Source organism: Papaver somniferum, chromosome 3 (genome assembly GCF_003573695.1).
Source record: "Papaver somniferum cultivar HN1 chromosome 3, ASM357369v1, whole genome shotgun sequence".
Lineage (NCBI taxonomy): Eukaryota > Viridiplantae > Streptophyta > Magnoliopsida > Ranunculales > Papaveraceae > Papaver > Papaver somniferum.
The window spans coordinates 136844727-136916815 of NC_039360.1; the positions used below are offsets into that span (position 1 = coordinate 136844727).

At 40.2% G+C, this 72089-nt stretch overlaps 3 protein-coding genes across 8 annotated transcripts; 1 reads left to right on the plus strand and 2 right to left on the minus strand.

Moving 5' to 3' along the window:
- Nucleotides 1-26755: 26755 nt before the first annotated feature.
- On the plus strand, nucleotides 26756-30577 carry LOC113357466 (probable nucleolar protein 5-2). Of its 3 annotated transcripts, none has more exons than XM_026600869.1 (10): nucleotides 26756-26929; nucleotides 27180-27291; nucleotides 27372-27413; nucleotides 27561-27740; nucleotides 27838-28002; nucleotides 28319-28519; nucleotides 28796-29293; nucleotides 29378-29512; nucleotides 29601-29941; nucleotides 30151-30577. In XM_026600869.1, the coding sequence occupies exons 2-9, from the start codon at nucleotides 27214-27216 to the stop codon at nucleotides 29913-29915; spliced, it is 1614 nt and encodes a 537-aa protein (XP_026456654.1). In that variant the 5' UTR covers nucleotides 26756-26929; nucleotides 27180-27213; the 3' UTR covers nucleotides 29916-29941; nucleotides 30151-30577. The 3 variants fall into 3 exon arrangements, with proteins under 3 accessions (XP_026456654.1, XP_026456652.1, XP_026456653.1); XM_026600867.1 differs by having other exon boundaries at nucleotides 30184-30577; XM_026600868.1 differs by having other exon boundaries at nucleotides 26785-26912; nucleotides 30184-30577.
- A 5050-nt stretch (nucleotides 30578-35627) lies between these two features.
- LOC113357467 (protein ALTERED XYLOGLUCAN 4-like) lies at nucleotides 35628-38077 on the minus strand. 4 transcript variants are annotated; one of them, XM_026600873.1, is made up of 5 exons: nucleotides 37650-38077; nucleotides 37453-37568; nucleotides 37103-37211; nucleotides 36699-36994; nucleotides 35628-36630 (listed from the first exon to the last, which is right to left on the minus strand). In XM_026600873.1, exons 2-5 carry the CDS (start codon nucleotides 37564-37566, stop codon nucleotides 35848-35850), a joined length of 1302 nt encoding a protein of 433 aa, XP_026456658.1. In that variant the 5' UTR covers nucleotides 37567-37568; nucleotides 37650-38077; the 3' UTR covers nucleotides 35628-35847. The 4 variants fall into 4 exon arrangements, with proteins under 4 accessions (XP_026456658.1, XP_026456655.1, XP_026456657.1 ...); XM_026600870.1 differs by having other exon boundaries at nucleotides 37103-37568; XM_026600872.1 differs by having other exon boundaries at nucleotides 37453-38077.
- A 133-nt stretch (nucleotides 38078-38210) lies between these two features.
- LOC113357468 lies at nucleotides 38211-40555 on the minus strand. The gene is made up of 9 exons (XM_026600874.1): nucleotides 40324-40555; nucleotides 40105-40220; nucleotides 39821-39993; nucleotides 39473-39566; nucleotides 39266-39376; nucleotides 39077-39166; nucleotides 38851-38936; nucleotides 38680-38744; nucleotides 38211-38596 (listed from the first exon to the last, which is right to left on the minus strand). The coding sequence occupies exons 1-9, from the start codon at nucleotides 40514-40516 to the stop codon at nucleotides 38490-38492; spliced, it is 1035 nt and encodes a 344-aa protein (XP_026456659.1). The 5' UTR covers nucleotides 40517-40555; the 3' UTR covers nucleotides 38211-38489.
- Between the last annotated feature and the right edge of the window lie 31534 nt (nucleotides 40556-72089).

Here is a 72089-nt window from a genome sequence, read left to right on the forward strand (position 1 = left end):
CTAAAGTGGTTTCAGATTTTGTGCAAGCTAATATCTTTTTAAGGTTTGGAATTCCAAGAGCCATAATTAGCGATGGGGGTTCTCACTTCAAAAACATGATCTTACAAACCTTGTTGAAGAAGTACAATGTGTGTACAAGATTGCAACATCTTATCATCCCCAAATAAATGGACAAGCCGAGGTTTCTAACCAGGAGGTGAAATCCATTCTTGAGAAGACGGTGAATCCAACAAGGAAAGATTGGAGCATGCGACTTAATGATGCTTTGTGGGCTTATAGAACCGCATACAAGACACCTATTGGGATGTCTCCTTTTAGGCTTGTGTATGGTAAACCTTGTCATTTACCCGTTGAAATTGAGCATGAGGCGTTTTGGGCTATTAAGCAATGCAATATGGAGATGGATGGGGCTATAAAGCAAAGGAAGCTACAACTCCAAGAGTTATAGGAGATTCGCAATGATGCATTTGAAAGCTCACGCATTTATAAGGAAAAGACGAAAGAATTTCATGATAACATGATTTCTAGGAAACAATTTTGCATTGGGAAGAAAGTGCTTTTGTTTAATTCTCGCTTGCATTTATTTCCGGGTAAATTAAGGTCACGATGGATTTGACCTTTCATTGTTACTAATGTGTTTTCTCATGGTGCAGTAGAAATTCGTAGCATATCTACAGGCAAGGAACTTAAAGTTAATGGGCACCGGTTGAAACCATATTATGAAAATTTCACTTCCGAAGTGGTGGAAGGAGATAATTTTGTGGATGCACTCCCTCTGGAGGAGTCATAGAAAGCAAGGAGATAGGCGGGCTGGCGACTTTAAACCAAGCGCTAAATTGGATGCAACCCAAAGGATAGTATTTCTTGTCTTGTATTTATTTCTTATCTTGTTTTTAGTTTTTCTTGTCTTGTTTTGTTTTTATTTTTCTGATTTCTTGTTAAATATCATGTTAGAATTTCCCACCTTGACTTACTTTGGATGACTCAATTTACATTGAGGATAATGTAAAGTTTAAGTGCGGGGGAGTGGTTAAGCATTTGCATTGTAAATTTTCAATTTTTTTAAAACTTTTGTGTAAATTAGTGAATAAAAAACTCCAACTTGTAGTTAGTTTAGAGTCACATAGTATACATGTCTCTAAGATTACATCGAGATTCTCATAAGAGTGACTGAACTTAGAGATGACAGAGAACATGATCGGATTTCTTACTTGTATGGGAGTTAAAGTTGGATTTAACCATCCCGGTGGCAAATGAGGTGCAGACTGAATTCGGTATTAGAGTAGTGGTCCCCTATAGTGGAGACTACCCATGTTACATCATGAGAGGCACCGACCTTCACTTCTTTGTACCTGTCTAAATATGTGCTTTTAGAGTGCGTGTCACCGTACGTAAACTCCGGGTAGAATGGTGAGCTACCCAACCTCCCACCAATAGAAGCACTATTTTGATCTCTTGAGTGTTATTTTATCAATCATGAATGGTGACATCGAATTGCTAACTTACATACCACTTGTAATCTTGTTCGCAGTTAGCATCATCCACTTTATCTCTCTCTACACCAACAGATCCATAGAAACACCATCATCATCAACAAGAGGAGCATCATAAATTCGAAGGAAAGTTGAAGATGTTCAAGGTTTACAAGCAACGGTACAAAAATGAGCAGATTTCATATTCAAGTATAACAACAAGACAAGGAGGAGAATTTTTTACAAATTGAAGACTATTATACAAGAGTGAAGATTATCAAGATGAGAATTCAAGAAGTTTATGATATCGAGACATATAAGTTGTGAAGAATCAAGCGGTAAAGTACTTACACCATGGCCTTTGTACTTGCATTTTTATTTTATCTTTATTTTGTATTTGTATTATTTTCTCTTGTCTCAAAAAAAAATTGAGACATGGTCATCATTATGCTAGGTCTCCCATAAAAAATGAAAAAGAAAAAAAAAATAAGTATAACAAAATAAAAAAGAAAATAGACAAGAGAAATTTTGTTAGGTACATCATTAATTTTCATATTTTGTTTATTTTCATTTTGTATTTACTTTATTTATCTTGCATGTTCAAAAAAAAAAGAAGAAGAAGTATTCAGTGCATCATATTTTGGTTTGTTTAGTTCATGTTTGGTTTTGCATTCATTCAATAAAGCCAATGGAAGAAGAAATATCCATAATGAGGTTTCAAGCAACAAGGAATTAGAGGAAAGAGTTACATTTCAAGATTCTACGAAGTTCAAGAGTTATCATCAAGAGTTGAAGACCGAATATGAATATGAAGACAAGGACTGAAGACCGAAGACATTTCTATGGATGTTGTGAGAGTGGTGCTAACTGCACGCCGAACGGATAACGAAGTAAGTAAGCATATTTCCACCTTCGTTAAGTGGTTGATTTCCTTTCTTAGAGATCGTCAGAAAAATGGGTTTTTAAAATGATAAAAGATGTGGGTTTTCAAAACAATTCGGAGGGTTTTGCCTTCCTACCATTCAACGTGTCTCAGGGTTTTCTCTTCATTCCTACCTGGACACATGTGTGACCCATAAAAATCTTTTTATTATTGAGAGCAACTTCATAAAACCCTTTCTTGTGAGGCAGAGTCGAGACTTTCAATCACTCCGAACCCAAATTTCTTTCGAGAAGGGATGGTTATTTCTCTCTCAACTTTTAAGGATGAGATTGTGTTCATTTATGTGTCTAACTTCTTATGACTAGTGTGCAGAATTTCTATGTCTTCTTAGCGCGCTGGATATTATCATTACGGAGAAGTAGTAAGTTGGAAAAGTAGGTTTTGTGGGTATATCTCTAGTAAACCCTCACGGAAGTTGTATGTATCCTTTATATTAAGTTTTGTTTGATTTGCTCGAGGACTAGCAAAGTCTAAGTGTGGGGGAATTTGATAGGTGTTGTAAAACACCTAATTTTATATCTAGTATTTATGTTTTCTTTGTTATTATCCTTGTGAATTGCATCTCTTATGTTTGTTTTTGAGTATTTAGGTACTTTGGAGTCATTTGGAGCAAAAGAACGAGAAATCGTCCATTTGGAGCGTACAGAGCAAAGAGGTCAGTTCACAGGCGAGTCATATTTGGAGCAAGCTAGTTTGCGCAAAGAGGATGTGAAGAATTCTATTGTCAGTCTCCTATGATTGAAAGATGAACAGAGAATTAGGCTGTCGGTTCTCGGAAACCGACAAGCCATATATGGAATGTGTGGCCTTGTCTTATTCGCTGGGTGCCTGTATCAATTGTGGTTACTACCTGGCCCTAAATCTCAATTTCTCAATCATTTTCTCAAATTCAGAAAAATGTGAAATAGAGGCGCTGGTGTCTGAGAGCTTAAACTGATTCCCTTCTCAAATCTAGTGATGAACTGAGAGATTGATGGGAGATTTTATTCGATTGTGCTACTAATGAAATTGATTCATTAACAAGAAGAAGAAGTTGTTGATAATTTTGGGCCTGTTGGTAAAGGAGGAGATTCAGATGCAGATATGGGTAAAAAATTGAGGTGATGTTGTTGTTGAAGAAACCAGATCTGATTGAGGAAGAAATTGATGCTCGAATTGGAGATGGGTTTGCTCATTCGAGATGGCAGGAATTGAAATGATTTGGGTTTAGGTTGAATCCAGATGTGGGTTTCTGAAATCTACAAGAACAGACAAGATATGGGTTGAGTTAATGGTTGACGGAAGAGATTCAATAAGGAATAAATGGAGTTAGGATTCTGAACTGTGGGGGTTTGATTCTGATGGGAAATTGGTGACGATTGAAGGAGGACTTGCGTGTTGTTGTTGAGCAGAGAAGAGATGAACTAGGGTTTTGAGTCTGTTGATGTTCAAGGGTTTTGAAGGATTCAGGAATGGAGATTCGAGTTAGTGTTTAAGCTCCATGGAGAAGAAAATGGTGTTGGCGGTATTGAAGCATAAGAACAAATTCATGCTGCTGCTGTTATGTGGTGGTGCTACAGGTATGGAAATGAAATGGCAGAATTGTTGGTTTGAAGTTGATTCTGCAATGAAGAAGAGGACCCTGGTGGGCTGTTGATGTTGGTCTGGGATGCATAGTTGTGATAATGGAGCTTCTGTAGTGTTGTTGGTTGCTGGCAGAGAATGAGATAATGAACTCGAGTAGCAGCAAGGGTTTAGATGGAGAAAATGAGATGCAACTGATGGTTTATCATGAAGTTGTCATGGGAAGAGAAATGGCTGCTGGTTTGAGTATGAAATGAAGGGTTTGAGCCAGATTTGTTGATGCTGCTGTGTTGTGATCAATGACAGAGATGATGTTGCAGCTGTGCAAGGTTTATAAGCCAAGTTCAGTTGCTATTAATGGATGCAGTGTTGTTGTTGTTGCTTAGTGATTGAAGTTGCAGGGAATGATATTATGCTGCAGGTGAAAGAATTAAGCAAGGATAGTGGCATAGCTGTAGTTGCTGCCATTGAGGTGAATCTAGCACTGATTATTACAGATGGATAGGGAGGTATTGCTCGTATGTGTATGGAATTACAGGTGGTTTAAGTTTGTTGTGATAATGCAGCTGAAATTGGTGTTGCTGCCATTGTGACTGGTGGAACCTGGCTTGAAGTTTGCAAGGGAAGCTGCAATGGAACGGTGGTGTTGCACTGAAGAGATTCAAGAGTTTCTGGTGGTTGTGAGCTACTGTGAATGTGATTGAATAGCTCTTGTGGTATAAGCTGAAATGGAGTTGTGATGCAGGGAATTGCAGGTGAAGCTGCTATTGGATGCAGTTTGTAACAATGTGTGTTTGAACTGGAGTCACAACCCTGATTGTGGTCAGGAAGAGGGGTTGTTGTTGCTCTGAGCTGAAGGAGGAAGAACGAATGTTATAGATGTATGCTTAGGTTGTGAGTAAAGGGAATTGAAATGAGTTGTTGCTAAAAATGGTACAGTTAGTTATGGCCCAAGTCTGAAGTGGAACTGGTGTTGAATCTGTGCTGAAATGAATGGAATTGTGGTGTTGATTGAGTTGCAGGAGTTGCAACACAGAATACGGGAATGATGTTATTGAACTGGTTCAAGGCCATGATTCTGGTGGTGCAAGGAATGGAGAATTTGGATTGGCAGAAGTAGTGGAAGCAAAGGAAGAAGTATGTTTGTAGTATTGCAGAATTGAAGTGCCAACATGGCTGGCTGAGAAGCATGATGCACGATCATGGTGCAACAGAATTTGTGGCCATGCAAGATGGCCTGCAAAATGGCTTAGGCCATGACCACTCAGTCCAATCAGCTGAGTTAGCTTCTGACTCAGGTCTGACTCACCTGATGACATCACTGAGTTGAGTGATCTGACTCGGTCTGAGTTTGACCGATCTGACTCAGTTGACTTCCCGAGTTGACTTGTTGACCGATGACCGGGTTTGACTTTTCCGGTCACCTTAGCACTTTACCGGCGACTTCTCCAGCCAAATTCCAACACATGTACCCGTTTTCCGACGACCTCTTTTGGGACATATTTTCACTTGGGTAATCCTCACATACGGGCTTGGTGGATATCTTGTGATTGGACTTTGGAGATTGGACTTAATTTTAGAAGTTGGAGAAAATCTACAAAAAAGGAAGTTTTCTACTCCCTTAAGATCATATATTTTCTACTTGGAGTTTTGGAGAGCGGCGACTAGGGTTTGCTTTCGTTTATTTTTCATCTTCTTCAATTCATTTATGATTATGATTATGATGAATTCAAAAGCTATGTGTATCTAAACACAATTATTGGTTATGGGATAAAAATTGATTTCTCAAGCATGATATTTAAATCAATGGATTAGTTTTGTCTCAACTTTATTGTTTATGATTCATGGTTTATATTGTTTTATGATTTGAATGCTAGTTTGGTTGAGTCTGGAGTCAATTAGATTAGTCTTCATTTCTATTGCTAGATTAGGGTTATTATACGAAAAAGTGATAATTCCTGATTGCAAGTAGCATAGTGCCATTATTACTTGTAGTGATATATCTCTTTAATTGCGTATGAATCATAACCTTTGTTAAAACGAATTAGTGCTTTTACACGTTTGTTTGCATTGATTAGTCTTATTTCATAGAACTTTCTAGGTAGATTTCACAATAACATCTTTTAATGTTATTTGTGATAAAATCGGGAAATAAACGGGATACTCTTGCGATCAAGATATCCTAGGACTTCTAATAAATGGGAGATTAAAATTTCAATTCTAGTCATTGATGAAAATACATGTTAGTGAATGATACTATCATGTGACCAATATCTTCTCCTTATTGATTATTCAAATTACTTTATTGCTTTCAATTACTTTTATTGCTTATATAAAAACAAAAATCCCCCCATGGTTACTTAAGAATCTGAAAATTTTATAACAACAAAAGCCTCTCTATGGGAACGATCCTTTCTTACCCTTGATATATTATATATTTTAAGTTGTGAGAAAGTAATATTAGTTTTGACGGGCTGACAACCGACCAGGAAGCAAGTTCGCGGACTTAAGGCAACCGGCAGAGTTTTCTAAACACAATAGAAAATCTCGGCAAGGAGACTTCCGCCAGTTCGTGGACTAAACACGCAAAAGAGTTTTTGGAAAATCCCAGCAGAAATTCTCGGCAAGAGAACTTCCGTCAGTTCGCGGACTGAGTTCACAAACTGAATTTGCGGACTTATCAGAGGAAATTCCTTCGGTTTCTCTCAATCAACAAAGTTTGCAAACTTCGGATTAAGGAATAAGACTTATGCACATATGTGTTACCACACAATGCTTATATCCATCATTGGTTATATTGACCTAAACTATCATTCCAACCATTGAAACATTCTTAGAGGACGTTATATAGTTGCTACACTCTTTCTCGTCAAAGTGATTTTCGAAGTGATTGAAACAATATGACTTTCGTCATTAGGTGAAGATAAACCCGATCAAAGCGAAACGCTTTACCAACACATGATTTCGAGATATAGATAGGCGAGATATACTCGGCTAGAAATATCAAATGTGTATGATCCAGTCTATATAGCATACGACTTTTGTCTCATAAGAAGTAGGAGATAGAAGAGATAGACTTTTGAATGATAGATAAGTTCAAGTCTCCACATACCTTTTTGTTGATGAAGTTCCACGGTTCCTTGAGTAGATCTTCGTTGTTGTATGATGAATCGCCATGAAGTCCTTGAACTTAACTGCACTTTTCTATCCTAGTTCGAGACTTAGCTATGTAGACTAAAAATCAAGACTCATTGTTTTGATCACTAACATTGACAAACATGCTTGAGATAACAACGCATGCGAGGTCGATCGAGCTATGCTCTAACAATCTCCCTCTTTGTCAATTTTAGTGACAAAACTATTAATACATATGGAATACAAAAAAGATAAACTTTAGTGGCTCCTATTCCATAGTCTAATCTTCAACGTTCCCTGAAATCTTCGTCCTTCTAAGTATTTCGATGATCCCAAAGGTTGTAAGTTTAGCATCACCACTGCTGAAGATCCATAGCTATAACAATGAGAGAAATCGAGATTCTCGATCATCATTATACAGTGACATAGTATTATTATGTAACATCAAAGTCCAATTGCATCACGACTTTAACAATAATATTACGGTGATATGTATCACTCCCCCTTAGTCAATACTCCATCTCACATGGAAACCACTCCCCCTTGCACAATGATCTGAAAACCATATGTATATGTAGTATAATTACACATTAATTCTCTCCCTTTTTGTCAATAAAATTGGCAAAGGTACAAGAACGGGATCCTAATAAAATTTCCGAGAAGAGACGTTTCATAGACTAAAAGAAAAAATACATACCAACTTAATTTAGCTGCAATCGTAAAGTCGAAGATAAATGCATTCATCAAGGAGTTTTAAGATACAAGATAACCCCTATAAAATTCCACAGCCGCACACCCCGCAAGATATTACCATTAAGCACAAGTTCAAAAGAACTCTCTCCCATTTGATGTCATTCCCGAAAGAACAACAAGAGCGACCTTAATTTCGAAAGAAAAGAAGGATTTTTAATTGGACACCAAATACATAGGAATGATTTTCTATCTAAAACTCAATCAAATTAATCACAAGTAAACCCATGATCAATTTAATTGGAATGCAACTAAATCAACCCACAAAAGTGATCAATTTAATTGAAAGTGCTCAACATAAGTAAACTTACGGAGCTACGACTAAGGTAATCATGCGGAGATGACTAACTTAATCGTTCACATACTCAACATAAGGAAAACCTTACGGAATATACGACTACATTAACCAATAGAACATGATTAGTATAGCTACAAGGACTTGTGGAATATATGAAAACTCAACTAGACTAATTACAAGAGAACCCATAATTAATCTAATTGGAATACAAACAACCAAACTAATCACGAAGGTAATCAATTTAATTGTCAAAATATTTGCTCGACAAAAGAAGACTTTCAGAGCAAATAACTAAATAACCAACCAAGATGATTAATTTAGTTCATAATGCTCAACATATAGCATCTTATGGAACATCCAACAAAGTCAATAAGAATAATCGACTTAGTTGTATAGTGCTCAACATAAGACACACAATGGAGCCTTCACAGTAATACAAAAAGAATGGATCAATGAAGATCAATACTGTGGAATACATACAAGGATCTATTCTATTTTCCATCATAACAACATAATAGACTTTATCCCTGTCACACAAAAGATTTTATCCTATTTTCCATCAAATACATGACTGCATAGGCATAACTTTTGTACTTGTCAAAAGTCCATTCGTCGTTTCATCAATACAGATACTAATTTATGAACGAGTTTACTTTTGACAGCATATGGGACCTTCAAGTTCACGGACGCAAACAATACATATCCCATAATCAAATTGCAATATCACAAAATCATAAAGATCAATACTGCAATAACATCATCCTCCAAATATTTTTAGAATTTAATACCAATAAACCTAAAAAATAACATAAGAATATGAAAACAAAAATAGTTATGTGTATTCACAATCATCGTTATTCAAAACGCTAGTTATTCTTCCAACTAAACCAAAAAGAAGATATACTAGGTATCTATAAAGACAAGATAGAAAGAATATGACTCCATCGTTTCCCTGGCAACGAATAGGGATGTGGGAAGTACATGATCCTCACAAGGCATGGAGTCTACGGTCTTGTGAACGACATCCTTCTCTGCTTCATTAGACAGATAATTCTCTTTACGAAGATCATTGTTTTGAGATTTTATGAGACCAAGGTCAGACACAACCTTTTCCAACTCAGTTTTCACCTTATCAAGACCTTTTAGAGTATCAACAAGCTGTTGTTTTGCTTCCCCAAAGTACTTAAGAAAGTTATGAACAACTTCAGCAGAAATCATATCATCCTTCTCAACATCTTCATGAGAATAAGCAAAGAAGCATGAAACATTGGGATGATCTTCATCTACAAGTGTTCTCTTCCTCCTGGAATCAACCTCAACACTTTTGTCAAGAAATCCTTTTGCGAAACCACCGTAGCAAGAAGAGGAGGAAGACATTCTTTGAAAATCCAAAAACCACCAACAGTTCACGTACGTGACTTGTAACCCTAAGAGGTTGGATTTTTTATCCTTGGGGACAAAAATTTAGGGTTTAAAATAAACTATTGACTTGGGCCAGAATGGAATCCATTCGAGTACAACATAAAGTCCTTCAAATATTTGAAAACATGACCTAAAAACAAAATTTAAGACTATATGCAACATCTTCTTTTGACTTAACCTATACTTGATCTTAGCGGATCTGTCAACACAACTTTAGCTATGGACGATAAGAAAATAGCTTAACTTAACATATGAAAGCAACAAGTATACCCGTTTTTAACACAACTTACTCAACAGGATTTTATATGAGTAAGTTCTCGAGCCTTGTGATTAATTAGCACAAGTACGAGCCACAGGCTCATTACGAGGTTTATGTCTTTGGTTAAGTTTGTTTTTCCTCTTAGTCTTAGAGAGGGATCCTGTTTGATACGAGAAATTATCATAAAATTTATTGTCATCAAAATAAGAGACATTGTTAGAGTTCTTACCAGAAGTGCCTTGACATGAGGAAGAAGATAACCTGTTGACAAGCTCTTTGTATCATACAATTATCTCTTTAATATCTTTTCTTATCTTATCAATCTTTCTTTCTTTTGGAGTGACTTTCTCAAAAGGAACAATGTTGCTTTTAGAGACCAGGCATTGAACTTCCTTTGGACAATGTTTATTAAGACGTCTATGCTGCCCTTGAACATTGGAGGAACTCACTGTACTGACTTTCCTGGTTGCATATACAGGATAGGTACGAAAACCAATTGGCTCAATCATACAGATGTCAGTCACACCTTTGAGAACCAAATCTAAAGTGTGTTGAAGTTGAACTAAGGAGTCTTTATTCAACTTGGAGTTTCTCTTTTGTCTAACAGAACACTTGGTCTCATAAACAAGATATACCTTTTGATCATTGGAATAATTGGAGGATGCAGTCTTAATATCATCGTCAGAAGAGTTGTCTCTTTTACAGAATGTCCCAAGTTCAAGGTTGCATGAAACATTAGGAACATCTGTATTTACTTCTGAATGTAAAGCATCAGAAGTTCTTGGTACATTAGATTGCTTTGAACATCCTTGAATTGAGAGTTTATTCAAGCGGCGTTCAATATCCAAGGCATCCTTTTCGAGGCTGGCCTCAAGAGTCAAGCATGAAGACTGATCTTCAGCGTTGCCATGGACTTTGCGATCTCTAACAATACCAAGAAGAACATTGACATGGTGTCTTAACTGATTCATTCTAACAACTTGAAATTCTAACAAGATTTAGAATCAATTTACTCCCTTCAGTTGTATCCCATTCATTAGAAGAGAAGGTTTCTTTCGAAGGGTAGTCATGAACACTCATGTCATTGTTTATCTATCTCGTTGAACCACAAGGTTTCTCTATATTCGAGATTGAAATTTTCTCTTTGATAGATTTAGACGAGAGAGAATCTTTATTACTGGTGACGCGTTTATCAGAGATACTACTCTTGTCCATAGAGTCAGATCGCTACAAACACAGACTGATGAGGTCTTAGAGTGTTTGTCTGCTCTGATACCAATTGAAAAAGCGGGGGTCTAACAACACCACCCAATATTTCTCTTAGCAATCTGTATGGACTAACTCCGAAATACTTGCTAGAGAATAAACTACACAGTCAGACTCAATCTAGATTAAAGTATCTCAAGGAGTTAATATCTCTCACTTGTGTTGATTTACTCAAGCTAAAACAATAGCGAGTCTTTAATCAAACACAAGGAACAACTTGGACGGTACCAAAGACCAATGTCCAAGGATCAATCAATATCAATCAACAACCAAAGGTTGGATTTCCAATTGATGATCTTAACGCACAACTTGTATTATTTCAATTATATAAAATATAATGCGGAAAAGAAATAACACAGACAGCAAAAGTTTTGTTAACGAGGAAACCGCAAATGCAGAAAAACCCCGGGACCTAGTCCAGATTGAATACACACTGTATTAAGCCGCTACAGACACTAGCCTACTCCAAGCTAACTTCGGACTGGACTATAGTTGAACCCCAATCAGTCTCCCACTAATTCAAGGTACAGTTGTACTCCTACGCCTCTGATCCCAGCAGGATACTACGCACTTGATTCCCTTAGCTGATCTCACCCACAACCGAGAGTTGCTGCAACCCAAAATCGCAGACTTGATAATAAACAAATCTGTCTCACACAGAAAAGTCTATCAAAGGATAAATATGTCTCACACAGAAAAACCCTAGGTTTTTGTTCCGTCTTAAGATATGAAAATCAAGGTGAACAAGAACAAATTGATAATCCGGTCTTATATTCCCGAAGAACAGCCTAGATTAACCAATCACCTCTCAACAATCTTTCTTGACTACACAAGAGGATGTCGAGGAATCACAAACAGTGAGACGAATATGTTTGTGACTTCTTTATCTTGCCTATCGGAGAACTCTCACGATCTCAAGCCAATCAATAGATTGTACTCGTACGATAGAAGATACAAGATTAGATCACACAACTACGATAAAAGTAGTATCGGTCTGGCTTCACAATCCCAATGAAGTCTTTAAGTCGTTAACCTGGTTTTAGATAAGAAAACCAAAGGTTAGAGGAGAATCGACTCTAGCGATCGCACTAGTATCACACAGACGTGTGGGGATTAGTTTTTCCCAATGTTAGATGTCTCCTATATATAGTCTTCAAATCAGGGTTTTGCCTTAGTTACAAAGCAATCAATATTCACCGTCAGATGAAAATCTGATTTAGATTCAAGCTAATATTTATCAACCGTTAGATCGAAAACTTAGCTTGTCACAAACACTTGAGATATACATTTACTGGGTTTGTGAAAACCGTGCCCAAATGTGTACGTGTATGTTGGTTCAACATAGTAACCCAAAAGGTTAACCATATGAGCATTTCATATTAACCTTGTTCTTCTTCACCATAACTAGTTCAATTGACTCAAATGAACTAGGTAGAGAGTTGTTCAATTGCTATGAGATCTTATGTAACTACACAAGACACAATTGAAACAAATATGATTCGATTCGATTGAATCGGCTCATGAACTTTATAGCCACGGTTTGCATACTGCATTCCATAGTAATTTAAGTTTCATGTTCAGAGCACATCTTACGATCATTACCCACTCAAGTACGCAAGCAAGTTCGCGGACTTAAGGCAGCCGACAAAGTTTTCCAAACTCAGCAGAAAATATCGGCAAGGAGACTTCCGCCAGTTCGCGGACTAGGTTCGCATACTAAGTTCGCGGATTAAACACGCAAACGAGTTTTTGGAAAATCCCAGCAGAAATTCTCGGCAAGAGAACTTCTGTCAGTTCGCGGACTGAGTTCACAAACTGAGTTCGCGGACTTGGCAAAGCCAATTCCTCCGGTTTCTCTGAATCAACAAAGTTCGCAAACTTCGGATTAAGGAGTATGACTTATGCACATATGTGTTACCATACAATGCTTATATCCGTCATTGGTTATGCTGACCTAAACTCTCATTCCAACCATTAAAACATTCTTAGAGGACGTTATATAGTTGTTACACTATTTCTCGACAAAAAGATTTCCAAAGTGATTGAAACAATATGACTTTCGTCATTAGGTGAAGATAAACCCGATCAAAGCGAAACGCTTTACCAACACATGATTTCGAGATATAGATAGGCGAGATATACTCGGCTCGAAATATCACATGTGTATGATCCAGTCTATATAGCATACGACCTTTGTCTCATAAGAAGTAGGAGATAGAAGAGATAGACATTTGAGTGATAGATAAGTTCAAGTCTTCACATACCTTTTTGTTGATGAAGTTCCATGGTTCCTTGAGTAGATTTTCGTCGTTGTATGATGAATCGCCATGAAGTTCTTGAGCTCCACTACACTTTTATATCCGAGTCCGAGACTTAGCTATGTAGACTAGAAATCAAGACTCATAGTTTTGATCACTAACATTGACAAACATGCTTGAGATAGCAACACATGCGAGGTCGACCGAGCTACGCTCTAACAATAACACATATGAGCATAAGTCCTACTCCTTGATCCGAAGTTTGCGAACTTTGTTGATTGAGAAAAACCGGAGGAATTGGCTTTGCTAAGTCCGCGAACTCAGTTTGCGAACTCAGTCCGCGAACTGACGGAAGTTCTCTTACCGATAATTTATGTTGGGATTTCCAAAAACTCGTTTGCGTGTTTAGTCCGCGAACCTAGTCCGCGAACTGGCGGAAGTCTCTTTGCCGAGATTTTCTGCTGAGTTTGGAAAACTCTGCCGGTTACCTTAAGTCCGCGAACTTGCGTACTTGAGTGGGTTATGATCTAAAGATGTGATCTGAACATGAACTTAAATTACTAAGGAATGCAGTATGCAAACCGTGGCTATAAAGTTCATGAGCCGATTCAATCGAGTCGAATCATCTTTGTTTTAATTGTGTCTTGTATAGTTACATAAGATCTCATAGCAATTTAATAACTCTCTAACTAGTTCATTTGAGTCAATTGAACTAGTTATGGTGAATAAGAACGAGGTTAATATGAAATGTATATGGTTAACCTTTTGGGTTACTAAGTTGAACCAACATACACGTACACGTTTGGGCACGGTTTTCAGAAACCCAATAAACGTATATCTCAAGTGTGTGTGACTAGCTAAGTTTTCGATCTAACGGTTGAGAAATATTAGCTTGAATCTAAATCAGGTTTTCATCTAACGGTGAATATGGATTGCTTTGTAACTAAGGCAAAACCCTGATTTGAAGACTATATATTGGAGACATCTAGCATTGGGCAAAACTAATCCCCACACGTCTGTGTGATACTAGTGCGCTCGATAGAGTCGATTCTCCTCTAACCTTTGATTTTCTTCTCTAAAACCAGGTTAACGACTTAAAGACTTCATTGGTATTGTGAAGCCAGACCGATACTACTTTTATCGTAGTTGTGTGATCTGATCTTGTATCTTTTATCGTACGAGTACAATCTATTGATTGGCTTGAGATCGTGAGAGTTCTCCGATAGGTAAGATAAAGAAGTCACAAACATATTTGTCTCACTGATTGTGATTCCTCAACATACTCTTGTATAGTCAAGAAAGATTGTTGAGAGGTGATTGATTAATTTAGGCTGTTCTTCGGGAATATAAGACCGGATTATCAATTGGTTCATGTTCACCTTGATTTCATATCTTAAGACAGAACAAAAACCTAGGGTTTTTCTGTGTGAGGCATATTTATCCTTTGATAGACTTTTCTGTGTGAGACAGATTTATTTATTATCAAGTCTGCGATTTTGGGTTGCAGCAATTCTTGGTTGTGGGTGAGATCAGCTAAGGGAATCAAGTGCGTAGTATCCTGCTGGGATCACAGGCGTAGGAGTACAGCTGTACCTTGGATCGGTGGGAGACTGATTGGGGTTCAACTATATTCCAGTCCGAAGTTAGCTTGGAGTAGGCTAGTGTTTGTAGCGGCTTAATATAGTGTGTATTCAATCTGGACTAGGTCCTGGGGTTTTTCTGCATTTGTGGTTTCCTCGTTAACAAAATATCTGGTGTCTGTGTTATTTCATTTTTCGCATTATATTGTTTATCTTTATAATTGAAACAATACAGGTTGTGCATTAAAGTTTAATCGATTAGAGATCCGACCTTGTGGTTGTTGATTTCATTGATTAACACTTGGACATTGGTCTTTGGCACCGTCCAAGTTATTCCTTGTATTTGATAAAGACTCGTTATTGTTTTTACTTTGAGTAAAAATCAAATCAAGAGAGAGATATTAACTCCTTGAGATACTGTTATCTAGATTGAGTCTGACTGTCTAGTTGATTCTCTAGCAAAGTATTTCGGAGTTAGTCCATATAGATTGCTAAGAGAAATATTGGGTGGTGTTGTTAGACTCCCGCTTTTTCAATTGGTATCAGAGCAGGCAAACACGTTAAAGACCTTATAAGTCTGTGTTTGTGGCAATCTGAGTATGTTAACATAATCTCATACGCTTGCCAAAATGCCTCCTAAAGCTGTCAACTTTGTCAAGTGTCTCGGAAATACCTCAAAGGATCACTCCTTAGTTGATTCTTCTGAATCCCGAGGTAGGAAGACTGTCTCATCTTGTGTCAGCCACTCTTCCTCCGATGAGACATTTGACATAATGGATAAAGCTTAAATGGAGCTCACAAGAATTTTAAAAAAAATTCTACAGAGTTTGTTGATCTCAAGGATCATGTACAGCTCATTGATGAACATGTACTCTACAACATTATAGGGTCATTCTCTAAGGAAATTGAGAAACTTCTTCAAGAAAACAATCTACAGCGTGAAAAGATTTGTGATCTTGAAAAGCTGGTTAAGGAAGGATCAATTAAAGAAAAATGTTTGATCAAGACGCATTCATCTGATCTAGACAGACTTCGTGTTGAGAAAGAGAAACTTGAAGCCTCACTTGTTCTAGCCCACAAACAAGTGCCTGTTGTTACTTATCCTCCACGAACCTGTACCTTTTGTGGAAAAGGAAATCACTATGCTATCCATTGTTTTGCCAGAAAGAAATAAATTTATAAACTTCGTAATTTACTTCTATCCACTGTCAATGGAACAAATATTCAGTCGACTACCGTAATGAATCGAATACCCACCGAAAACCAAGAACCTTATAAACACGAATCTCTTCCTAGAAGTCATCACAGGATACAGGTACATTCTAACCAAATAAACTCCCATTTTACTGATGAGTGTCTTCCCAGTGTTTATAAGAATGTTTTTGGTAGGCCTGTCAATGGAAGAATATCCGCCGGATATTTAGAAATCCGATATCCGACATGTTAAGCACTACCGGATATTCGATATCCGATAATATCCTATAGGATATCAAAATCAGATATCGATTCCGATAGGCTAAGCTGTCGGATATCCGATAAATATCCGATAATATCCGGTTATAACAAAAAAGTTTAAAAAACCCTTGTAAAACATTTTCATAATTGACACTTATGGGATATTTATCCGACAATATCCGATAATATCCGATACTAGACTCGAGATTAGGATAAATTACAAATAAGTTCCTATACTATCGGATATCGGATATTAACATTTCGGATGGGGTCTAATCCGTTTCCGATATGTTAAGGAAGAAATATCCGATAAAATATCCGATCTGATATCCGATATCCGATAAAACGGATAAAATCCTATAGGATCTCGAATACTCGGAAACGGATACCGGATATCGGACAAATATTGACATGCCTAGTTTTTGGTAAATCTAAATCTAGAAAATGGATTCCCATCTTTTCTGATCCCCTTGAACCAATTACAAGAGGTCCTAGATTTAGTCCTCAGAGAAAGCCTTCAGAAGGATATGCAAAACAAGTTATGTCTTATTTATCTGAACTGAGTGATAATCAAAGAAGGAAGGCTAAAAAAAAAATAATGTTCATTTAATGAGCTGGATGGTCATACTTGTGCAAATTAATCACAAGGTTGATATCTCACCCACCAAAAATCCTAGTTGTGTGAGAATTGAATAGGTATACTTTGTGCAAAGTAACTCTGATTATCTATCTATTTTCTTATCGTTCTTAGATGGATAATCAGTCACATACTTTTACATGAGTATTTTATCTTCTTTTTGTATTGTTTTTTTTTGTCTTGCCCTTCAAAAACTACAAGTTTTGTTTTGGGGTACATGTACGGTTTTGAGCTCAGTCTCATATACCTATCTTGTAAAACCTATATCTCTCAAAACCTTTATATACCTTTCCTATTGAAGCATTCCACTCTAGGTTTCTCTTCAATGGCGCCTTCTTCCTCGTGGGATTTTCCTGAAGACTTCGTTGACAACGGTATATATTTTGAGTTTGATAAAGAGAAGGGAACTCTTGTTGAAGTTGAAAGATCTTTTCCTCAATCTCCTACTTCCTACTCAGATATTGGGGAGAACATTCCACATAAGGTAATCTTTGATTCACAAGAACTTTTTGGAACTATAAAGTGTCTTAATGCTGTAAAAGCTGAGCTGAAAAAGGTTAATTGTAATCTTTCTCTCATGAAAAACCGCGTTAAAGAACCTCTCAAAAAGGACGTTTCCTCAAAGATTGATGAGGTTGCAGTTGCTCATAAGCTCGATAATCACAAGACTCATGAATCTCCAGAACCGTCCATCTGGTTTTTAGTGTTTGGGTTTTGACCTAAGAGTCTGTTTTGAATTAGTTTCCTAGTATGTCTTATTTTTGGTTTAGTTGGAAGAATAACTAGCGTTTTCAATAGCGAAGATTGTAACTACACGTAGCTATTTTTTCATCTTCTTATGTTTATTTTTTAGGTTTATTTGTATTAAATTCTAAAAATATTTGGAGGATGATGTTATTGCAGTATTGATCTTTATGATTTTGTGATGTTGCAATTTGATTATGGGATATGTATTGTTTGCGTCCGTGAACTTGAAGGTCCCGTATGCTGTCAAAAGTAAACTCGTTCATAAATTAGTATCCGTATTGATGAAACGACGAATGGACTTTTGACAAGTACAAAAGTTATGCCTATGCAGTCATGTATTTGATGGAAAATAGGATAAAATCTTTTTTGTGACAGGGATAAAGTCTATTATGTCGTTATGATGGAAAATAAAATAGATCCTTGTATGTATTCCACGGTATTGATCTTCGTTGATCCATGCTTTTTGTATTACCGTGAAGGCTCCATTGTGTGTCTTATGTTGAGCACGATACAACTAAGTCGATTATTCTTATTGACTTTGTTGGATGTTCCATAAGATGATATATGTTGAGAATTATGAACAAAATTAATCATCTTGGTTGGTTATTTAGTTATTTGCTCCGAAAGTCTTCTTTTGTCGAGCAAAACTTTCGACAATTAAATTGATTACTTTCGTGATTAGTTTGTTTGTTTGTATTCCAATTAGATTAATTATGGGTTCTCTTGCAATTAGTCTAGTTAAGTTTTTATATACTCCACAAGTCCTTGTGTTGAGTATATGGACAGCTATACTAATCATGTTCTATTGGTTAATGTAGTCGTATATTCCGTAAGGTTTTCCTTATGTTGAGTATGTGAATAATTAAGTTAGTCATCTCCGTATGATTACCTTAATCGTAGCTCCGTAAGTTTACTTATGTTCAGCACTTTCAATTAAATTGATCACTTTTGTGGTTTGATTTAGTTGCATATTCCAATTAAATTAATCATGGGTTTACTTGTGATTAATTTGATTGAGTTTTGAATATAGAAAATCATTCCTATGGTTTTTGGTGTCCAATTAAAAATCTTTCTTTTCTTTCGAAATTAAGGTCGCTCTTGTTGTTCTCTCGGGAATGACATCAAATGGGGGAGAGTTCTTTTGAACTTGTGCTTAATGGTAATATTTTGCGGGGTGTGCAGCTGTGGAATTTTATAGGGGTTATCTTGTATCTTAAAACTCCTTGATGAATGCATTTAGCTTCGGCTTTATGATTGCATCTAAATTAAATTGGTATGTATTTTGTTCTTTTAGTCTATGAAACGTCTCTTCTCGGAAATTTCATTAGGATCCCGTTCTTGTACCTTTGCCAATTTTAATTACAAAAAGGGGAAGAATTAATGTGCAGTTCTACTACATATACATATGGTTTTCAGATCATTGTGTAAGGGGGAGTGGTTTACATGTGAAGTGGAGTATTGACTAAGGGGGAGTGATACATATCACCGTAGTATTATTGTTAAAGTCGTGATGCAATTGGACTTTAATGTTACATAATAATACTATGTCACTGTATAATGATGATCGAGAATCTCGATTTCTCTCATTGTTATAGCTATGGATCTTCAACAACGGTGATGCTAAACTTACAACCTTTGGGATCATTGAAGTACTTAGAAGGACGAAGATTTCAGGGAACGTTGAAGATTAGACTATGGAATAAGAGCCACTAAAGTTTATCTTTTTTGTATTCCATATGTATTAATAGTTTTGTCACTAAAATTGACAAAGGGGGAGATTGTTAGAGCATAGCTCGGCCGACATCGCATGCGTTGCTATCTCAAGCATATTTGTCAATGTTAGTGATCAAAACAATGAGTCTTGATTTATAGTCTACATAGCTAAGTCTCGTACTAGGATAGAAAAGTGTAGTTAAGCTCAAGGACTTCATGGCGATTCATCATACAACGACGAAGATCTACTCAAGGAACCGTTGAACTTCATCAACAAAAAGGTATGTGGATACTTGAACTTATCTGTCACTCAAAAGTATATCTCTTCTATCTCCTACTTCTTATGAGACAAAAGTCGTATGCTATATAGACTGGATCATACACATTTGATATTTCGAGCCGAGTATATCTCGCCTATCTATATCTCGAAGTCATGTGTTGGTAAAGCGTTTCGCTTTGATCGGGTTTATCTTCACCTAATGACGAAAGTCATATTGGTTCAATCACTTTGAAAATCGCTTTTGACGAGAAATAGTGTAACAACTATATAACGTCCTCTAAGAATGTTTCAATGTTGGAATGAGAGTTTTGGTCAATATAACCAATGATGGATATAAGCATTGTGTGGTAATACATATGTGCATAAGTCCTATTCCTTAATCCGAAGTTTGCAAACTTTGTTGATTGAGAGAAACCGGAGGAATTGGCTTTGCCAAGTCCGCGAACTGACGGAAGTTCTCTTACCGAGTTTCTGCTGGGATTTCCAAAAACTCGTTTGCTTGTTTAGTCCGCGAACTCATTCTGCGAACTGGCGGAAGTCTCCTTGCCGAGATTTTCTGCTGAATTTGGAAAACTCTGTCGGTTGCCTTAAGTCCTCGAACTTGCGCACTTAAGTGGGTTATGATATAAAGATGTGCTCTGAACATGAAACTTAAATTACTAAGGAATGCATTATGCAAACCGTGGCTATAAAGTTCATGAGCCGATTCAATCGAATCGAATCATCTTTGTTTCAATTGTGTCTTGTGTAGTTACGTAAGATCTCATAGCAATTGAACAATTCTCTAACTAGTTCATTTGAGTCAATTGAACTAGTTATGGTGAAGAAGAACAAGGTTAATATGAAATGCTCATATGGTTAACCTTTTGGGTTACTATGTTGAACCAACATACACGTACACGTTTGGGAACGGTTTTCACAAACCTAGTAAACGTATATCTCAAGTGTGTGTGACAATCTAAGTTTTCGATCTAACTGTTGAGAAATATTAGCTTGAATCTAAATCAGGTTTTCATCAACGGTGAATATGGATTGCTTTGTAACTAAGGAAAACCCCTGATTTGAGGACTATATATAGGAGACATCTAGCATTGGGCAAAACTAATCCCCACACGTCTGTGTGATACTAGTGCGCTCTCTAGAGTCGACTCTCCTCTAACCTTTGGTTTTCTTCTCTAAAATCAGGTTAACGACTTAAAGACTTCATTGATATTGTGAAGCCAGACCGATACTACTTTTATTGTAGTTGTGTGATCTGATCTTGTATCTTCTATCGTACGAGTACAATCTATTGATTGGCTTGAGATCGTGAGAGTTCTCCGATAGGCAAGATAAAGAAGTCACAAACATCTTCGTCTCACTGTTTGTGATTCCTCGACATCCTCTTGTGTAGTCAAGAAAGATTATTGAGAGGTGATTGATTAATCTAGGATGTTCTTCGAGAATATAAGACCGGATTATCAATTGGTTCATGTTCACCTTGATTTCATATCTTAAGACGGAACAAAAACCTAGGGTTTTTCTGTGGGAAACAAATTATCCTTTGATAGACTTTTCCGTGTGAGACAGATTTGTTTATTATCAAGTCTGCGATTTTGGGTTGCATCAACTCTTGGTTGTGGGTGAGATCAGCTAAAGGAATCAAGTGCGTAGTATCCTGCTGGGATCAGAGGCGTAGGAGTACAGCTGTACCTTGGATCGGTGGGAGACTGATTGGGGTTCAACTATAGTCCAGTCCGATGTTAGCTTGGAGTAGGCTAATTTTTGTAGTGGCTTAATACAGTGTGTATTCAATCTGGACTAGGTCCCGGTGTTTTTCTGCATTTGCGGTTTCCTCGTTAACAAAATTTCTGGTGTCTGTGTTATTTCATTTTCCGCATTATATTGTTTATCTTTATAATTGAAATAATACAGGTTGTGCGTTAAAGTTTAATCGATTAGAGATCCGACCTTGTGGTTGTTAATTTCATTGATTAACACTTGGACATTGGTCTTTGGTACCGTCCAAGTTATTCCTTGTATTTTATAAAGACTCGCTATTGTTTTTAGCTTGAGTAAAAATCAAATCAAGAGAGAGATATTAACTCCTTGAGATACTTTTATCTAGATTGAGTCTGAATGTCTAGTTGATTCTCTAGCAAAGTATTTCGGAGTTAGTCCATACAGATTGCTAAGCGAAATATTGGGTGGTGTTGTTAGACCCCCGCTTTTTCATCTTATATCATGTGAAAATTTCCGAGTAACATCTTACATGGTTTGTGTGATACAATAATTTGGCGTAGTCTTGGAATGTTTCGTTATGATTATTTCAATAACTTGAAAATTGCTTTGATGCTAATAGTGTGTAAAAACGGCTATTGTCATCCTCTAAAAAAGTTTCAATGATTCAAATAAGAGTTTAGAACACTTAACCATTATTGGATATGTCATGTTGTGCACTCTTGCACATATGTAATCCATGTCCGGGAACCATAGTATGCGCACTCGTTTGCGTACCTGTTGGTTTGAGAAATCCGGGAACCTAAGTATGCATACCCGTTTGCATATTGGCGTACATGTTCATGTCCGAGAATTTCTGTTGGGATTGAAAGTTCGCGTACCCGTTTGCGTACTGGCGAAACCCAATCTTAGTTCGGGTAATTCAAGTATGCGTACCCGTTTGCATACTTGAAGGTTAAAGCTCTAAAAATCGTTTATGAACATGAACATAAACATTTATATAATAAGGAATGCAATCTTTGCCAACCGTGGCTATAGTTTTCATCATTGATTCGAGTGAATCAAATCGATTAAGCTTTAATTGTGTTGTTGTATAATTCTGTGAGAATATAACAATCGAACAACTCTTTAACTAGTTTCATTTGAGTCATTTGAACTAGTTATGCTTAAGATGAATAAGGTTGATATGAGAGTAATTATATGGCTAACCTCGGCTAAGTATTTGTGAACCAACATGGTGTACATGTTTGGTTACGGTTACATAAACCTAAATGAGGGTACATTTCATTTGTGTGTAACAAGCTAATTTCGATCTTACTGTTGAATGATATTAGCTTGGTTGAATCAGGTTTTTCATCTAACGGTGAATATTGAATGCTTTGTTACCAAGGTAACTTGGATTCCAACCCTGATTTGAAAACTATATAAAGGAGAACTCTAGCAACTGGGAAAACTAATCCCGCACCTCCTGTGTGTTACTAGTTGCATAAACTAGAGTTGATTCTTCTTTAACCTTAGGTTTCTATCGAGACTCTGTAGGTTAACGACTTCAAAGATTTAATTGGGATTGTAAAGCCAAACCCAACTATTTTCTTTGTAGTTGCGTGTTTTGATCTTGCCAGATTCTATCGTGTTGAGTTCGATTGAAATAATTGACCCGAGATTAATTTCTCCGATAGGCAAGATAAAAGTAATCACAAACATCTTCGTCTCATCGTTTGTGATTCCACAATATCTTGTTTCGCTATTCGATTACGAATATTGTGAGGTGATTGATAATACTAGGTTGTTCTTCCGGAATATAAGTCTGGTTTATCAATTGGTTCTTGTTCACCTTTTTTTATCAAAAGACGGAACAAAAACTCTTGGTATTTCCGTGAGAGACACATTTATTCAATATATAGACTTTCATGTGTGAGACAGATTTGTTTATCAGGTCTTCGACTTTGGGTCGTAGTAACTCTTAGTTGTGGGTGAGATCAACTAAAGGAATCAAGTGCGTAGTATCCTGCTGGGACCAGAGACGTAAGGAACACAACTGTACCTTCAATCAGTGTGAGATTGATTAGGGTTCAACTACAGTCCAGTCCGAAGTTAATTGGTAGTAGGCTAGAGTCTGTAACGGCTTAATACAGTGTGGTGTTCAATCTGGACTAGGTCCCGGGGTTTTTCTGCATTTGCGGTTTCCTCGTTAACAAAATTCTGGTGTCCGTGTTATTTCTTTTCTGCATTATATTTTGTTATATAATTGAAATATCACAGGTTCTGCGTTAAGTTCAATCAATTAGAATATCCGACCTCGGGTTGTTGATTTAAATTGATTGACACTTGAACATTGGTATTTCCGTTCAAGTTGCTCCTCTTATATTCAATCGGGCTCGCAGATTTCTATTTGCTGATTGCAGATTGAATTAAGAGTTATATATATTAAACTCTTTGATATATTATTCTCTAGATTGAGTCTGATTGTCTAGTTGATTCTCTAGAAAGTATATTGGAGTAAGTCCTCTCAGATTGCCAAACGAATTGTTGGGTGTGGTTGTTAGACCCCCGCATTCTCAATGCATATTTGGAAATGACAATGCCAAAAGGTGGCGAGGCATGTGTTAGAATAAAGACATAACAAAAAAATCTCTAGATGTGCAGAAACCCTGAACTGTATTGGAGACTGAACCTTAAAATGGAAAATCCTAGATGGTTGAATTTGGTCTCTGCAGATAAAAGGGAATGAAATGGATGAAAGACTTAGAATTTTTTCATGACTAGGTTGAGAGACACTGCTATTATTCACAATCTTCACTTTATCTTCATGTTTTGTGGGATCACAACAGCGGGGAACATCTTTGGTCACATGAGTTTGGTATAAAAGGTAGATAATACAACTCTACCAATGACAAACTTTTGGTAAATTAGCATGGCGTAATGCACATATACAATAACCTCACCAATTTTGGTAGTAGAATAATAATTATCTTTATTTTTTCCGTAACCAGATTGGTATTGTCCCCAAATGCTTCCAAATGAGATATTGTTGTATGGGTGGGTTTAAGGGTGGTATGGAATATATCTTCGGGGTGGGGGGGGGGGAATTGAGATTTTATATTGGTCTAGAAAGTGGTTATTTGCTGATTATCAGAAATGTTAATGAAATTATAGTCAAGCCAGCTTGTGATAATTAAAGGTGAGAAATGGGTTTTGAGATTTTTGGTAACTACCATATGACTTGAGAATTAGTCAAGTGCATATCCAATATACTCCAGCTACCGATGGTGCCTCTCAACAGGTGCTGCATCTTCTGGATCTGCACAAAATCAAAGATTTTAATTAGTACCCAAATAAACTTATCTGAATTAGGTGGTCTATCAGTTCAATTCTTTTATGGAAATTCTGAACCAATTTAAGGCAAATTAAACGTCTAGTTTTAGGATTTGAAAATAATTTTTCAAAGGGTAATGATGTTTCTGGAGAAGGTGCGCATGGCTTGAATGGGCGTGAATTGCCAAGGGACGGGACATTTCACCGAACGCTATAAATGGCTATCAAAGGTATTAATTGGAGCTCTATAAAAGGAGTTTAAGGAAAAACTCTCATTATAACACTTAAACCAAATACAGAAAAGGATCATTATCAGTGATGAGATATTAGGCAATGTCAAACACATCTGGTAATGTTCCTGAACCATCACCATCATATGTTGCCTTTGATCTTGCGAAGGGAATAACTTTAACTCTAGAAACTCAAGAGTTAGAGAAATTGAGGAATCACTTGCATATTGAATTAGACAGGCGACACCGACATGCCGAGAATGATAGAGATCGAGAGACGAACTGTGGAATTTGCTGCATGAAGAGAAAAAAGATTTGCCAGGATGGAAAGGAAGAGGGAGCACAGGTCAGAGAGACGAAAAGCCTGGAAGAAGAGCCGTAATGCAACTGAAAGTGATTCAGAGGAAGCCGATGAGGGATATGAGTATTTTGTTGAGGAGATAAATTTTGAAAGTGAAGATTCTGAGGAGGCAGAAGAGAGAAAAAAAAAGAAGGAAAAAACGTATATGAGACGTATGAGTCTGAAAAAGCAAATTCGTTAATCTTTGACAGGACAATGAGGGAGGGAGAAGAAACATAAGATGATGAATAGATTCTTGAGGACGAGATTGAAGAGGAAAATGATGAAACTGAGGATGAGTCTGAAGATTTAGATGGCAGTATGGGTCTCCTGCGTCATCAGGAAGTGACTATAGTGCTTAGTACGATGAAGAGGATTGAGAGAGCAAAGATGGGGATAACTTTTAGTAATGGGTGGTTACCGAAGAATGTTGTTTAGCTTTTTGAACTTTGGAACGATGGTATTTATAGTTTGCAGTACTAGTTTGAGTTTTATCTTTGATGTGAAATGGTTTGAATGGTGAACAAAGTAAGTTTTAGTGTCAAAGGTGCAATTTCTTTTGGGTTTGTCAGAATAATCATGAAGGAAACAATAATACTTGTAGGTGTTAATCCTGGTTGTAGTGAACTGGATTTCTTCAAAGTATTTTGTTTCTTGCTTGTTAGCTGGAAAATATGTAATCAAGGATGGGTCATTAGTGATGGTTGTGTATAAATTCATGAAAAATTGATAAAGGAAAACAATATTGTGGATGATCCAATGAATGAATTTCTCAAGTTTGGTTGAACTAAATTTGAAAAATTGATTTACAGATGGAAACATTGAGAACTTTTTTTTTCTTAAAACATGTTACATCATGGTGACAGAGCAAAGCTTTTTGGAAACTTTCTTTTAATTTAGTTTTCTGGTATTGATGCAAAACAATAGTTGAACATGATATTTACCAAGCATAAGTTGAATATTCTTTTAATAGGTTTTATTATCAAACGTTCAACTGCTTTTTTTACATAATACATCAACGCATAACAGAAAAGCGCTTTTATATAAAGCACCACAATACCAAACTAAGGCTTAATTTGATATTAGTAAAAGCCATTTTTCTGATATCCGTTAGCTTTTAGAAAAAATAGTTAAACGTTTGGTAAAATTTTAATTAATGATTTTCAATCGGAATCAATTAGTGGTATCAATTAGTACCACTAATTCTGCTCCATCGATTCGTGCCATCGTATCGGTACTAGTAGTTACCGACGGATGCACAGTACACTACACAGATATAGGTAGGAAAAGAATGTTAGACACCTTAGATTGGGCTTGGGTCGATCATCCATAAGGAGAAAAACTACCCGATCAAAATTCGTAAATTGCCCATATTAGGGTTTCTCCATCGATACAAAACTTCACACTCTTCTAAAACCCTAACTTTTTTCAGCCAACACTTAAAACCTCGCCATCTTCTCTCATTCTGTTTCTCTCAAAGTCTCTGTGAGCACCTCCCAGTTTAGGAAGGAAGGAAGAAGAAGAATAACGGTATAAACTTCTATTAGGTATCCTATTTCTCCCCCCCCATTGTATCTAAAATCTCCATGAATGGTTAAAAAAACCCTTGAATGATATCTCTAAACCCTAAGTTTTGAGCTTAAACTCTATAAAGTGTTGTTTTTTCTACATGGAAATCAGATTCTAGATGAACCCTTTTTACCCAGAGCTTAGAACTTTCAGAAAAATCTTGTTATTAGTCTAAAGAATATTTTTTGTGTGATACTAACGAGCTGGCTTATGTTTGTTTTGTTTTAGGTGTTGCAGGGATTTTAATTTAAACAAAACAAAAATGTTAGTATTGTTTGAAACCCCTGCAGGGTTTGCCCTGTTTAAGGTTCTGGATGAAGGAAAGATAGATCAAGTTGAGGTAACAATTGGGTTCTGCACTTAGTTTTCAGCTTGGATTTCTTTTTTCATATATCTCATAATATATTTTTTGGTGAGTAGGATTTGTGGAAGGAGTTCTCTACATCAGATGCAGCTAGAAAGGTATTTTTTTTTATTTTATATGTTGTTGCTGTTGTTGCATATTTTCTGTTATTGATTGTTCTGTATATGTAATTTGTTTGTTTATACAAATGTTTTGCCTTTTTGGTCACCATTCTAATGTTTTTGCTGATGTAATATGTGTATCAGATTGTAAAGTTGAAAGCTTTTACAAAGTTTGAAAACACCTCTGAGGCTTTGTCCACTGCTACTTTACTTATTGATAGCAAACCAAGCAAGGGTCTTCGGAAGTTCTTGAAGGCTCATTGCGATGGAGAAAGATTGGGAGTAGCTGATTCTAAACTAGGAAATGCCATCAAGGAGAAACTGGTATATCTCTTGCGATTATTGAATTGCTAATTAGTACTTATATTCATATTTGTCTGGTGTATGCCATGTGTGTACTAATGATCTTTTCTTGTTGCAGCAAATTGATTGCGTCCATAACAACGGAGTAATGGAGCTGATGAGAGGTGTCAGAAGCCAGTTGACTGAACTTATTTCAGGCCTTGGTGTTCAAGATTTGGCTCCAATGAGTTTGGGTTTGTCTCACAGTTTGTCCAGATACAAGCTAAAGTTCAGCCCTGATAAGGTAAAATCTTCTTGATTTTTGATGTATTCACAATGTGTGAACTTGGAAGGGTTTGATTTTACGTTCCATGAGTACTTATGTGATATTATTTTGTGGCCTTCTATTTCCTCATCGTAAATGTTGTAAAGGTGATTGAAGTTTTTAAGTCCTGATAATAGCAGTTGATTGACTCGTTATTGGTTAATGGATGTACATTTGTTGACCCTGCCGAATGAAATGACTAAGATTGCTAGATATCTCAATATAATGCTTGTTCTTCATTATCTTTTAGCTACTGTGTGCAAGTAGGCTTCTTATTTCTTCCTATTGTGTTTAGGTGGATACCATGATCATTCAAGCTATTGGTTTGTTGGATGATCTTGACAAAGAGCTTAATACATATGCGATGAGGGTTAGGGAATGGTACGGATGGCACTTTCCAGAGCTTGCAAAGATTGTATCAGACAATATCCTGTACGCCAAAGCAGTTAAGCTGATGGGCAACCGTACAAATGCTGCTGATCTTGATTTCTCTGAGGTAGGTTGCTCCTGTTGAGCACAGACATATAAGATGTTGCATGTGTTCCCATTTTGGGTACCTTAGTTATTGGTTGAAATATCCTTTTCAGGTTGTATTCAATCTTGTTTGTGTCGGTCTCTTTCTTGCCACACATTATATAGAGTGTAACTTTTCTAGTTATTTGGGCAAGCTAGAGTTGTGGTTTTTTCTGTTATTACCAAAATGTTGATGTTTTTGACATCGTCCTCTAAATGTTGAGGTTTTTGACATCGTCCTCATTTTGTTATTCTTTAGGTCTTACCAGAAGAGATTGAGACTGACTTGAAAGAGGCAGCTGTCATCTCCATGGGAACCGAGGTCAGTGAATTGGATCTGATGAATATCAAGGAGCTCTGTGACCAGGTGTTGTCACTTTCCGAGTATAGGGGTCAACTCTACGATTACTTGAAAAGTAGAATGAACACAATTGCCCCAAATCTTACTGCCCTTGTTGGAGAGCTTGTTGGAGCTCGTCTTATCGCTCACGGTGGTAGTTTGTTAAACCTTGCTAAGCAACCTGGAAGCACTATCCAGATTCTTGGTGCAGAGAAAGCCCTCTTCAGAGCTCTTAAGACAAAACATGCTACTCCCAAATATGGACTTATCTACCATGCTTCTTTAATTGGCCAAGCTGCTGCTAAACTCAAGGGAAAGATGTCTAGAACTCTGTCAGCCAAGACTGCATTAGCCATCAGATACGATGCTCTTGGGGACACTCAAGATAACTCCATGGGTCTGGAAAATCGTGCCAAGGTATGAGATCGTAACTGTTTTTTTTTCTTCGTACTTTCTAAGTTTTTCATTGATTTAGTTTCTGATATTAAAGTTCTTATGTAGCTTGAAGCACGGTTGAGGACTCTTGAGGGTAGAGACTTGGGTCATTCTGCTGGATCAACTAAAGGCAAGGCCAAGATAGAAGTGCATCACAAAGACCGGAAGAATGGTACAGGAGCTCTCATAACTTCTGCACAGGTTGGTTGCTTTTTCTTCAGTTATCTCTAATTGATTTAGGTTATGAGGTCTGTTTTTTTACTGACGTTTTTTTTTTCTTTCTCTCCAGACCTACAATCCTTCAGCTGATGCAGTACTAGGAACACCGGCACCTATGGAAGTAGAGACAAAAGAACCAGCTGCTGACAAGAAAGATAAAAAGAAGAACAAGAAAGCTGAGTTTGAGGAGAAAGAGGAGGAGGAAACACCTAAGAAAGAGAAGAAGAAGAAAAAAAAGGCTGCCGAAGCTGAACAGGGTGTTGAGCAAGAAGATGGGGAGGGAAAGAAAAAGAAAAAGAAGAGAAAGCATGAGGAAGAAGAAGAGGCAGAAGCACAAAGCCAGAAAAAAGACAAAAAGAAGAAGAAGAAGAAGAGTGATGACTGATGTTCGGGTGTGATTGAAAAGTTCTTGTAAGTTTCTCTTCAGTTTTAGTTTTCTTGTCTTTTGGATTTTGACTCTCACTGCTGCGGCCTTAAATCTTGTTATGTCGAGTTCAACCTAGAATGGAGCATGACTGTTGATCTTTACTTTCTACTATCAAAATTGATCTATTGGCACTTCGATTCTAGGGGGTAACAATGCAACTTACTGAAACTGGTGTTTCTGTGTGTTTATGCAGTACTGAAACTGGTGTTTCTGTGTGTTTATGCAGTACTGGAAGAAATAATCTGCCATTGATCTGAAGTTGTATCAAAACTGCCACCTTCACCTTAGTCCCTATCGGCTTTGTTGCCAGGAAGGTCATTTTCCCCCGACAAATGATGCTGCCATTTTGATCAAAAGCTGAAGACGTATAAATGAGTTCTCTTACTTTTTGAAATCCTGCTTTGCCTTTCATTAGTTGAGTAGGAACTGTTTTTTTTTCTTCTTCTTTTTTTTGTTGTTTGTTTAATAGTTACTGTACTGAAACAGTTCTCTTTAGTATTTGAGGAAGTAGGGTAGTTGATTTATATAGTGAGGATATGCAATGTATAACTCTTTCCGACAACTTTTTGAGATTTACTTGGCATATTTTAAATTCATCCAATGTGTGAAGTTCCAGGTTACTTTTATGTCAAGAAGGACTGCAGCTGCACCATTTCTGGTTCTCTTGTTTTTTTTCTCTCTTTTTGTGGTTACACCTTGTTTTTGTAATTTATCTAGGAAGTTTCAGGTGTTTAGACTTTAGAGAAGTCATTGCACTAAGGTGTTTTTTTTTTGGTAAGTTTCAGGGTTAATGCAAGTGCATTGTGTTGGACTTCCCCACTCCCAAGCCTATTTAGTAAGTTTGCGAATCATTCGCGAATTTTTTCGTATCGCGAATTTTACCGTTTGCAACTCCGAATCCAAGACGCGTATTATGTGGCATTCGCGAATTGTTCACGAACTTTACGTATCCCGAATGATACGTCCGCTTAATTCGACAGAAATTTTTTAGCTTTTATGTTTTCAAAGGCCCTATTTTTTGGGCTTTACTGCCTCCCAAGCATACACGGCCCAATATTATACGTTGTTGTAATTTTTATGAAACAAAAATGACAAAAGAGATTTAAAGGTGAAGGTGAGAGAGAACTAAACCACTATACCACGTCCTCTTTGATGACTAATGTTGTATATATTATTAATATCATCATATTACGTTTATTTTTTCTTTAAATAACTTACACGTATGCATAAAAATTAGTCTATGACCTTATAAATACTAATTATTTATTATATATAGATACCGAATTTTCAGAGCCGAACTCACATTTATAAATCGATTTATACACGTACGTATGCCGTTCCAAATTACTGACGAATCACGTTCCGTTGACCGAATTCTGGACCGAATTTGAATTTTACAAAACCGTATAATACTCGTACGTTTGCAGTTCCGTACGTTTGACGAATCCCGAATTGCTAACTAGGCTCCCAAGTCGCTAACTTTTAATTTCTTCTCCATTTGGTGGTGGAAATTATTGTCATTCAACTAGCTAGCTATGTTTGAATCCTTGTTATTCTTCATTTGCGTTTCATAATTTTCATCCATTAGTTGACTTGGTAATATCTATTCAATGTAAGTTGGATTTTAGAACTTGCTTTGAACAGAGGAGGGTAAGATCCAATTGCTCTAGAAAACGGGCAAATGATTGAGAAAATTATTCGGCTTTCTTGCTAGGTGCCTTGCATTTATTGGGCTAGTCGCTTGAGTTTTGACTTGGAGATAGTGATAGACTGATGGGTCTGCTTAGGCAGTTGGAATGTTTTGTGAACGGTAACTTTCAGCTGCCCACTACGAGACTGACATGTGTGTAAAATTATTGCATTTGGGTCATTAATTCCTAAAATTTATTCAATTCAATGTTTCTGTGCTAAACAGCAAAACAGATGACGAGGTACATCTCTTGCAGAGCATATCTTTTACCATCTCTGCCTGTTCAGATAAAAATGTGGAATGCTCATTACGGTGAATAAGCATCATGGAGTGTGTGTTGCAACAGAACTGCGGAAGAAAAAGAAAGTTTTGGAAGAACTCTTGTACCCGAAATAAGCAGACCTAATATTTTGATTTCTTATTCACTTTATAAAGTACATATAAATTGTGACAGAGGGGATACATATTTGGATTGAATTATAAACCACTGATCTATTTTGAATACGCAAGAACGAAAATTTTCTGTAACAAAGATGTCATCTTCATAACCTTCTTGTACAGTTGATGCCTGATGAAATTCTGTCTGTCCCCATTCGTTCAAACAAATCTCTATTAGAAGAAAAAACGATTTACCCAAAAATCATACCTGCAAAGGTATGTGCAAATAATCATCAACCATCAAGAAATTCAACAGATTCTTTGCACGATGAACCGCCGTGCTCGCGGTTGTGGATTGGAGAAGATAGAAACAATGAGAACAATGAACAGTATCAGCAAGACTAAGTGTAAGGGTGAGATGCCACCACCATCATCAGAAGAACTTCCACAACAAACGGTTCCCATGATACAATAATCTTCTTAGTGTTTTTGCAGAGGATTTCGTACCAAAATCAAGAATCAAGACTCTTTTATTTATACTGTAATTCTATTGCAGAAAACACGGCAAACTTGGATTACTGGAGGATTAAGCGTAGTTAAGGTCTTCTGACTAAGCAAGTCTCTGTCATATATAAAGAATGTAGAAAAGCAACAACTTGGGACTAAACAAGTCTTCCACTGATTGCAACTTAGCAACTACTAACAAGGGTATGGAAGCATCCAATAAGCTGCTGGGACCAAATTTGAAATTCGCAACTAACAGTGGCTCAAAAGCTGAAACTCGGTCATAAATGATAGGAATGTGTGACTAGTTTTTTGAAAAACATGTTTCCTGCTACATTCAAGAACAAACGACATATTTGTGGTTGACATGGGAGTAAGAAAAGGGATTATAACGCAATGGAATTTGCTCCTTCCCGGAAAATCCAAACTTTTTCAGGAGTGCTGCCACGGGTACTTACGCGATCAAGAGTACATTTCCTAGATAAATTACAAAAACAAGGTGTAGTTACGGTTCTGAAAGTATCATTTTATTAATCCGGTGAACTATTTCTATATGTATTTAGGTAATATATATTTATAGGAGAAATAATCTGCCATTGATCTGAAGTTGTATCAAATCTGTCACCTTCACTGTAAGTCCCCATCGGCTTTGTTGCCAGGAAGGTCAATTTCTGCCGTCAAAAGCTGAAGAAGTATAAATGAGTTCTCTTATATTTTCAAATCCTGCTTTGCTTTTCACTTGTTGTGTAGGAGCTGTTTTTTTTTTTTTGTGGTGAATATTTTTTTCCATTGTACTAGTTGATGCAAGAGCATAGTGTTTGACTGCCCCTCTCACAAGTCACAACACTAACTTCTTATTCTTGTGGAAATTATCGTCATTCAACTGTCTAAATGTTTGAATACTTTCATTTGCATTTTCATCCATTAGTTAGACTTGGTGGTACTGGAACCAAAATCTAGTCAATGTCAAGTTGGATTTGGTTTGAACCCAGGGTAAGATCCAACTGCATAAGAAAACGGGCAACTGATCGAGTAAATTCGGCTTTCTTGCTAGGTGCCTTGTATTGTTTGTTCAAGTTTTGACTTGGAGATAGTTATTAGCTTTCTTCCACAGTTCATGCTTTATTTTTGTATTCTTTGTTGCACTGAACGGCAACTTTCAGCTGCCCGCTATGTGTGTTCAGCTAAAAATGTGCAGTGCTCCTTATGGTGAATAAGCAAAGTAATACATCCAAGATTCTGGATTATTTTCACCATGAATTGATTGGTTGTTGTGCTATAGGGTGCTCCAACAGAACTGTGGAAGAAAAAGAAAGTTTTGGAAGAACCATGCGTCTCGTGTATCCAAAAATGTTGCATTTCTGAGCAGACCAACCGCACTGTTGAACTATAGAGATTCATAATCTAAATGGATGATTTTAATTTCTTATTCACTTTGTAAAAAGTACATATAAATTGTGACAGAGGATACATATTTAAGCCACTGATCTATTTTGAATTTGCAAGAAGGAAAAATTTGTGTAACAAAGATGTCAGCTTCATAACCTTCTTGTACAGGTGATGCCTGATAAAATTCTGTCTGTCCCCATTCAAAACAAATAAAAAGCAGATCGTCTGAGAATATCTCTGCACAAATCTCTACTAGTATCAAGAATTACCCAAAAATCATACCTGCAAGGTATGTGTAAATAATCATCAACCATCAAGAAATTCATCAAAACCTTTGCACAATGAACCGCCGTCGTCGTGGTTGTGGATTGGAGAATACAGAAACAAAAAGAACGATGAAGAGTATCACCAAGACTAACTGTAAGGGTGAGATTCCACCACTATCATCAGAATAACTTCCACAACAAAGAGTTCCCATGTTACAATAACCTCTTAGTCCTTTCTGCAGAAGATTTTGTACCAAAACCAAGAATCAGAACTCCTTTTATTTATACCGTACTTGTTGTATTGCAGAAAACACGGCAAACTTGGATTAGTCAGTGGAGAATTAAGCGTAGTTAAGGTATATATGTAGGAACAGGTCTTCTGACTAAGCAAAGTCTGTGTTATATAAAGACAAGAAGAGCAACAACTTGGGACTTGACAAGTCTTCCACTGATTGCAACTTAGCACCTACTAACCTGCCGGGACCAAATTTGAAATTCGCAGCTAACAGGGGATCAAAGTTTAAACTCGGTCACAAATGATAGGGATACCCAGTTGGAAGTCTTTAGAAAAACATGTTTCCTGCTAAATTCAAGATCAAAACGACATATTTGACGGTTGACATGGGAGTAAGGAAAGAAATTAGAATGCAGTGGAATTTGCCCAGAAAATCCAGACCTGTTTCAGGAGGACTTTCTGTCTACCTTATAGGTGGATAAATGCCACTGGTACTTCCGCAATCAAGAGTACATTTCCTAGATAAATTACAAAAACAAGGTGCAGTTACGTTTCTGATATTAATCCCAAAGGCAACTTCATGGTAAGGGGGCATTAAAATTTTGCGCTATTACAAAACTAAGCTTGACTACGTGCTAACCTACCATGTGGTCCTATAGAATGTGCTATTATGGTATTGCTACTACAATGGTGAGTGGTTAAGTTGGAGGAGAAATTAGTGTATGAATCGGAGAAAAGGGACAATGGTGACAACCGAAGATCTGCGGAGGCTAGCAATGAGTCAAAGCATGTAAGACGACTTGACTTTTTTAAAACACTAATTAGCAATTCATCATCTTGTAAGTTGGTCTGCATGAATTTCTAAGAATTCACCATGAGAATGCATTAACGAGTTCTAATCAAAGTTTATTTTATTCATTAGAAAAAAACAAGGAAGTGACAAAAAAAGAAAAGAAAGTTCACCTACTAACGCGTTTCTTTATTCATTTTTGTACTGTATTATTATTCATTCCTGAGCTAAGCTAAAATGATTTAAGATTTTTTGTTTTCCAAAATGACCGGTCTTTCCTGGCGTCTTGGCCTTTCAGTCTCATGTATAGTTAGCAGTAAACTTCACATTGTCGCCGAGTGCAGTGCACCAAATAGTCGAGTACAGTGCAATAAATCCATGAACAGTTGATCAAGAACTAAAGAAAATTTACCGACAATCTGACTTAATTTTTCAAGAACTTTCTTTTTTTTGATCGGTAAATAGAAATTTTATTAATGGAATAGTAGGTACAAAGTAGAAACCCCAAATGGAAAACCCTTCTTACATTAGCTATGTAAGAAACCCCACAGTTACAGTTAATTTTTCAAGAACTTTCCTACCTAAGAAGGAAAAATATTCATCGCGATGCATTCCAAACATTAGACCATGCATGGAACCTACTTCAATTGTGTTTGCTCCATCGAATTACCATCTTTGTTCTGCAGCACAGCCAACAATAGTTCATTCCATAGGTCGACAGGACCGGGCAGACACCAATGAATACAGTCAGTATGACCCTGCAGATACTTATGGTACCAATTGATATCTGGATGTCCATCAGGTCTCATCAACATGGCCTTGGTTACATCTAAAATCTCGAATCTCTTTCCATCACTTCTCTTCTTAATGTTCTCAAATGCCTTCACTTGAGACTTCCTTACTTCCAATTGAAAGTCATATTCAACTTGTTTTTCAGTGTAAGGACTCGTTCTATTACATTTCCCTCCTTCATTCCAAGTTCCATACTCGAAATGTGCAGGCGAAAATGTCCGCGCCAAAGTGAATAACGGCTTGCAATCCTTACAGTCACTGATGTATTCTAGTGCCTTGCCCATGGCTTTACCTACAGCGAAAGGAAATCCTAGATTAGGCACATCTGGTTCGTCGCAATATATGCAGCCGATTACTTTACCACCTTCATATAAGTAGTTTTTTCTGTTAAACCATTGGCCTATAGAAATGATAGCGTAATCCAGACTAGGTAATTTCTGAGCCCAGTTATCGTCGATCTTGTCGAGGTGTATATCGAACATTGCAGTCTTTGAACCGTTCACTTTTTTTGCTGCTGAAAATGTCAAGTGTGTTGTCCAGTAGGCCATGAGAGTGAAATCATGAGAAGGAAAGTAAAATATTCGATACCGATCCAAATCGTCTGTGTAGACATCCTTTGGAGTTTCACCCTGCAAAATACAAAGATTATAAGTCTATGACATAGTAAGTGGAACTGAATAAATGAAGCAGTACTTACTTGAGATAATAGGCAAAGAAGTGAATCCATTTGGTTTCTAGCAAGGGAATCGCCGATAAATGCTAACTTTCTGCCTCGAACAATCGATAAGAACGTTTTAGCATCGAATCTTGGTAGCTCACATTCATTTGGCATCCATTTCCAGTTCATATAATCAACATTTTCCCTTCCAAATTTTGGGCAATTCCTTGAATCTGGTATCAATGGACAACTCCAATTCGTATACATTGGCCCGTTGAGGTCCGGTATCCATTTCCCCTCAAACAAGTCGCACTTGATCTTCTCATCATTACTCTCTGCACCATAAAGAAATTAAACACGGTGATTCATGAAACTTGAAAGCATCCTAACATGTAATGGCCACAAAAAAAAATGTCCTATAAATCTACAATGTTTGCACATACCTTTTTGGAGGTTCATGATGGTGGCAGGATTGCTCTTTAAAGGGCTCTGATCCGTATCATTTTCCGAATATAGAGCAGATAAAGTAGTGTTCTTCACCAATGGATAATGCTGCTTAAACATGAAGTTACTAAAAGGATTTGGAGAATAAAGAATGAAGACGGTGAAAAATGAAACAGCAGCGAAAGCCCATAATGCATAGAACAAAACTAACTTTCCTATCTGCATTCCATTGCCTTTTCCATTCCTGTTAGTGTAGTAAGGCAGATTTTCAAGAATAGCAGCAGACTGCATCATCTTTCTTATTGTTTGGAAAGAGAGATATGGAGATTTTAAGTCTTTATAAACTTACAAGTTCTCCCCTGCGCTGTAATATAGTTTGGTTTCTTTGCATTTGCATTCGGGCGCTGTGTCTGGCTTCAGGCGTGACACCGAGAAACATACTGTGCAGCCCGATTTGGTGCATACCTGAAGTTCAGTGTGATTTTATTGGATTTAAATTTTCTTGAATCATGTGAGTAATTAATGAATCTAGTCTGATGACATTACCTTTTGGTTAGCATACTAGCCGGCGTAATCAAGGTTACAGTTTAGTACAAGAGATGCACTTTAATCAGGGCCTTGTAATATGTGTATTTCCATGTGAATATGTACTTTTATGAAATTTTATGAATTTCGGGTCGGGGAAGCAGCTGCACATTTGAGTACTAATGAATTGGAGAATATAAGCAGAACTTTGAGATCACTAATTTCATCATCTGGTTAGGGTTTTGTCCGGTTCGGCTCCTGATTTGTGGATGTAGGGTGCTGTTACTTATTTCTGAGCAAAGTTGAAAACCTGCTTAAGCAGGACTGAAGGACTTTGATCGTCTACTTACTGGCAGAAGCACCAACTCTCCTGTGGCCCAAGAAACTAAGCAAAACTTGGGTACCCCAAACCTAATGATAATTGGACCAACCAATTCGCCAAGAACAAAGAAATTCAAGGCGATGCAGATGGTCAAAAATAAGATATTTAACTAATGATTCATGCACCCTAAATTCTTTGAAATTTCTTTTTCATTAATTGTTCTAGATCTGGTTCTGCTTTCATATAGAGAAAGAAATTCATCCCAATAAACAGAAATCATAGAATTATTGGAACAAAAACATTGACATTTTTTCAGTGGTTTGTAATTTTGTACAGAATTATGCTATGAATCACCACCCTTACAAACATGTACAAATAACGGCTGGAAATATCATGGGACAAGTGTCTACAGGAAAATCAATGTTCAATAATCAGAAAAATCATCATCAGGTGCAGAAAATAGAAACAGTGAAGCTTATCAACATCTCATCGAAAGTGACTATTTTTATTTTTTTTTGAGCGAGAAAGAAAACTTTCACCTAGTCCTGTAGTCCAAGAAACTGAGTGAAGCTTGGGTACTTCGGTTCCCATCCAATTTCTTGACGAGTTTTTGAGTTATTTAAACGCTTCCCTAAAGGACCTTTGCCTGCAGAACAATATAAAGTTGAACTAAGCTAGGTTCCCGGGGATAGGGAAACATCTGGAATTCTATATCCGTAAGGAGCATACCTGTAAACTTCTCGAACTTTTTGCTGAACTTCCCACTTCTATTGACCAATTCCATTATTTCTTGCCTGAAAGAATCCAGCAAAGGACAAGACAAAAACAATTGGATTGAGTTTTTCGGGTCATTTTCATGTCACTAGGCTAGTCAAATGAGTAATGCACAGTAACAAATACCTCGATAAAGGATGATTATCACATCCCAGAAAGATCCGTCCCCGTAATTTCTTTTTCAAAATTGCTATTGCTAGTGATGCTGCATCCTGTAACCCAGATAACGGTTAAAACATACACTTTCAAGGATCACAATATGTACAGAATGAGAGTAACTGCAGTAAAATAAACATATAGAGAGTGGATTAGAATGATTCAGGATTGGATAAGAAAAGAAAAAGGTAGTGACCTCGTAGTGTATAAGATTGAGGATGTGATCCGGATCAGCGTCAACTATCCCCTTTTCCAACCAATAATTATGGGCACCTCTATCAGCCATGTATGAAACATTAAGAAAAACACTATACAACTCCAAAGTTCAGTAGACGAAAACATAAACCGGTAACTTTTAGATAAGTGCACCATAGATAAAGGATATATAAAGGCCCGCTAATCTAACAACACAACCGCCAACCTCCAGGACAACTTTTTCTGCCTTTAAAAGAACATCTGTTCGAGGGCTTCGGCCAATTGGCACTACTGGAGAGTTCTGCATAATCATCTCCATATTGTTGTTACTCAAAAATGTCTTCAAAAAGTTATCAACAGTTTCACGTTGTGTTCATATACCAAAGAGATATTGTACCTCATCACATGATCCATTGTCATTGCAATCATATGGAGCAGAACTTGATGTAAATACAAATGAACCTTCACCGCTCCAATTTGATGCAGCAAGCCTACATATGAGCATCATAAGCAAGAGACAGGAGAACATGGTAAAGTAGCTCAGTCAGATATCGAGAATGTTTCCTGGCTTAGTATAAATGGCATTCCTACTACGCAACAAATACTTTTGGGTGTTAATACCTGTGACCTTGGCTTAAAACTTGCAATCATCCTATTTCCTACTAACAAATCCAAAATACTACCAAGCAGAAGTGATTAAGACTGAAAATTTAAATACAGAGTGACACATGAATGTAATGCATACCTCACATCAGCAGGATAATTAGCTGTCCGAGATGGTGGAGCACAAAAGATAACGTAGGGGCATTTATACGATGTTTCCGAGCCCCTTAAAGACGGAATTATCCCAGCCTTTATCAAATCATCATGGTGATCAGTTGTCATTGTTTGTCCATATATTTGACACCCTGGGTGTTCCTACATATCAATCCAGAATCTCAATTCCTACTATGATTCCAAGCTATGATTATTTGACTATGGTCGGTTCAGATCGCATAAACCCAAAATGAATTCTAAAAATGAAATTACCTTTCTCCATTGTTGTGCTACAGTTTGACCAAGTACACCAGGCCCTACAATGAACAAATCATTTTGCCCTGCTACTCCAGGTGATGAATCCTCTAATCCTTCACTAGTGACTCCACCTGCAAACAACAAAAAGTCTCAAAATTAATTACACCAAAGTGAAAAGAAGAAAAACCCACATTTCTAAATAGAAAAAAAATAAAGACGAGTGATTCTACCGACCAACAGAAGAGGAAGACGAAAAAGAAGAAGAGTTTTGCGCAGAGGAAGACATTGAAAGTTTTCCTTTGGAAATGAAACAAGGGTTTTTTCTGAAAATTGAGAATTGGGATGCGGAGTAGAAAGAGAAGGGAGTGGTATTATTGGGATACTTTTTGGTTGGTGGAGCTGATGTGAAACTATGTGCGAGTTCCATTCTAGATAGAGATAGATAGAGAGGGGGAGAAAACAGAGGAAAAAGTTTTATTGTTGTGCGTTACAATCAAGAAACAGTTATGATACATCCACTAAACGTGGACACCGAGCTGTGCACCGAGAAGAGATCTGACGGCCTCAAGGTCACCCTTTCTGCACTGGGATAGGGGTGGAGCATGAGTGGGTTCCACCATTCTCTCGCACGGTGCACGCTCGGTGCATTTTCTTCTGTCAATGTATCATTTTCGATCGAGAAAAAGCAAACCGATTCATTTCTCTTTTCTTATTGGTGTCACTCTTCTTTTCAGGATTGAAATTTTGATGTATAAACCAGCTCAACTATGGATGCTCAAAAAAAAAAAAAATCAGCTATGGATCAGTCAAACGTCCTGTTGTTTTTGGGTAGTATTCTCCATGAGGATAACATGGGAGGTCATTTTTCCTTTTGTGACCCACTTAGGGCAATCCTATGGGAACCACCTAATAGAAATGTTTGTTAAGCCATCTGGATAGGAAAAATGGATTTTCCTCTATGGTAAATAGATGCTAGTTGACGATGATGAGATTTTCCTCTATGGTACATAGATGCTCGCTGACGATGATGAGATGCACGGTTTAAGAAGGACCACGCGGTGTAACAAAAGTCACTGGCGGATTAGCCAAAGTCGCCAACGACTATTTTTTTAGCGTCACTTAAACGACTATTTTCCACTCCAATATCTAGTACTCGTTTTCATCTTCCAAAATCACAACATTTTTTTCCATCCAGTCGATTTTTTTTTTAAATTTTCTCAATTTCTATCATTTTTATTTTTCAACCATGAATCCTTATTTTGGTTTTTCTGAGGAAGATATGGAAATGGATGAAAACTTGTACGAAGAATAGCAAGAAATGTATGTACAGATTTTACGTCAAATGGATGAAGACGTAATTGAGGATAGAAGGCAGCGAAAATTTATGTTGCAACTACATTTAGGAATGGTACCAAAGTCTTTAGAGCCACAAGAAGTGATGACTAGAAGATGGATGTGGCGAGATCGACATTTTACGACAAGGCGATGAATGATTATTTTAATCTTGGATGTTTGTATTCCGATGCGGATTTTCAGCGATGATTCCGCATGCGCCGCAACTTGACCCAAAGGATTACTTCCGTTGTTAGCCACAACCTTTATTTAATTATCATTATGATGCATGACGTGTACAAGGTTTTAGTCATGAACAAAAAGTCATTGTAGCTCCGAATACTATGTGTTTATGGGTGAAAACTATTTCTGCTGGTGTTGATGGTGGTTTTTAGCTTAGGGTTAAAATCGTAAAACCGTATATTTGACATGACGTCACTATGACCAATAGCGCATTTATTGAATCTATCAGCATGCTTGCGTAAGAATTACTAGGGTACCTTTTTTTTTTATATACATGTGTTATGTTCCACGACAGAACCCTTAGTATTAGCTGACATCACCTCTGTATATGCCTAACCCTAATTATCTTACCGTGCAAATGGCAAACCATGCCAGCCACGTCTCTGCGCCAAGGCATGCCAACTATGCCAGCCACACCACCATGCCAATAGCAAACCATGCCAGCCACGCCTCTGCGCCAAGGCATGCCAACCATGCCAGCCGCACCACCGTGCCAATGGCAAACCATGCCAGCCACGTTTCTGCGCCAAGGCATGCCAACCATGCTAGCCGCACCACAATGCCAATGGAAAACCATGCCAGCCACGTCTCTGCGCCAAGGCATGCCAACCATGCTTAGCGCACCACATGTGCCAAAGTCATGCCGGCCTAAACTATGCCGCTGGCTGCCAAACGGAGGGTTGCAACGATCAACGACCACCATTCCATCTGAGATGCAGATCTCGGCCCTCCAAGTTTGCCACCAAGCGCATGGCAAACTTCTGGCCCAAGGCCAAACACCACGGTTTTCCCAAAACCCTAATTCTGGCCGCTCCTACTTTATGCCAAAGCCATGCCGGCCTAAACTGTGTCGCTGGCTGCCAAACGAAGGGTTGCAACGATCAACGACCACCCTTCCATCTGAGATGCAGATCTCGGCCCTCCAAGTTTGCCACCAAACACATGGCAAACTTCTGGCCCAAGGCCAAACACCACGGTTTTCCAAAAACCCTAATTTTGGCCGCGCCTACTTTATGCCAAATCCATGACGGCCTAAACTATGCCGTTGGCTACCAGACGAAGGGTTGCAACGATCAACGGCTACCCTTCTCTCTGATATGAGGATCTTGACCGTTCAAATTCACCACCTAACTCACGGCGCAATGCCAAAATATCACGGTTTGCACCCAAACCCTAATTTGGCCGTGCCTACTCAATGGCAAAGTCATGCCGACTCTACCATGGCCAGTGGCATGCCACCGTGCCACACGTAACACCATGCTACACGTTTTCCCATGAAAACACTTGAGACATCAACACATGTCACAAACTGGGGGATGATCATAAAGGGTATTAGTTTGGCGGTTTACAACGTGCGGCGTACACTACGCCCGTTACATAAAAGTGTCATAAGAATGAGTCGGTTAGTAAATACAAGGAATAATGGTGAAACGTTCCTTTCATTATGGAACATCAATTCCAGGCGTTACCCATTACCACCTCTGTGAATACCAATATTTTGCGGAGCACGTGTCACGATCTTAGTGGCCGCATACGTGTCTAAACTGTATATCCTTCGCTAGTCTGAGTAACAAGGGATACCTCCACAGATCTACTTTATCTCATCCCAAGAGAAAGGACGTGAGCGACCAAGATAAAGAAGAAAGAAGCCTAGTCTACATGGGGTAGCTGGCGAGGGGACATAGGTAGATGACGCATCCAATCAGTATTAAATGCTCTAAAATCTTATCTACACGCATGAGTCAATGCACGTGGAGAGAGAAAGCGTGGCAGAACCTAATTGGTGGAAGCTGGCGGTGGACGAAGGTACAACCTGTACTAAGGTTGGGTAGTTCCTGAAGGAACGTGGGTCAGTTGAGGTGGCGGAATACAACTGGAGAAGTACGCGGTGGACGAAGGTACCATTGGTACGAAAGGTATATCAGCAGACGATGGACCCAAAGGCAGCAAATATATACCTGGAGCAGGAGGGGCTATAAATACCAAGCCTCACCAACAAACTAAGGGCATTCAATATCCTAGGAGAGAAGATCTAGTCTTAAGCTTATACCTCTTTAATGTTTAGAACTTAAGTATATACTCTTACTTGAGTTCTATCTATTACTTTGGGAAGCATTTAAGATCTTTGTAACCACCACAATCTTAATACAATACAATCACTCCTTACCCCGTGGACGTAGACAAACGTCGAACCACGTTATATCTTGTGTCTCATGATAACTTAGAAGCTTTTACTTATATTTATGTTCTTCGTTATTATTGTGATCTTAGATATCATTTATTACTTAGTATTATCAGTTCAACAGAGGTATCAATACTGCATAGTATCAGATCCTCAGAGCTTACGTAGGCTACGGGAAAACAAGTAGTCAAAGTTTGACGCCCACCGTGTTTTTTCTCACGAACCTGAGTTTAGACAAAGCTTTATATTTTTACCTATACATATTCTGAAACGAAGGGATCCGTGTCTTAGCGATGAAGCTCACTCTCTAGTGTTTCGTTCATCCACTATTTGTGTATGTTTTTCGAGTTCATAGCCTCTAAAAACGTACCTCTTTACAGATCTACACTAATCTTTTCAAAAAACATACCCACAAAACGCCAAAGTATTTGTTTTATACTAAAGACAACCTATTTAATAGAGCACCTTCTAGATCTGAGAACCTTTGACTGACAAAGGAATCTCAGTCGAATTTTAAGGATAAAAGATCTTCTAACGCATTTAATAGCCTTGTTTTTCGCAAGATCTAACACCCCTTTTTATTGGTTTTCAATGTTTTTAAGGTTGTTTTTCCAAGGGTGTCATAAGCATTTAATACTCGTCTTTCAAAAGCGTTATTTCAGTTTTTTTCGGAAAAAGCTGCTTAGCAGTCTTCTGTGTCAGAGCATTAATTGCTACTTTTAACGAAGATACCCAAGTAGCAGACCTTTTTGTCTTTTCTGTGACCACAGGATAACAATAGACGAAGGTATGCAGAAACCAGCAGATGTACCAACAAGCTCACGACCAGCTATCACAAGAGGGAGATCCCAAAAGCCGTCCCAAGCAAACCAAAGGAATGAAGCGGAGAACGGACAAAGCGAAATAGCAAGAAGAACAGTTGCTAAAAAATCACCTATTCATGCTGAAGGGATGGGGCAGACGTCGGGAGCTCAACCAATCTACGACATGCCGTTACCGGAGCATGCAACCACGACAAAGCCACCTGCGGCCAACGCAGGGTTACCCAGAACCTTAGCCCCTACGGGACGAGGGTTGGGAAACTAACTCCATTCAAATAGATCCAGACGCGCCAATTATAGAAGAAGTGGAGGAGAACTCCGAAAATCCGACGACAACACTCCTCAGGGAGGGGCCCACAACGAAGATCAAATGGCGGCACAGATAGCAGCTTGTTACTCCGTAACAAGGAAAACGAAGATGCCATGTACGAGATGGCCCAGGGAACAAGAACCTCAAGGTATACTAGACATACAGATCGAAGGTTCCCAGACTAACCCCCCCCCCCCCCCCCCCCCCCCCCCCCCCCCCCCCCCCCCCCCCCCCCCCCCCCCCCCCCCCCCCCCCCCCATGTTCTTGCCCACTGGGAGAGAAACGAGGTGGTGCTTTGCAGATACTTCCCAGCAAACTTAAAAGGATCAGCACTAGCCTGGTATGACAACTTACCATCAAACTCAATTGACTCATTCGAGCAATTGTCCACGGTGTTCTTAGAAACATACATGTACAACAAATCAACAAAGGATGGGTTAGATAGGCTATTTGCCTTCGCTATTGGACCCCGGGAGACACTGATGCAGTACACAAACAGGTAGCAAAAGACATGCCAAGCAATTGGGAAAGTCAATCCAGAAATTAGCATAAACTGCTATAAGTACAGACTTGACAGAACCTCAGCCATCTTCGTGGAGCTTCACAATAAAGCCCTAGATTCTGAAGGCGAACTCAGGGTTGTCCAAGACCGATACATCAGAATTGAAGAAATCCAGAAGGACAACCCCAGGGCGCAAGCAAAGACAGCAGCAACTCCGCAACAGACTAACTCTTTGGAACCAATTCCGGAGGTACCTAAGCGACAAAACGAAGCAGGGGGCAGAGCCAGCTTTCGAGACAAGCGATCCAAACACGGAGATGGAAAAAGAGGTAAAGGAAGAAAAGAATTTGTGGATAAAGTGTACACAAAGTTGAATACAACTTTCTCTCACATCCTAAGCAAGGAGGGAGCAAAGCCAGGTTTCCCCTACCCTAATACTAAGGGAAAGCAGCCTGACATAACAAATGAATCTAAGGAGTACTGTGCGTACCACCAATACTACGAGCATACTACTGATACATGTACCACCTGCGGAATGTAATTCAAAGATTCATCGACGAAGGCAAATTAATGGAGTACGTACAGCTGCAACCATCAGAGACTGAGGAAATTCCAAAGAAAAGGGTAGAGCTACCCCAGGACGGCAAATACATCAACATGATCACCTTCTCCAGCGGTGGTCAAGAAGAAATGCTCGAAGATATCCTCGAGCTAGCTCGAAACAGAAAGAAGATTGAATCCCATGAGGCATTCAAGCTAAGTGGACCACCCACTAACACTTGGGAAGAATGGATGGCCACACCATTAACCTTTTCGACAAAGGATGTCAACCAAGAGGTCGAAATGCACAACGATCCGCTAGTGATCACCCTTCCAATACACGGATGGAATGTTACGAAGGTCCTCGTGGACGGGGGCAGTTCGTTAAATGTGCTATTTCACGAACCATACTTACGCATGGGACTAACAGCGGAGCAAATGGATTCTTCCACTTGCACAATATATGGTTTCAATGGAGCAGTCTCTAGACCAAAGGGAGAAATTGTCTTGCAGGTACATGCAGGACCCTTAGTAACCAACACACGCTTCTGCGTGGTGGAAGCACCGTCACCCTACAATATGATCATGGGCAGGCTATGGGTCCATAAATTACGAGGAACAACATCAACGTATCACCAGTACCTACGCTTTCCTACACCTATGGGTGAAACGGAAATCAAAGGCGACCCGCAAGACGCAAGGCTATGCAATTTAGCGAAAATCAGGCTCAACGAAGAAAGAACTGCTGGTCAACAGCATGAAAGAAAGAGACGCAAGGCAAATACCAAGTAAGTGCAGGACGCAGCTCCCTCAACACCCAAATCCGTCTCAGCACCGGAGACAACCACCTCCGCCACTCCAGGCGCTGATGTCTCCGCCAAACGACAATTACATAAAAGCACTCTTCAAGTTTGCAATCCAATAGAACCAACAAAGAAAATCAACATCGAAACGGAGGCAGAACCAAAGATGTTAAACATCGGGACTTTACTTGAAGAAGAAGAGGAAGTGCAACTACAAAGGATACTAAAATAATATGCAGATATCTTCGCATGGTCAATGGAGGACATGCCAGGAATCGACCCGAATCTGGTCTCACACCACCTTCGGCTCAAACCGGAGATACCACCGTTCAAGCAACGCATACGTAAAGTGGCAGATATCTACCACGAAGGGGTGGAAAAGGAGTTGCAAAAACTACTTAAAGATGGATTCATACGAGAAGTCAAATATCCCACGTGGGTATCTAACATGGTCATTGTTCCAAAGAAGAACGGAGGTGGACGCATCTGCATCGACTTCAGCAATCTTAACAAAGCGTGCCCCAAAGACAGTTACCCACTGCCAAATATTGACCAGCTGGTCAACGCAACCGAAGGTCACCAAAGACTATCTTTCATGGATGGATACTCAGGCTACAACCAAATAGCCCTTGCAGAAGAAGACCAGGAACATACTGCGTTCTTTACCCCACGAGGCTTGTATTGCTATACAAGGATGCCTTTTGGACTAAAGAACGCGGGGGCAACATACCAACGATTAGTAGACAAAATCTTCAAGCCATGGATAGGCAAAACACTGGAGGTCTACGTGGACGACATGCTCGTCAAGAGCAAAGAACCAAAAAACCATCTCTCAGACCTAAGGGAGATATTTGAAGCCATGAGGAACTTCCACATGAAGGTGAACCCAGACAAATGCACGTTCGGAGTTACCACGGGAAAATTCTTAGGTTACTTGGTTACTAAGCGAGGAATCGAAGAAGACCCTGAAAGGGTCAGAGCAATAATGGAGATGCCATCTCCACAAACTCTAAAAGGAGTACAAAAGCCAAATGGAATTTTAGCTTCCATGGGGAGATTCATATCAAGGTCGTCAGATAAATGCAAAGCATTTTTTGACACACTAAGGAAAGGAAGCAGGTTTACATGGACCGAAGAATGCGAACAAGCCTTTCAGAAGATCAAAGAGTACTTAGCATCAGTACCCATCCTGCAGAAACCGGAGCCAGGTGAAATACTAACCCTATACCTAGCAGCAACAAGCTACACTGTGAGCGCAGTATTGGTACGAGACCAAGGGCAAGGAGAAAAGCCCGTATACTACGTCAGCAAGACACTCAAGTCCAGCGGAGGGTAACTACACCAAGGTGGAACAAATCATATATTCCTTAGTAGTGGCAACACAAAAACTAAGGATATATTTCGACGCACACACCATCCGAGTCTTCACGAAGGCTCAAATAAGTCAAATCCTCGACAACACGGAAAAGATTGGAAGAGTAGCAAAGTGGAATGCCATGATCAAGCAGTTTCATATAATCTTTGAAACCAAGAAGGCGGAGAAATCACAAATTATGGCGGATCTACCTCTGAACGATGAAGCAGAAATAGACGACATCCCAGGAATGGAGGAAGAAAATCCGGAACCAGAAGATATCTTAGAGCCGCAGAACTTACGAAGGTGGGAGATATTCGTAGATGGCTCCTCCACTGGAGAAGGTGCAAGAATAAGGATTGTGATAACAACCCCAACCGGAGACCGACTCATCTATGCGTTCAGGTTAGAATTCGAACAATACACTAATAACATCACAGAGTATGAAGCAGTCATACACGGCCTACGCTTGGCACAAGAGCTAGGCTTATCAGATGTCCGTTTGACTAGTGACTCACAACTAGTCATTAGGAAAATAGAGCTTAAATATCAGACTTTGGATCCGGTACTATCTTCGTACCTCAAGCTAACACAGGAGCATGCGGCAAAGATCAACAAAGTCACATTCAGACATGTCTGCCGAAAGGACAACAGACATGCAGATGCCTTAGCATTTATATCATCAATGTTGTAGGACAGAAATACAACCTCAGTCCAAATTGGGAGAATTTATGAACCTTCGATAGACGGACTAACCTCCGTTACCAAAGAAGCCTTAGCCGTGCAAACCAGGGCTATGAGAGAAGAAGAAAAAGAAAAAGAAGATGAGAGGATGGAAGAACCAGATAACGAAGCCGAAGAGTCTGACAAGGATCAACCCATGTCAGACGGAAGCAGCAAGGACGAAGCCGAGGACGATTGGATAATTCCAATCCACCGGTACCTTGACCAAGGTACCTTACCCTCAGATGTCAAAGAAGCTCGAAAACTCGAGTCAAAGGAAGCAATGTACAACCTACGAGACGGAATAATGTATAGAAGGTCATTTTTGGGACCTTTGATGCGGTGCCTCTCCCAAGCCGAAGGTAGAAAAATACTGCATGATATACACAGAGTAGAAGCTGGCAATCATAGCGGAAGAAGGTCGTTGGCAATCAAAGCCAAAATGCAAGGATACTATTGGCTGAGCATGGACGAATATGCAAAGAACGTAGCAAGGCGTTGTGAAAGATGCCAACGCTACGCCAGAAAGATCAAAGCACCAGCAACGAAGCTTAACTCGGTCATCAGCCCATGGCCGTTTGCCAAATTGGGAGTCGATATCGTAGGACCCTTGATAGAGGGGACATCAAAAAGAAGATATCTCATTGTAGCTACGAATTATTTCACCAAATGGGTGGAAGCAAGAGCTTTGGCAAGAATTAGGGACACAGATGTCTTTAAATTCTTGTTCGAGCAAATCATCTGCAGGTTCGGAATACCAGCAGCCATAGTCTTTGACAATGGCAAACAATTGGAAGGAAAGAACATAGATATGCTCCTTAACGCCTTCAACATTCAGAAAAACAAATCTACTCCAATATACCCTAAGAGCAATGGACAAGCGGAGGCTACTAATAAGACGATAACGATGAACTTAAAGAAGAAGCTGGGGGCATACAAGAAGAGATGGTACGAACAGCTACATACTGTACTATAGGCCTACCACACTATAAGAAGGGCAAGCACGGGAGAAACTCCGTTCTTACTAACCTACGGAGCCGAAGCAGTCATCCCAACAGAGATAATACTGCCAACGACAAAGACAGAAGCATGAGAAAAGAACCTAACAGCAGACCTTATGATGGAAAAGCTCGACGACCTCGAAGAAAGGCGGGAAGTAGCTTTGCAAAGAATGGTGAATTATCAACTAAGGCTAGCTCGTGAATACAATGAACGGGTAATCCCTAGAAACTTTGTGATTGAAGAATACATGCTACGTCAAATACCACCATACCAAAGGAAGAAAGAATAGGGGAAAACTGGCTCCAACATGGGACGGACCCTACATCATACACGACATTGCCGGGAAAGGTTCATACTACCTAAGGAACCTCATAGGGGAGATATTGCAACACCCTTGGAACGAAATGTACCTAAAGAAGTATTACCCATAAAAGAATGGTTATCACTCAGGAGAAGAAGAGAAGGGGAAATAGCCCACCATGTTCTATCCCTGATCAAAAGTATTGTAAACCTAACTAATCAATGAAAGAAACTTTTTGCTAATAAAGAGTGCATATTGATTAAAAAAATAAATTGGGTTAGAATTAACACCCTCCGTCAGAATTGACGATGAGGCAAGGCACGACATAACTGCGCATATGTCAATCTCGGATCCTAAGGGCAAACGAATCCCTCCAAAAGGCAATTAATAAGAAGTATTTCCCATAAAGATAGATACCTTGTAGAAGTAAAGCAGCAATCACACTGAATACGTAGGGTTACAGGAAAATTATTACCCACGTAGGAACCCTCGCCACCACGGTACCTTCTGGCCAAAGGATACTAACGTAGGACGATGAATGTTCCACCAAAGGTTAAAAATATCTTAGCACCTTGTGATGACTCGAATGTGCAAACAATTAGACACAATACGTCTATATATGAATACGAATACGAAGGTACCATAATAAGGTTACCAAAATGAAACTAACACATCTCAAAGCATTGTTTCAAGAAAATAAGCAAGCAAAGGCCCCTCAGATGGGGGCATAATACAACAAAGGAGTCCAGTTAAAACCAAAGTCAACATGACACAGTCATGGGTAAGGAAGACGAGGAAAGACAACACCCTCAGCTTGGAGCTCAGCCTCCGCAAAAGCATTGTTGATATCAATGGCATAATGCTTGAGCTGCGCCTCCATTTGAGAATCATGAGCCGCCAGATCTGAAGCCGATTTCTGATGGAGCTCCCTAATCTGAGCGCTGAGTTGATCATTAGCTTGTTGAAGGGCCTCAGCCTTAAACTTAGCAGCAACATCAAACTGACGAGATATTTCCAGCTGAGATACCTGACCCTCAAGGTTGTTAATCTTAGCGTTTGCACCCACCAACTGCTCCTGGAGACATGAGGATACGAAGAGTATCATCAACAAGAAAAAGCAGCTAAAGACACGAGGGATGTTACGGAAAAAATAATCGTCCTAAGCTACCTTCGGCATGGCTAAGAGACTCTTCTAAACTATGTTGAGCCTCAACAAGGTCCACCTCGGCCGTATCAAGATCTTCCACAAGGGTATCCCTTTCCGTCCGAAGATCATCAACATCTATCCGGAGCGAAGCAATCTCAGAGGATAGAGCTTGGTACACATTCTCCAACTTTTCATACCTTTTAACTAAGGACGCATGAGACATGGAAGAAGGCACAGAGCCGACATCGACCAGTTTGTTCTTAAGGGAACGGACCTCAGAAGCTAACACGTTGAGCTCCGCAGTAACCTTAGCTAAGGAAGCACAAGCGTCTTCAAAATCAGCATGGTATTTCTTAAGAATAATTTCTTGGGCTGAGAGACGTTTCTCGACTAAGGTAATATCCTCCTTTTGCTTTAAAATAAGACTCTCCTTCCAGCTAAGGGCTTCGTCACACTCCATACGAAGCGAAGCCATCTGCTTAACTAAGTCTACATTGTGGGCGGACTCAAGGGAAAGTTGGGCCTCATTATGAACGGTAACGTTCATTAGCCTATCAAACTTCTTTTGATAATACCAAACGTCGGAGGTTAACTTGGCTACTTGATCTCGGAGATACCTAAGTTCACTAGAGCTGCCGGCTGGCAGACGAAGGTTGACTTAGGACTATGCAACCAGAAAGTAAAGAAAAGGCTAAGGAGAAGGAGAAGAAGAAACAAACCTATGGCTTTAGAAGATTCAGCAGCTAAGGCAGCATCAGCAGCTTTGCGACCATCCTCGACATCCTTAGCAGCATTATTAGCTCTCTCAAGAACCAACAAGCAAGCTTCCAGGGACCTCTGAGTTTTCCTCAGGTCATCCTCCAACAAAGATATCTTAGCAGCAGAAGTACCATCACTTGACGAAGGCTGCTGAGCAACAGCAAGAGCACATTCTTGACGGGCGCATTCCAGCAGGGCACTTTAATGAGTGCACTTGGCCCTGTAAACCTTGAACAAGGTGTAACCAACATCGATCTTCTTGCAAAGCTGCGAGCAAAGGAGTGTAATGACGGACGAAGGATCAAATTAAGAAGAAGAACAACAAGGTAAGAACCACTTACTGAGAATGCTGAAAGACGGGGAAGAAAGTTGGCATAGGTATCCATGAAAGCCTCCATCTCCTGGAGACTACCCCTACGGATCTCACCAAAGCTCTGACTGGAGCGGAGACAATTAAGATCAAAGAACAAATCTTTAGCAACACGATATTGGGCAGATAACACGTCCAACTGCGAAGCTATCTCAAAAGAACTATCAAGATGATGATGATCAATTCCAGTAGAAAAGGGACCCTTGGAGTCCCGCAAGATGGCCTCAACAATAGCATCATCAGATCTACCTAAGCTCAAGCTCTCCGAAAACCCACCTTTGCTAGATCCAACAATAGTTCCCTTGTTTGCTTAAACATGAGCAAGGGGCAGGGCTGCTGAACCCTCACCACGACGAACGGATGGCATGGTGGAGGAGCTATGAACAGAAGGAGGATCTTGAGGGCCGACCAAATCCATGTCACCAGCAGAAGGAAGATTACCCAGCACGGTCCAATCTGGCGACAAAGGCGGAGGTCCAACAATTTTGCTAACGGGGGCAGTGGAAACAAACCGAGCACTCCCCAGGGAGGCAGGAGAAGCATTGAAGGACAAGCTAGTTAGTGAAATCACAACCTTCTTCTTCTGTTAAGAATCAGAACTACCAGCCCTCGCCGAAGGGGCAACATCCTTAACAAACGAACCGCTAGATTGGAGAGAGGTAGCAGGAGACGAAGGCAATCTCTTAGAAGCTACAACAACATCTCCAGTAGTAGAAGAAACGGTGGACAAAACCTTGCTAGAAGAAGAAAAAGAAGGCATTTTCGGAGACAACGTAGGTGCAGGATCTTGAACACTAACAGGCTCGACCAACTGAGCACCATCCCCAACAAGAAGGTTCTCTCCCTCAACATAATCAGCTCGGACTGGGCTAGGGTTATCCTTGGCAAAATCCTCCTCAATATCATCCAAATGAGGGCTAAGGCCAGTATCCTCGATATCTTCCATATCTTCGTCAACAGGTCCCTCATCAGCGTCCTTAGGATCGTCATCTGAAGCATCAAAATCAATCACGGTCTTCAACTTACCCTTCCCCTGGGAAGATTACAAAGAAACACATGCGTCAGCTAAGAATCAGGGGCAAGGTACTACGGAATATACAAACACAAAGGTATGGTCCTTACCTCCGCAGGCGTTTCGACCGAAGCCTTCCTCTTCCTAGTACTTGTAGCCACAGAATTACCAGCAGAGCCTGGAGCAGTCCCGGCAGAAGAAGCAGGAGCAGACTGCAAAAGAAAACCGTCAAATCAAAGGTGTCAAAGCAGACGAAGATAACAAAGTAAACAAAGACATCAAAACAAACGAAGACATCCAAAGCGAAGGTACCTCATGAAGAGGGGCATGATTAAAAATCCAAGGCCGATACCCATCATACTTCTTGGGAAAAGAACGAGCTGAACGAGGAACTGAAGGATCCACAGAGGTGAAACCATAAGACCAAGGACCAACCACACGAAGAGGAGTACGAGCCCAACGGTCATCATGATCAAGACGAATGCGATCAGACTTTGGAAAAGACAACCTAGCAGAATAAGGGATGATGGTCAAACCGGTCTTATAAATCTCCTCCAGCAAGCGAAGGTTGTTGCCTTCCCTAATCTTCCTAGCAGTAACATGAATGTGGCGAGGACCAATGCTCCAAGGAAGAAGGTTACTTTTCTGGATCGCATCAGTGTACGTAGCATTGAAGTTGGCGGGGGTATAATCCTCCTGCTTGGACCTTCCTTCAACAAAGGGGTCATAGGACTGCAGGGTAGTCTTCCCTTTGCTACGGTACCAACACTTCCGAAGGGCACGTCAGTAATTACCAGTATACTGCATAATTCCTCGGACCTGAGTCTTATTCGCCGGATCATCCCTGGTTGACAAGACGTCATAATAGAAAGGATCCTTTATACTATACAAAGGAAGAAGCATACCTGCGGCCAATTGGCCAACGCTAATCAAAAGGTTATTCTCATCGTAAGGAAAATCTCGAATAAGAGACTCGGTGAGAACGTCAGGACCATTGACGAAGGAAATCTCGAACTTGTGAAGTCGAAAAGACGTAGCAATCTCATCCAAAGATAGATGAGAGTAACTATCCCTGTCACGAAGTGTCAGCCTTTGCAATTCATGATGATGAGGAGGAGGAGGCGGAAGATCCTCAATAGCAAACTCCTCAGCATCAGGATCCACAGTCTCCTCAGCAACCGTAGCTATCTCAGTGCCCGCAAGATCCTCAGGAGGGGGAGAAGGCGTGGCATCAGGATGATCCATTCGTGGAGGAGGGTCAGTCGACGAAGATACCTTTGGGCCTTTCCGCGTAGGTTTCTTTGGAAGCCTAATTATACCTAGCATCATCAGGAAAAACATATCCATCAACAATGGCGGAAGAAAGATTGCAGTTCCCTCAAAAACAAATTAGGGGCAAAAACTGGCGAACTTTGGGCATGGGTTTCAACTAACCAACCAAAGGGAACAATTCAAACATATCATGGGAGAAAAACAATCATTGATCGAATGATCGAAGTCGCAGGCAAAAAATCATCATGTCAAAAACATCATCAAAAACTGAAATGGAGCGAAACCCAACTTCCCATACAGCGCAAACAAGTAAGAGAGAATAACGATTCTTACATGCAAGACATACAACGACTTCAATGACTCTCCTAGTCAAAAAAAAAACAACAAGGACAAACATGGAGAAAATCATGATCAAAAGTGAGTATCACTTACTTGTACGATAAACATAGTGCAGCCAAAGCACGCGAAAAGTCGAGGGAAAAAGGGGAGCAGTTAGCAGCAGAGAAGAATCTCCAAAAGAAAGACAGAGTGCGACAGTTCGAGGATGAAGAAGAAGAATGGGAATTAGTAAAAATCCCTTCTCTTTGTTCCCTTCTTATAGGCGTCTGGAAAATCCAAGGAATTTGGATGTCCCAAAAATCAAGGGGAAGTTATTGCATGAAAAGACATGTAGGGACCACTCAATCGGTACGTGCAAAATTGGCGGCGTAACAGAAATTTTCTTCCACTTCCACCAAACGGTAGAAGATGAAAGAAAAGGGGCAAATTGTGAATACCAATATTTTGTGGAGCACGTGTCACGATCTTAGTGGCCGCATACGTGTCTAAACTGTATAACCTTCGCTAAATAGAGGAGCCTGAGTAACAAGGGATACCTCCGCAGATCTACTTTATCTCATCCCAAGAGAAAGGACGTGAGCGACCAAGATAAAGAAGAAAGAAGCCTAGTCTACATGGGGTAGCTGGCGAGGGGACAGAGGTAGATGACGCATCCAATCAGTATTAAATGCTCTAAAATCTTATCTACACTAAGATATGTGAAATTACCGACTCAGAGAGATAACAGGGAAGCTTGGACCAATCAGTATCCGTAGTTTTTTTTTAATTAGACTCGTTTCTCACCCACTCACGCGAAATTACCGAAATCAGCCGAACTGTTTTCACCCTCAAACAATTGGCGACCACAACGGGAGGATTAATCTCTCGATTGCAATACCAATTTTGGATTACGCTTCATAACTCCAATTCAAGAAGATGGTCGGTTTTAGGACTGAATCCATGCCCCCAAACCCCGCTCAGACGAATGGTCGTGTTTCCTCTCCTAACGCGGCATCCAACTACGCAAGCGACGGAGAAGTCCCGAGACTGGTCGACTTGGCACAGGCTCTGGAGATCCATACCAAGAATATGAATCTGATGAAAGAGGCGATCAATATCATACTCGACTTCCTTATCAGCTTAACATCATAATTGAGCGACCCACCTACCCCGGAAACTCCAGGACTGGGGACTCACGTCCCGGACGGTCACTCCCAAGTCAACAACTTCACTACCAATCAGAAACCAGGAAACCAGGAAGCGGCCTCGCTGCTGGAGAGTTTGTGTGAACTCTTGCACCTTTCAAAGGATCAACGGATGGAGACGTTCACCGCCATCAATCGAATAACATAAAACATGTCCCTGGTTCCTTCACGTTTGGAGACTTCGAGGATGCCAGAGATGTCCATCAACAATGTCACATTTACCGATGACGATATGATGGCAGAAGAAGGGCATAACCGGGCCCTACATGTTACAGAACGTATCAAGGATGTAGAATTCAAAAGGGCTCTCATCGACACATGAGCATCCTCCAACGTCATTACACTCAGGACGCTCAGAATGTCCAGGGTACGACCAAACGAAGTCGTGCGAAAGCCCACTATGATGACCGATTTCGAAGGAAACCAGACCAACACGTATGGATACATCAAACTGAATCTATCAGTAGGACCAGTCCAGTCAAGGGTGAGTTTCGAAGTAATCGAAAAGGAACCAGATTACCACATGATACTGGGAAGGCCGTGGCTCCATGACAATATAATCATTCCTTCGACATACCACCAGTTCCTGAAAACCGTATTACACGGAGAAGTCATCCGCATCGCTGCATCATTATCTTCCTATGTGCCGATCTGCGACATGGAGACGTTTGAGCCCATAAAGAGCCCGCATGACACAACCGACAAAGCTCGCCACACCCCACTGCCAAAATGGACGTCAATTGAAGAGGGCCATGATCTTGCGCCATTCCACGGAGAAACTCGGTCTCACCTTGCCTCATCGGAGGAAAGAGCTACCGGCCTCCACCCGCCATGCCGGAGCTTGGCTCACGCCCGTACCAAGCGAGAACGTGCCTTTATCATGAGCCATGACGAAAAGGGGAAGAACATTGTTGATGGTGGTTTTTAGCTCAGGGTTAAAACCGTAAAACCTTACACCTGACATGACGTCACTATCACCACTGACACATTTATTGAATCATTTAACACGCCTACGTAATAATTACCGGGGTACCTTTTTTTTACATGGGTCATGTTCCACGGCAGAACCCTTAACATTGACTGACATCATCTATGCCAAACCCTAATTCTCATGCTACCGCGCCAAGGCATGCCAACCATGCAAGCCGCACCACTGTGCCAATGACATATGCCATGCCAACAACGTCTCTGCGCCAAGGCATGCCAACCATGCCAGCCGCACCACTGTGCCAATGACATATGCCATGCCATCCACGTCACCGCGCCAAGGCATGCCAACCATGCCAGCCGCACCATTATGCCAATGGCATGCCATGCCATCCACGTCTCCGTGCCAAGGCATGCCATGCCACATGTGCTAATGGCATGCCGAACACTTGGCCTCACCATGCCAAGCCAACCGCGCCTTGCCTTGGCCCCACCGTGCCAAGCCGTCCGCGCCATTGCCTTGGCCCCATTATGCCAAGCCGTCCGCTCCATTTCCTTGGCCCCACTAGGCCAAGCCGTCCGCACCATTTGCCTTGGTCCCACCATGCCGACCTTCCCTATGCGGCTACCAAAACGAAAGCGTGCGACGATTAACGTCCACCCTTCCATCTTAGATGCAAATCCTAGCCGTCCAAGGTCGCCAAACAACGCATGGTAACGTTTGGCCCAAAACCCTAGCTTTGGCCACGTCAAACCGCGCCATGGAATGCCAACCACCTTGCCACGCCATACCATGCCGTCCTTCCCTATGCGGCTACCAAAACGAAGGCGTACAACGATCAACGGTCACCCTTCAATCCTAGATGCAAATCCTAGCCGTCCAAGGTCGCCAAACAACGCATGGTAACCTTTGGCCCAAAACCCTAGCGTTGGCCACGCCAAACCGCGCCAAGGGATGCAATGCCACATTTGCCAATGGCATGCCAACCACCTTGCCACGCCATACCATGCCGGCCTTCCCGATCCGGCTACCAAAACGAAGGCGTGCAATGATCAACGACCACCCTTCCATCCTAGATGCAAATCCTACCCGTCCAAGGTCGCCAAACAACGCATGGTAACCTTTGGCCCAAAATCCTAGCTTTGGCCACGCCAAACCGCGCCAAGGCATGCCGGCCATGCCACATGTGCCAATGGCATGCCAACTAACTTGCCGCACCACGCCATACCGGCTTTACCTAAGCGGCTACCAAAACGAAGGTCTGCAACAATCAACGACCACTTTTTCATCTAAGGTGCAGATCTTAGCCGTCCGAGGTTACCAGCTAACGCATGGCAACCTTTGGCCCTAGTTTGGATGCGCCTAAACAAAGTCAAAACCCTAACTTTTGGCCGCGCCTAAACTAGGCCATATTAAAGCCATACTGATCATGCTTTCATGCCACTGGCTACCAAACGAATAGTTGCAATAATCAACGGCTACCTTTCCTCTTAGGATGCAAAATCTCTACCGTCGAAGGTCACCACCGAGCCGGCAAGTCTCCCAAGCTCAACTTGCCAGACAACAACAACATGCTACATGTTTTCCACGAAAACACTCGAGACATAAACACATGTCACAAACTGGGGGATGCTCATTGGGTATTGGTTTGGAGGTATACAGCGTGCGGCGTACACTACGCCCGTTATAAGAAAGTGTCGTAGGGATGAGGCGGTTAGTAAATACAGGGAGTAATGGTGAAACGCTTTTTTTTATGGAACATCAATTTCAGGCATTACTGGTTACCACCTCCTCCCATTTACTCACCCGTTTTCCATTTCTTAATGAGACCAGAGTACATTTCACTTCGACTTGTATGAATAGGCATTACCTATTTCCACCGAACAACAAGTTCTGGTCAAGAGCATACAACACTCAGAAAATATTTGCTAGCTTTCCCATCTGTTAGCGTCCACTTTCTGATACAAGTCATGAAACAACTACTCTTCCAGAATCAACTATTCTGGTCTCAACACTCTCTTCGCTTCCCTCCCCAAAACCAACCTTCTCCTTCACTTTGTGACTGAAGCAAGTTTGGAACGGCAATTTTTTGGTTTAGGCCGGTTTTGTACAGATTGATCTCTCGAATCTAAAGTACTCCCTTGCAGTACATTGTTTAGGGTTTAAATTTGTTTCTCACCCACACACCTGAAATTACCGAAATTAGCAGAAACCATTTTCACCCTCAATCAATTGGCGACCATAGTGGGAGATTGATTTTTCGGTTACAATATCAATTTCCAATTCCCGATCTCATACTTCAAACCGGATATCAAGGCGGTAGAAGCAAACGATCCACTTAGGGATCGACGACTCAGTTGCCGGACGACCCAATTACCAGTCATGACACGACAAGGGATGACTGGGGACTTCCCAGATATTAGATGCAAACGATCTGACTAGGGATCGACGACTCGGTTATCGGATGACTCAGGGACGACTGGGGACTTTCCAATAATCACGACGGTGCTTCCTACAAAACTCGGTCTTACACACGGAATACCCCCTTTTTCATCAGGAAATCCAAGAAACCGAGTAAGTTTTGCCTAGAAAAAATATATGGTTTACTACTTCAAGTTTTCACGGAGATGATAAAACCGATAGCCAAGTTATGTTCGTCTCGTGTCATCTACCGACACTCGCGTTCACGATTCCATAGCTTTCCTGGGATATAATATCCTACTCATAATCATAACCAAAGCAATGTTATCTTAAAACCATCCATTCAAAAAAAAAAATCCAGCATCCTCATAGATAACAGTTATCCATCAATTCAAATCAAACCATAAACCAGGCGCTTTGTTTGCCTTTCAAAAAAAAAAGGTCACCTACCCGTACGTACCTATTTTGCATAATAATGATTACCCGTCACTATTCATGAGGTAGCCGACGTTACTACGGTGATATTCGAAGAGGAATTGTTTATGATGAAGTATTTCTACAAGTTTATTAAAGGCATACCCATGGCTAGTTTACACCAGTTCAGAAGAAAAATATTTCTACAGATTTATGGAAGGCATACCTATGGCTAGGGTTTGTACCAACACAAGAAAACAAAAGAACAAATTGAAAGAGAAACGCTGGAGTACATAGCTGGAATATGCTTACCCACTTTATTGCTACCACGCTACCGCTAACACCAGGACGTGATAACAAAGATACGAGATAAAAAGGAAATCCAACCCCTTTCATAAATATAACACTTTTGGAATTTGAAGAAGGAAAGGATTTCCTGTTTGAGATACGTATGGAAAGAGGCAAATTGGCACGCAAGAACAAGTCCGCGCCACGCCAAGCCAACGCTGTGCCAAGCCAACAGTCTGCGCCATACCACATCCAAGCCAACGTCCATGCCAAGCTAGCATCCACGCCAAGCCAGCGCCCATCCCAAGCCGATCCAGCGCTAACAGCTTGCATTTTTCCAGCGCCAACAACTTGCATCTTTCCAGCGCCAGCAGCTTGCATCTTTCCAGCGCCAACAGCTTGCATCCTTCCAGCGTTAACAACTTGCATCTTTACAGTAGCTTGTATCTTCCCAGCGCCAGCAGCTTGCATCCTTCCAGCGTTGCTCTTGAAAGCCCAGTAGAAGGGAATCGACAATATAATTTCATCACACATAAATATCAGGAACGATTTCTCCAAAATCGAAGCAAAGAAAATCAGCAACCCCCCTGAGTTCACAAAGACTCTTTTCCTGTCAGGAGATGCATGATTTCTGGGGACTTCGCCCAAAATCGTGCAGTCTATGATGAAACATTTATGTGAGATTATATATTTACCCAAGGCACAACGTCAAGACATATTTGCATCCCTCAACCGCACTGCATCAGGAAAGCAGCTGTTTCCAACCGGGAAGCCGTTCCCAAACCCCAACCTCTCTTGGAAAGCACGATTGATAGATAGAACTAGGGACTCCTAACCACTGTTCGCTTGAAGGATGTCCAGTTTGACAACACACTGATTGACGCAGCCTCTCCGCTTCAACGTCCTACAACAGCGGCTCCGCTTCAACGTTCGCTTCAACAGCCGCTCCGCTTAAGCGTTCTCTCCATAAGCTGCTCCAGGATCCGAAGACGAATCTTTAGCGTTTTTGCTCTATAAGTTTCAACGTCCTCTCCAAGAACCGAAGCCGCTTCAACGCCTCCTTCCCTCCAAAGCTCGTGGTCATGGAAAGTTTGCTCGCTTATGCATCCAACCAACCTACTTTGTTCCCATGACAATATAGTCTCTTCTGATCACATCTGCTGCCGAGAGCCGGTGCTCCTCGTTTGTTGATACCAACGAGAGCTTCACCAAAGCACGATCATTACAAATATAGAAACATGTAAACCACATTTGGGGACTGAGGATCTACACAGAATCCCTTCACTGTCAAAGCTCAGAAGACATGGTAAACCAAAAGGTCATAGTCACAACAAGGTCATCTACTCTTCAAGGGTGTAGCGCAAGAATATAATCATCTCTCTTTCTAGAAGACGCCTTCAAGCCGCGGCGGATCCCAAGCCTGCTCAGAGAAAAACAACTTCAGAAACTAAAGAAAAGTGCGACCCGGGACTGCTCATTGCAGTCCATCCCGACGACCAGCAAAGAATCATGAGATAACTCCAGAGACGCGACTGAAACATTTTATTGAAGAAAATGAGGGAGCCACGATAATCAACATAACTCTCTTACTCCTACCTCTTCGCTATCCAGAATATTTCGTCCATGTGCATCCCAACAACACATCCAGAAGAGTGCTATAAGCTTGCATCAAATCCCGCAGACGTGGATTCAAGGCGATGCAATGAAAGTACGCTACACACGGGGACTACCAGCATGGGACGCTTTCACTCCCCTCAACCAGGTTATTTCTAATTTCAACATCATCACTGTCGAAGTTTCACGTAAGAATTTATCAACATGAAGCCGTACATGTGTACCGAAGACTCCAAAAGCATGTCACAAAGATACATTCACATATTCGGCCATGACCATCGGATCAAACAGAAGTATAACTGGGGACTGCTCACCGCATCCCATTCCATAGGATAGTCCAAGATTCAGAAGATGGTTCGAAGGATGTCACTTGGAACAAAGTCCTTGAAGACTTTGATAGCAATACATCGGCAACGACACGTCTCCTAACTCATTATTTTATCCAGTGGCGTCGGAAGATTTCGACCATACAAGCATTCATAGCACATCATCATCACGATCAGAAAGTACAGGAACTGAACAACCTAAAGCTGAGGGTTGACCAAAAATGCAACCACAATCTCCAATATTAGCCCTAACATGGTCGTTGCCGAGCATATATTCCATCCATCCGTCGCATGCTGACGGAGTTCGGTAAATTTGGAATCCATTAGAAGAGACACTGCGGACGAAGGCGCGGATACGGACGAGCAACAAAAAACAGAAGAAGGTCAATATCTCTTTTCATGCGGACGGAGTTTCTAGAGTTTGGACAAAATAAAGATTCCTTCTTGCTCCATGAAACGGATGACTGGGCGCGACTATGCCACCTCAGGCCCGGAACATCCCTCCTGAATATTCCTGAATTTTACTGTCGAGCTGTTTTCACCTCCCGAACGAGCTCGAAACCTAAATATTCCCGCGTAAGGAGATAGGAAATTCTTTTCCGTTCAGAATGGAGGGGTATACCGTCAAGATCCGAGTTTGTACGAGAATCTACAACGATTCTAGTAAAGGGCGCTAATTAAGGTTGCAACATGCTAAAGACTGAAGCAAGTTGTTACCTTCCCAGTCGTCACTTTCCCAGGGAACTGAAGGAAGTTGTTATCTTCCCAAAGCCAGTCGTCACCTTCCCAGGGAACTGAAGCAAGTTGTTACCTCCCCATTGGTCACCTTTCCAACTGAAGCAAGTTGTTATCTTCCCGAAGCCAGTCATCACCTTCCCGGGAAACTGAAGCAAGTTGTTACCTTCCCAGTGGTCACCTTTCCAACTGAAGCAATTTGTTACCTTCCCAGGGGTCACCTTCCCGGGGAACTGAAGAAAGTTATTATCTTCCCGAAGCCAGTCGTCACCTTCCCAGGGAACTGAAGCAAGCAGTTACCTTCCCAGGGAACTGAAGAAAGTTGTTACCTTCCCAGTGGTCACCTTCCCAGGGAACTGAAGAAAGTTGTTATCTTCCCAAAGCGAGTCATCATCTTCCCATGGAACTAAAGAAAGCTGCCATCATTCCACGTGCCCGCAATTCTTCCTAAACTTTACTGTCGAGCTGTTTTCACCCCCCGAACGAGCTCGAAACCTAAATATTCCCGCATAGGGAGACATGAAATTATTTTCTATTTGGAATGGAGGGGCAGACCTTGAAAATCCGAGTTCGTACGAGAATTCTACAGCGATTCTATTAAAGGGCGCTAATTAGGGTTTCGGCACGCCAAACCCTAATTCAGACTAAGTTGCCATCATCCCACGGAACTGAAGCCGGTCGTCATCCTTCGGAGGAACTCAAGCTAACTCCACTCCAAGCTAAGCAACGCAAGCAACTCCATTTCAAGACGACCAATGCTGACGGCTTCCGTTCCAAGCCAATCAAGTGCTAACGGCTCCAAGTCCAAGCCGACCAATGCTGACGGCTAATCCCAAGACGATCCAATGCCATCGGCTTCCATTCACGCCAAGTCTATGCTAGCAGCTCCGCTCCGCGTTCCAAAGCCTAGTCCTGAAGATGCGGAACCATTCCAGATCGAGGCCAACAACTTGCATATCAGCTGGCCTCTACCACTCCGCAACCTAACCTGCAGTACCACGAGCAGAATCTACGCAAATCTGCCAAATACGAAGATCACCCATCCTCCTTACTTCCCGAAAAAGGTAAGACAGATCTTCTTGACCCTCTTTCATGACTTACCATTTCGGTTCTGTGTTTGTCTGTCACCATCTTATGCTTACCTCGCAACAATGCCCCTGTTCCGAGCTAAGCAGGGGACTTAATGTTGATGGTGGTTTTTAGCTCAGGGTTAAAACCGTAAAACCTTACACCTGGCATGACGTCACTATCGCCACTGACACATTTATTGAATCATTTAACATGCCTACGTAAGAATTACCGGGGTACCTTTTTTTTACATGGGTCATGTTCCACGGCAGAACCCTTAACATTGACTGACATCATCTATGCCAAACCCTAATTCTCATGCTACCGTGCCAAGGCATGCCAACAATGCCAGCCGCACCACTGTGCCAATGGCATGCCATGCCAGCCACGTCTCCACGCCAAGGCATGCCAACCATGCCAGCCGTACCACTGTGCCAATGGAATGCCAGCCGCACCACTGTGCCAATGGCATGTCATGCCAGCCACGTCTCCGCGCCAAGGCATGCCAACCATGCCAGCTGCACCACTGTGCCAATGGCATGCCATGCCAGCCACGTCTCCGCACCAAGGCATGCCAACCATGCCAACCATGCCAGCCGCACCATTGTTCCAATGGCATGGCATGCCAGCCATGTCTCCGCGCCAAGGCATGCCATGCCACAGGTGCCAATGGCATGCCGAACACTTGGCCTTACCATTCCAAGCCAACCACGCCTTTCCTTGGCCCCACCGTTCCAAGCCGTCCGCGCCATTGCCTTGGCCCCACTGTACCAAGCCGTCTGCGCTATTGCCTTGGCCCCACTAGGCCAAACCGTCCGTGCGATTTGCCTTGGCCCCACCATGCCGGCCTTCCCTATGCGGCTACCAAAACGAAGGCGTGCGATGATCAACGACCACCCTTCCATCCTAGATGCAAATCCTAGCCGTCCAAGGTCGCCAAACAACGCATGGTAACGTTTGTCCCAAAACCCTAGATTTGGCCACGCCAAACCGTGCCAAGGCATGCCATGCCACATGTGCCAATGACATGCCAACCACCTTGCCGCGCCATACCATGCCGTCCTTCCCTATGCGGCTACCAAAACGAAGGCGTACAACGATCAACGGTCACCCTTCCATCCGAGATGCAAATCCTAGCCGTCCAAGGTCGCCAAACAACGCATGGTAAACTTTGGCCCAAAACCCTAGCTTTGGCCACGCCAAACCGCGCCAAGGCATGCCATGCCACATGTGCCAATGGCATGCCAACCACCTTGTCGCGTCATACCATGCCGGCCTTCCCTATGCGGATACCAAAACGAAGGCGTGCAACGATCAACGACCACCCTTCCATCCTAGATGCAAATCCTAGCCGTCCAAGGTCGCCAAACAACGCATGGTAACCTTTGGCCCAAAACCCTAGCTTTGGCCACGCCAAACCGCGTCAAGGCATGCCGGCCATGCCACATGTGCCAATGGCATGCCAACCACCTTGCCGCGCCACACCATATCGGCTTTCCCTAAGAGGCTACCAAAACGAAGGCCTGCAACAATCAACGACCACTTTTTCATCTAAGGTGCAGATCTTAGCCGTCCGAGGTTACCAGCTAACGCATGGCAACCTTTGGCCCTAGTTTGGATGCGCCTAAACAAAGCCAAAACCCTAACTTTTGGCCGCGCCTAAACTAGGCCATATTAAATCCATACTGATCATGATTTCATGCCACTAGCTACCAAACGAAGAGTTGCAATGATCAACGACTACCTTTCCTCTTAGGATGCAAAATCTCGACTGTCGAAGGTCACCACCGAGCCGGCAAGTTTCCCAATCTCAACTTGACAGAAAACAACAACATGCTACATGTTTTCCACAAAAACACTCGAGACATCAATACATGTCACAAACTGGGGGATGCTCATTGGGTATTGGTTTGGCGGTTTACTGCGTGCAGCGTACACTACGCCCGTTGATAGACACATTTATGTGTCTAATATGTCTCAATTGTATGTATTGTTAGTACTCGATTTTCTATTTATTTTGTTATTTTATGTCTTTATAGGTATTTTTAGAGAAATAAGCTCTTGCGGCAAAAATTGGCTCAAAAAGTGGTGTTTTACACCCTAGGATAAAGTACTAAAGACACTCCAGAAATGCACCGAAAGAACCCCAGAAATGTCCCGGAGGAACCCCAGAAAAATTATTGTTTCAGCCCCAAAAATTACTATTTCCGCCCCAATTGCTAAAGGGACCCCAGGAATGGATTAGGGGGAGGTTACTTTCTTCCCAGAATTTGAAAATATTTTTGGCGAGAAAATTATTTCATACACTGACAGATTTTACGGGCATGATTTGAAAGGGTTATGAGTAGACTAAAGAGCTGAAATTCAAGGGATAGACTCCTTATGGGTATATGAATATATTTTGAGTGTTGGAATGGCCTGAGTTGGGCCCAATCGCCGGATATTTTTCACAACAGTTAAAAAAGGAAAATAGGGTTTGAAGTTGATTTATGGAAATTAAAGGAGACTAAAGGCAAGAAAAATAATTCTGAGGATTCATATACATATTTAGAAGATATTGGAATGATCGAAACATCTCAGAAACGCGTGGAGAAAGAAAATATAGAAATTATTGCCCGTGGAAAATATTTGTGTTCAATGAAGATTATTTGGAGTTATGACGAGATTCAATGCGTGATATGGGTATAAATAGTCTCTTAGGGTGATGTAGAAGCGGTGTCGAGAGTTTGAGGAAGTTTTGGAGGCTACAGAATGAAGAACTCACGAGTTGCAGAGCTGCCATTTTTCTGCTGCTGCTGCTGATGAAGAACACCAAGAACACGAAGACCGGAACTGCACCAGCAGTCGTTTATCGTGGGTCGTAGGTGTGGGTCTTAGAGCCACAGTAACAACAACACTTCTTCTGTGTCGTTCATTTTGAACGCTTTCTGTGGGTCGCACATTCACTGTTTTATTATTTCATCTCCATTTTCATCCTTGTAAACACCCTTTGAGCAATAAATAAATATTTTGAGCGTGTTTTTATCATGATGAGCTAAACCCAACACTGGGACGACGGAGGAGGTCGAATTTCATCCATGTGGTAATTTCATTAATTCTTTTATTTACTTTTTGCACTAATTTTAATTGAATTAAGATTTTAAATTAATTACTTGTGATTTCATTTGATGGAGTATGCTTAGTCCTAGGGATTTTTGATATGCCATGCTTAATAAATACAAGTAATATTTTATAAAATCTATCTTGGCAATAAACTAGAGTTAATATTTGTTTTTTTTTTTGAACTATAATTGCTAGAATTAATTTCTGTACCATTTGAAGAAAAAAAAACGGCCGAATCTTTAGTCCCAGTTTCTCGCACCAGTGTTAATATTTTTATTGTATATATTTATCTTTTTTATTAAGTTTAAAAAATTATCCTTCACAAGTCCGAGAGTTTGAACCTCATTACTACAACCCACGAAAAATCATTAATCATTTTGGCGCCGCCGACGAGGACCTGTGCTTAGGTAGAATTTTTTTTTTAGGTTTATTATTATTATTATTATTTTACTATTATTTGTTCCTTTTTACGTTTCTTTTTGTGTCTTTGATTTACAGGTTAGAAGTGGAATACTAAGGACTTGGGAACAAAAAGCTTAAATCTAAAAGCTAAAAGCTAAAAGAGAAGAAAAAAAAGAAAGACATAATATTTTTTTTAGGATTTAATTTTTATTATTATTATTTTTTTGTATATAGCTTTTATTTATTTATTTTAGAATTTGTAAATAGGCTTTATTTGTCATAAATTTTGTAATTTTTGGACTTTTTTTTATTTGGACTTTATTCTGGACTTTGGACATTATTTTTATTATTTTTTTTAAAACCCTACGGAAGGGTTATATATATAAAAAAAAAATTATATATAAACTGTGTGCAGGGAAGGACGACGATTACTATATCGTCTCGGCCCCTCGGGTTCGTACATGACATAGGAGTCGTGGCCCGAGTCGACTTCAACGGTACATCCCCCGTCTGGTACGGGAGGTAAGTCCATCGAAACACTCGCGAATCTCCTGTAAGCGAGTTACTGTATTCCTTAAGGTGATTCATTGATTGAGGACGAATTTGGATTGTTTTTAAATTCCTAGTAAAGGGCAAGGCCTGGCCAATACAAGATAAGGGTTCGGATTTCATCACCGCTCCCTTCTTGCCCGCCTTAGAAAAACGAAACCTAACGCGAACCCAAGCTTAAAATTTGGAATAGAACGAGACCGATAGGGTAACGAGCTTAATAGGAAACTCGTTCGAAAAATATTGGTTGCTCTTTAAGCACACTCCAAAGTTCATGTTGGTTTCTGTGAGTTGAATGCGTGACTGCGCCGCCTTGTGATAGCGGTGAGGCCTTGGGTATCAAATCTCCACTGAGCTTCCCTCGCCTCAATTCAACTTACTTTGACTCGGATTGATTCTAGAGGGTTTGCTCAAATTGCAACGAATTCCCTTTCGGAAGATAGAAGCTGGTCTAGAAACAATCTAAGTGGAGCCATCATGCTTTTTGTTTGTTAGAAATCTTTAGGTTTGTTTTTGTGGAATCGAGTCGGCCTTGTTTGTGGTTGTGTAGAATTCCCTTGCAATTAAGAATGTCGAACTGGTATTATAGAAGCCAATACAATGAGTATCGACCTGAATTTGAATATGGACATTATCATTTTTATTACCATGGTGGGAATAGTGGTTGGGAACGCCAAACTTTTCAAGGTTATGGTTCATAGCATGGTGAGCCCAATCACTATCCTCACAACCATCAGTCATACGAGAAAAATTCTGCTAATTCCTCTTTACTTGAGTCGACATGTAAGTTAGCTGAGACAACACGTAAGTTCGCTGAAATGAATAACTTAGTTATGGACGAAAATAATGCAATGAGTGAAATTTCTTTACCTGATTTCCTAGATTACGTCAGGAATTCATGTGAGTCGGCCCAAAAGCTTTTGTTAGAGACCCAGAATAGAACTTCTCTAAAAGATCTAAATTTCCAAAATAGTGTTTCCAATTTTACCCTTGATGTAAATAGTGAATATTTGCCTAATTTAGAGGACGAGGTTAGAATAAAAGACACTACTTATTTAAATAAGGTTCAATAATCTTCGTACTATGATGATGAGGATAGCAGTAATGAAGAATCTGAAATATGTAGGCATAGTGATCAGGAGTCTAGTAATCCAATTGAGATGTATAGTGATTATATTATTTCTAGTTCAAATCCAAATAATTTTTATGATTATTCACCTATTCAAAAGGACGAGGATTTGATTAGGGATACCACCGTTTTAGACGATGTAGTTTTTCCTTTTGATTACGAAGCCGATAGTGGTTTAGAGGAACGGGTTCATTTCGAAAATACTGTTTTAGAGTCTAGCGACTTAGAAACAATAGTCTTGGAAGAAGAAGATAGACCCGTAGAGATGAGTAAAGATGCACTACCTGATAATAACTTAGAAGAATCTCTTGAATATTTTAAGGACTCTGAAGATACGGAAATTCAAGAAATAATTAGAGGTCTATCTAGAGACACTGAAAACTCTAAGTTTGGGGGTGATTATCACTTTCCTAGTGCCTTACCTTTAACTCTCAGAAAGTTCCCACACTTAGGACTTGATATCTCTGCCTCGACCATTTTGCAAGATTACCTTCATACTCGTTTTCCCGAACCTAATGATGTCCGCGAAGAAGTTCAGTCGTTAGAAACCCATCCTCTGGTTGATGTGGTTTGCCCAGGCTATGGTACCCAGATTGACTTTGTTTTCCCACCAAATAGTTTTCTTCCAAATGTGGGAACGTTTATATTTCAAATGTGTCGAATATTAAGTTGTGAGACTAAACCTAAATGCTTTAGGAAATTAGAATCGACACATTTGCTTAAGAATGACCACTACTCTCATTTTGGTCAATATTGTAAGTCAAATCTTATTGACTTAGAGGATCCTCAGTTATTTAGGTTAGTATTGTGCGCTTCTAAGATCATATTTGAGTTTTTCCAGACTCTAGGACCTAATGATTCGGATCCCACCTATGAAGAAACGCAACCTATGAAAATATTTTATTTAGACCCTTTCTTAGAACCTGAACCACAATTAGATATAAATATCTTAATCAGGAAACTAGATAAGGGCATGTTATCCTTGTTCACTTTCTTGGGTTATTGTAGTTTCCTTTGGTCAGCTCTTTTTGGTTTTGAAGACCCACAGTTATTTCGGCTGTTACTTTTTGATTCTATGAGGTGACTAATTCCTTCCGATGTCTGGCTGAAGACTTTAAACTTAGCACTTCTTGGGAGGTAACCCAATCTCATGCAACACGGTAATATCTTTCCTTATCTCTTTTGCTTCAAATGGTAACAGTTTCTTCTTGTTCATGCTTTTAATTTCATCTTTAGAACATTGAGGACAATGTTAGATTTAAGTTTGGGGGTATGGGAGAAACTTTTTAGTTGCAGTATGAATAAATAAACTCCAGAGCCTAGAAATTTATGCGTATTTAGGATGGCACTAACCAATCTAAGTGGATGGAAGCATTTTGGTTGTAGGAGTTGAGGAACCAATCTGAATAGACGGAAACATCCAAATAGTCTATTCATAAAAGCACATAGCTCAGGTGTTAGAAATAACATGATAGTTTCACCATATCTCGTTGAGTCATTTTCACTTCTATTTTTATTTTATTTTGTTTTTAAACCATGTTTCTCTAAGTGATAGGTGGGGCCCACGATTCAAGTTGTTACCAATGCTAGGATGAATTAGAGTGATTGAGTTACCAAAAAAAACCAAAAAAAAAAGTTGAAAAAAAACAAAACAAAAAAAAAGTTGAAAAAAAACAAAAAATAAAATAAAATTTGAGACCAGACCATTCGACCAAAAGGAAAATTCAATAAAGTCGACCACTGGTACCCTTGTATATGCCAGTTGTGTTGACCTAGAGTTAGGTTATCGACCACTGGTACCCTTGTATATGCCAGTGTGTTGATATTAGTCAGACTAGTATCTCAATCCATTAGGATAGGTTCATTTTGGCGGAGGCCTTCAGACAGATATGGGAAACGCCGTTCACTTAGTAAACATCAAAACCATCTATGTTTTTCTATATCCATCTCTTAATCTTTCCATGTGATTAGTTTGACTTCGAATATGATGTCCATAGTGCAACTATCTGAGTAGAGCTCTGTCACTTATATATGAATTTTAGTATGCTTGAGTGCAAACTCGTGTACATCAATTGGAATTTCGCATCAGGGTACTTCCTCTTGTAGTCAATAAGTATGCCAACCAAGGAGATTCTTTAGTGCCTTCCAAGGTTCGTTGTAGATAGCTAGGGTCTGGAGTATTGGTTTTGTGGGTACACCTCTGGTAAACCCTCCCGAGATTAACTCAGTCACTAGGGACACCTAGTGAGTTAGGATTTTATTTTCAATATTAGTTTTGCTCGAGGACTAGCAAATAATAAGTTTGGGGGTGTTGATAGACACATTTATGTGTCTAATATGTCTCAATTGTATGTATTGTTAGTACTCGATTTTCTATTTATTTTGTTATTTTATGTCTTTATAGGTATTTTTAGAGAAATAAGCTCTTGCGGCAAAAATTGGCTCAAAAAGTGGTGTTTTACACCCTAGGATAAAGTACTAAAGACACTCCAGAAATGCACCGGAAGAACCCAAGAAATATCCCGGAGGAACCCCAGAAAAATTACTGTTTCAGCCCCAAAAATTACTATTTCCGCCCCAATTGCTAAAGGGACCCCAGGAATGGATTAGGGGGAGGTCACTTTCTTCCCAGAATTTGAAAATATTTTGGCGGGAAAATTATTTCATACACTGGCTGATTTTACGGGCATGATTTGAAAGGGTTATGAGTAGACTAAAGAGCTGAAATTCAAGGGATAAACTCCTTATGGGTATATGAATATATTTTAAGTGTTGGAATGGCCTGAGTTGGGCCTAATCGCCGGATATTTTTCACAACAGTTAAAAAA

Excerpts from the sequence above, each read along its gene's own strand:
- LOC113357467 (XM_026600870.1), bottom strand. The coding sequence starts at position 37,397 with ATGATGCAGTCTGCTGCTATTCTTGAAAATCTGCCTTACTACACTAAC. Across the intron at positions 36,995-37,102 it reads CATCATGAACCTCCAAAAAG|AGAGTAATGATGAGAAGATC; the intron begins GTATGTGCAAAC and ends TTTATGGTGCAG. Across the intron at positions 36,631-36,698 it reads TTCTTTGCCTATTATCTCAA|GGTGAAACTCCAAAGGATGT; the intron begins GTAAGTACTGCT and ends TGTATTTTGCAG.
- LOC113357468 (XM_026600874.1), bottom strand. The coding sequence starts at position 40,516 with ATGGAACTCGCACATAGTTTCACATCAGCTCCACCAACCAAAAAGTAT. Across the intron at positions 39,994-40,104 it reads TAGCACAACAATGGAGAAAG|GAACACCCAGGGTGTCAAAT; the intron begins GTAATTTCATTT and ends ATTGATATGTAG. Across the intron at positions 39,567-39,820 it reads AATTATCCTGCTGATGTGAG|GCTTGCTGCATCAAATTGGA; the intron begins GTATGCATTACA and ends GCTCATATGTAG.
- LOC113357466 (XM_026600869.1), top strand. The coding sequence starts at position 27,214 with ATGTTAGTATTGTTTGAAACCCCTGCAGGGTTTGCCCTGTTTAAGGTT. Across the intron at positions 28,520-28,795 it reads CTGATCTTGATTTCTCTGAG|GTCTTACCAGAAGAGATTGA; the intron begins GTAGGTTGCTCC and ends GTTATTCTTTAG. Across the intron at positions 29,294-29,377 it reads GTCTGGAAAATCGTGCCAAG|CTTGAAGCACGGTTGAGGAC; the intron begins GTATGAGATCGT and ends GTTCTTATGTAG.